We start from the raw sequence: 71,448 nt of genomic DNA on the forward strand, positions 1-71,448 counted from the left end.
TCGTGCCCTAGTCAGAGTCTTGGCGTGATCTTTAGATATCCTTCCTTGAATAGATGAGTTGTGAACCTTCGGACCTTCTTCGGTACGGATTCGGTAGCCAGCATATCTGGTAGTCAGGAATCCTGGGAGTATGGCACCGTCACTAAAACTATCATGTCATATAAAATGAAATGAAGCCTGCCATGTCATCAAAGATGTCTATGTAGCAACCTATTTAATGCAAATAAAACTTACATTAAACTTTGATTGAGACTGGCCTTATTGAGAGAGACAAGTTAGAGCATTGGGAAGATGAAAAGGAGCTGTATAGTAGTTTTTGAAGTCTAAAATTGGGGAGCGCTAGCGCCCGGACGTCCGATGGATACGGATCCATTGGGTGGTTCCGTGGATGCACTCCCCCAGCATGCGCTCTTCCTTCTCAGTTTCGCACCGCACGCTACCAGCACGCCCCCCCACCGACGCGCGCAAGGAGCGAGCCCGCTGGACCGACGCCGCCGCCCTGAGATCGCGCGCCCGCACGAACTAGCGCTGCTGCGTCTTTGTCGAACGAAGAGCCCCGTTATCACCGACAAACCCGCGACCCGCGATGCCTACAAAGAGCCCCGCTAGCCTCTGTGCCACGCGAGTCCGTCCGCCCCTAGATCGCCCCACAGCCCGTTGCGTCCGCCCCACGCCCGCGGCAAGCATGCTGCATGCCCAAAGCCCCCATGGCCACATCACCCCATGTCCGTCGACCCCAGCACCTCCGCCCGCTAGGCCCCGGCGAACCACACACCCCCATTCGACCCGGCTCGCCCCTCCCTGGCCGAACAACATAGAAAGCTGGAATAAAAACAAGTGCAACAACACAAAAACAACTACTACAACATTAGGCAGAAGCAGCTGAAACACCATGAACATATATATTGCAACAACAAGGAACAACAGCTGCAACATTAGGATGAAGCAGTTGAAACACCATGAACATATTATTGCAACAACAAGGAACAACAGCTGAAACATTAGGCTGTAGCAGCTGAAACACCATGAACATATTATTGTAACAACACCGAACAAGCTGCTGCAACAATAGGTTGAAGAAGCTGAAACATTTGGAACATATTATTGCAACACTGGTGTAAAGCATATGAACAACGCTTGAAAATAAAAACACTTGCAATAACATAGAACAACTACTGCAATATAAGATTGAAGCAACTGAAACATACTGCAATATCTCAAGCAATACTACTGCAACATCGCAAAAACATGTGTTTCAACAACCCAAAAAAATCCCATTGCAACATTCGAAATCGTCTGTTGTAACATAAAAAACATTGCAACACGGCGAGATCTGACCCTGAGAGCTCGTCGGAACCCTAGCCACCGCCGCATCCCTTAGATCTAGAGGAGGAGGAGGGGTAGAAGGAGGAGGAGCAGGCCTCAGATCCAGATCCCTTCGCCACATACCTCGTCGGAGCCACCGCCGTCGTCCTCGTCTCTGGTGGGGTGTGGGAGCCAGGTCGCAGGGACGTTGAGGGTGCATGGAGGTCGCGGTGGGCGAGGGACGGAGGGAGGAAGGGAGCACCGACGGGCGGGGCGGGGGGGGGGGGGCACTGCAAGCTCGCGGGCGCGGTGTCCCCTATCCCAGCGACGGCGCGGAGAGCGAGCAGGAAAGCGACGCGGAGGGGAGCGGGTGCGGGGGAGCAGCACGTAGAAGAGCGAGTGAGGGGGAGAGGGTGCGGGGGAGCGGACGGAGCTGGGGAAATGGGCCGAGTGTGAGTGGGAGTGCGTGATATTCAACCGGTCGGACGCCCGATCTATAGCATTGCGGTCTAAAATTGCCAACTCGTTCATTCGCAATAGCCTATGCCGTACAGTACACAGCAATCTACGCGGTGCACGCATCGAGCCATTCGTGCCGTGTGGGCTTCTCCACCTTGCAGGAATCTTTTTTTTTTTTGTTTTACAAAAAACTTGCAGGAATCGTTGTCCCGCAAGCAGGTTCCTGGTAGAATAGAACAGAGAGCGCTACTCGTTTCAGAAAAATGAAATCCCGTAGCGCCTTTTGCTTACAGTACGGACAGATTCTGCCTTTTCATCACAAGGAGAATTAAAGAAATGGAGTATCCCAACACGTCATCTTGTTCGTTCGTAGCGTGCCTACCTGGCCAGCAACAAGTCTCTCCCTTCTCTGACACGTGCCATTCAACCTGACGGAGAAGACACACACACACGGCGCCACGACGCGAAGGCGAAGGTGCCTTCAACGTTAGGACCGAGGCGGTGATCCGTCTGAAGTGGTCAGCGTCCAAATCCATACGGCCGCAGCCGCAGTGGTGGCGGAACGAAATCGGCGGGCCGGTTCCGGCCAACCACCGTCCTGCTTCTTCCGATCCCATCCCCGATTCCAAAGTTCAACATCCATTTTTTTTCAATTCGTTCCCGCAGCCACCGTCGTGGTCGCGGTCGCCACCCGCCACCCACGACTCTTCCACCTCCGGCCTCTCTGGCCGTTTCAATTTCGGACCACACCACCACAGGGAGAGATCAATCGAAAGCGGAGCCGTGTTGAGAGCAACCAAGGAAGCAGGCGCCCGGGCGGCGATGGAGAACGGCAACAACGGCGGCCACCCGCCTCACTACCCGCCGTACCAATACCCGTACCCGCAGGCGCAGGCGCAGGCGCAGCTGCATCCTTACGGGTACCAGTACCCGCCTGCGCCGCCGCCGTCGTCTGCCGCGCCGGCCGCGCCATACCTCTCTCCGTCTCCATCCTTCCCGAGCTATGCCCCCGCCCCGCCCCCGCCGCCGCAGCAGTACCACTCCGGCCCGCTCCAGGCGTACCCGCCACCGCCGCAGTACCACGCCTACCCGCCGCCGCCGCATCCATCGCCTTATGGCTACGGGTACGACCCCTACCCATCATCCCCGTACCCATCCTCCTACCCGGGGCTCTCTCCCAGCTCCAGCTTCCACCACCAGCACGCCTCCGCGCCCGAACCCCCGTCGCCGGCGCCCTCCGCGCCGTCGTACCCCATCGAGGATGTCCTCGCCTCCATGCGCCTCTCCGACCGTCACGACTACGCGTCGTCGCCCTCCGTGCCCCCGCCCTCCACCCCCTTCTCGGGCGATGGGAGCAGCCACGGCGGCGGGATGCAGGTGGTGCCCTATGGCGCGGCAGCCGGAGGGTCGCAGCACGGAGGCGGGATGCAGATGGTGCCCTACGGCGCGGCCGCGGGAGGGTCGCAGCACGGCGGCAGCTTCAGGGCATCGCTCAAGGTGGTGCTGCTCCACGGCAGCCTCGACATCTGGGTGCACGACGCCCGGCACTTGCCTAATAAGGATATGTTCTCCAAGAGGGTCGGCGAGCTCCTCGGCCCGCGCATCACCAGCGCTGTCGGCAGCAAGATGTCCAGCGCGTCCATGACCAGCGACCCCTATGTCACCGTTCAGGTCTCCTATGCCACCGTCGCGCGGACCTATGTCATCCCCAACTGTGAGAATCCAGTCTGGTCACAGAACTTCTTGGTGCCCGTCGGGCATGAGGCTGCCGAAGTCCAGTTTGTTGTCAAGGACAGTGATGTCTTCGGTGCTCAGATCATCGGTGTTGTGTCCATTCCCGCTGAGAAGCTTCTGACAGGGGAAAGGATTCAGGGTGTCTACCCCGTCCTTGAGCCCAATGGCAAGCCATGTGCTCCAGGAGCTGTACTACATTTGTCGATACAGTACATCCCCGTCGCTCAGCTCACAATGTACCACCATGGCGTCATTGCTGGTCCAGACAGTCTTGGCATACCTCATACTTACTTCCCGCTTAGGCGCGGCATGAGAGTGACCCTGTATCAAGACGCCCATGTGCCTGATGGTTGTCTCCCAGACATATGGCTTGGCAATGGGCTGCGCTACCAGCACGGGCAGTGCTGGCGTGATATCTATGATGCCATATGCCAGGCAAGGAAGTTGATTTACATCGTGGGGTGGTCTGTTTTCCACACAATCCACCTCGTGAGAGATGGCACTCAAGCTCCATCACTTGGGGACCTGTTGACGATGAAGTCACAGGAAGGGGTGCGTGTGCTGCTGCTTGTTTGGGATGATCCTACATCAAGGAGCATTCTTGGATATAAGTTGGTATGTATTATTATCTATCAAGTTGAAAATATGCTGCTTTAAGGTCTTCATGCTATAAAAGACATAATTTTGTGTCTAGAAACTTTAATGATTTTAATGTTAATTACTTATTAGGTGTCTTTTCAAATTAGCTGCATGGTAGCACCAATGATATTTCTCTGTTATTGGAATCGGTACACCAATTTCATGATTAAACTTTATGGCATTGAGCAAACTATGATGTAACCTTTATATTTGTTTCTGTGGTGTTCAAGTAAATGATTTGCAGAAATACTAGTTGTCATCTGTACTGTATAGTATTAAGTGGATATTCATCAATGTAGTGTCCAGCTTCCCTATGATATATTACATCCGTTCTAAATTATAGTTCAGTTCAGCTTTCTCTAACTTTATCTAAGTTTATAGAAAAATGCGCCAACATCTATAACATCAAATTAGTTTTACTAAATTCTCCATGGGTAGTTTGGTAGCTTATTCACTAGACATTTGATAACATACTTTTCACATATTTCATGATGTTTAAGAATCGAGTGCATCATGTTTATGAAAGTTTCAATCATAGGATGGTTTCATGGGCACACGAGATGAGGAGACACGCAGATTTTTCAAGCATTCTTCAGTCCAAGTGTTGCTGTGCCCACGATCTGCTGGGAAACGCCACAGCTGGGTGAAACAGCAGGTTATCTCTATTCTCAAATGTCAACAGTGACGATGATGTCGTACAAATTTACCATTCATGATGGTTCATATTTGTTTTTTCTCACAAAGTATTACATCAATCTTTACCATACGTGTACTTGTGTACACCAAGCATAGTTGGGGCCAACGACCCCCCGCCCCCGCCGCCGCCCCTGCCCCGCGGTGTCTCCGTTGCCCCTGTTTGCATTGTGTTTCTTGAGTGCCATCTATTTATGTAAGAAGACTGTGTGGACCAGGAAACAGGAACCATTTTTACTCATCATCAGAAAACAGTTATTGTGGATGCTGATGCTGGCAACTATAGGAGAAAGATAGTTGCTTTTGTTGGAGGACTTGATTTATGTGGCGGGCGATATGATACACCTTGGCATCCTCTGTTTCGGACTCTTCAGAATGAGCACAAGGAGGATTATTATAATCCAAACTTTAATGTAAGTCTCGTTTCTGTGCAATTTCTTATGTAATGATTCCTAGAATTTCTTAATACTGAAAATGTAGGAACCTTTTATGATATTTTGTTCTTAGTTTATCAAAAGGAAAATATTTTTGCATAAGAATAACTAATATTAACATTGCCCTATTCTCTGTCTTTTCTTTGTGGCAATACTGAACATAGTTCTTTGCCATTTTCTAGCATAGGAAAAAATATTAGCGCTTGCCTAATTTTCTTTGTGGGCTGTGTATTCTCAAGAGATTTTTGGTTCTCCTTCCTGTTGCATTTTGGTTTTGCATCACTTGCTCCACAACCTACTGACCAATCCTTGGATGGTGGAGAAAAGTTGATAATTCTGCTAGTGGAGATTTGAGGAAGGGTATGAATTCTCTAGTCATTTTGGGAGCCTGGAGCATCTGGCGGCACAGAAATGATTGCGTTTTCAATGGCGCAACCCCAAATGTTATTATGATTTATGATGCTGGCTTTGGCAAGGTAAGAGGCCCATTGGTGGACCCTGGCAGGAGCCAAGGGGATCTCCCTGCTCACTGCCGGAGGAGCAGTCTAGAGGACTGATGTAGCGGTCGGGTCGTCCTTTTGCTTTTAACCGGTGATTTAGTTTCCTTGTAGTAGCGGGTGTTTGTGTGTGTGGGTTTGGGTCTATGTATGACTCTCTTCTATTAATACAATGATATGCAGCTCTCCTGCATGTTCAAGAAAAAAAAAATTCTGTGCTGAACTGCTGATCCTGAATACAATTCTTCTCATTATTTTGCAGACAGTTGATGCTCGTGGTCCAAGGGAACCGTGGCATGACTTGCATTCTAAGATCGATGGTCCAGCTGCTTATGATGTTCTACAAAACTTTCAGGAGCGTTGGTTAAAAGCGGCCAAACGGCATGGGATTAAAAAGTTGGCAAAATCGTACGACGATGCAATGCTCAGTATTGAAAGAATACCAGATATTATAAACATAAATGATGCAATATATTTTAGCGACAATGATCCAGAGACATGGCATGTTCAGGTGTTTATAACATTCCTATATAGTTGAAAAGGAAAACCAACTTTTATCCCTTTGTGCTATTTTGCCTTGCAAGCATTGAATTTTCTTTTACTTTGGAATTCAGGTGTTCCGGTCTATTGATTCAAACTCTGCCAAGGGATTTCCAAAGGATCCACGGGCAGCAACCATGAAGGTAACTGTTATCTACCATCTACCAATGCGATATTTGTAGGATTTTCCATTTTGATGTTGACTAACACTTCTGCTTTGGCCAACAGAATCTTGTTTGTGGAAAGAATGTACTTATTGACATGAGCATACATACGGCTTATGTCCATGCTATCCGGGCAGCCCAACATTATATTTATATTGAGAATCAGTACTTCATTGGTTCTTCATTTAATTGGGATTCAAACAAGGATTTAGGTAAATGATGAGTGTCAACTTTTGTTTTGCGTTCTTCTATATAGTACAATGCACATTGTTTCTTCCAGAAAAACATTCTACAGTCCTTTACCCCTTTCCTCTTTTTACTACACATCTCACTTGAAAACTTTTTCTGCATGTCAGGGGCTAACAATTTAATTCCAATTGAAATTGCTCTCAAAATTGCAAACAAGATTAAGGCAAATGAAAGGTTTTCTGCATACATAGTGGTTCCTATGTGGCCTGAGGGTAATCCAACTGGTGCTGCAACACAACGAATTCTTTACTGGCAGGTTAGATCCACAGTTCTATCATTGTTCATTTCTTGTTTCATGTGTTCCTGTAGATGATATTTTTTCATATGGCTTAATCACGTCTTTTTTATATTTACACTGCAGAACAAAACCATGCAAATGATGTACGAGACAATATACAGGGCCTTGAAAGAAGTAGGCCTGGATGATATGTATGAGCCTCAGGATTATTTAAACTTCTTCTGTCTTGGCAATCGTGAAGTTGCTGACTGCACTAGCATTTCAAATGCTTCAAATACAGCAAATAATCCTCAGGTGACTACTTTCTTGTTTTTGTTCCACAAATTATGCCGACTTAGAGAGCAATTTTAATTTGTTGCAGCAAAAAACATTTCAGTTAAGTATTAAATAGTGTAGGTAAAAATATGAGTTGTGTGACCTTTAGGTGGACTTTGCTCAACAGATCTCCATTTTCTTGGCAAAGTACTGATATGGTTCCTTTAGACTGTATGTTGAAGTGTGAAAACATTAAGATTTGGATTTTGAACATCTGGGAATTCCCATACCATGATGATTCTTAAAGGATATATAGGTTTTTGTTTGAAAAGAAATTCTTGGTCAATGACTGAAGTGATTTGACTTACTCATGTGGATGCTCGACAAAAAATTGTGTCTTGTGGATACTGAACTAGCTCTACAAAAAGTTGCTACTTGTGGATGTTGAACTTGTAACCGTTACCTAAACATTATTTGCCCTCATGTAATCAGTTTTGGAATTGACTGTCTTCATGCTGTGTTCTTCTCCTGAATATGGCATGTATGGAAGCTTATTTTGCATTTAATGTTCAGGAACAAGCTAGGAAAAATAGGAGATTCATGGTCTATGTACATTCGAAAGGCATGATTGTGGATGATGAGTATGTTATCATTGGATCGGCTAATATTAACCAGAGATCCATGGAAGGAATAAGAGACACTGAGATTGCGATGGGAGCGTATCAGCCACAATATACATGGGCTAATAAGCTTTCTGCCCCACGTGGACAGGTATTGCCCCTTTACTCAAGCTGACATACAAAACTGGGCTGTGCCCCTAAGCTCCTGTTATGAGATTGGACTTGGAATTATTTATACTTTCATGTCCTCACTGCTACTGCTTTGCTGAGGCTATACATTAGTTTCAGCTGTTTGTCATGTTAGGGGTGCAATTGATTTCACGACGCAACCTTTTGCCATACACTAAATTTAATCTATTGATTGATTTTCACTTTGTAGATTTATGGCTACAGAATGTCCTTATGGGCTGAGCATATTGGAAGCATTGAGGAAGACTTCAACTATCCGGAGAGCCTGGAATGCATGAGGCGTGTACGGCATCTTGGGGAAGAGAACTGGAAGCAGTTTGTTGCCGATGAGGTGACAGAGATGAGAGGCCACCTCATGAAGTATCCAGTAAGCGTCGACCGTAAAGGCAAGGTGAAACCACTACCAGGATGCACAACATTCCCAGACTTGGGTGGGAACATCTGTGGCTCATTTACAGCCATCCAGGAGAACCTCACAATATAAAATTTAGTTGTGCATTTTAGTAATGTCTGATGGCCTCTGAGGGACCCTGGAGATCAAAGATAGAGCACTAGCTTATCCTCTTTCTTGAGAGCGTAGATAGGGTGAAGATTTTGCAAGAGCTACTACAGGTTGCAGGCAAGTAGGGGAAATGCTAATAGGGCTTTCTCCTCTTGTCCTTTTTCCTCGATTCACTTAGTACATATAAGTAGGCAATCAATTTGTACCTTTATTGGGTACCTGTGTATAGAAAAATTAGGATATGTCTAGGTGACATTCAGTTGTTTTGGCCTCTCCTGTCAACTGAATTTTTCCCATGCACTTGCACCATCTTCTAACTATATTTACACTGTCTTATTGCTATATTTACAATGATTTATTCAGTGTAATTTATTGAACAGAGTGATATAATTTGGGAATAACACAAATATATACCAAATTTTTCAAAAAAAAAATTACATATTTTTTCTATGGATTCTAGATATCAAACAAATATATATCAAATTGTTCACAAATATCATCAAATTTTTCACAAACTTACAAATTTACAAAATTTTCTATAGCGAGAAGCGTGCATGACGAACTGCATGCGACGTGTCCTGGATCGGATCTCCTGTGTGCATGCGCCCAGCCAGCAGGCATGGCGGCCGGTCGCTGCTCCACTTTTGCCACGTACTACGCGCGCACGGATGATGGATGCATACACCTAACAATGGCGGATGCATCGGACGGCCTGGGCCATCGGCCGACGGCAACAAACGGTCCAAAAATCAGTTGATACAAGCTCCTAAATTAACCGGTTGATAGATAACAATACTAAAAAATTAAAGAGGTTCAGGAATATCACATTTGGACCAACTGCCAAGATATTCCATGTAAATCCCGGAAAGTAAGTGTTTAGAGTGTAAATTGATCCTGCAGAGCATTTTGAAGTGTTTTCCCCTTTTGGTATTTTTTGATGAAATCGTGAATTCCTTATTTCTTGAGCAATGCATCTCAAGGGGTGTGAAAGATTGGAATCAACAAGCTGAAGCTAGAAAGAGGAGATTAAAAAATGTCTAGAGAAAAATAAAACCCTACTCTAAAGCAGTTACCCAGTTATGTGTTGATATTCATTATCACAGCGTAGACCATGCTGAAACTTGAAACCACGCTCTCGATCATTTCCTCCACCTCTCGGCCTGAATTTTGACACCCATATACCTTCCGAGCATCATGACGGTGGCCTGCGGGTTGGTCCCGGGGGAGTACTTGAACGTGGAGCTGTCGATCACCCTGAGTCGCTGCACGCCGAACACCCGGTAATCGTCGTCGACGACGGCGCCGACTTGGCATCCGCCGTGGTAGTGCCAGATGGTCATGACGGTGTCCCTGCAGTACTGCTCGGGCGTCCGGGAGTCGTTGACGTGCCGCGGCAGGAGGTTGACGGGGAAGTTGGCGGAGTCGGTGAAGATGGACTCCACGGAGGCGTTGGCGTAGGTGAAGTTGGCGAAGGCCCGGGACTGGATCACCCGCTCGATCGTCTGGATGCCGTGCACGCACCGCTCCAGGTCCTCCGACTCCTGGAAGTAGTTGAACGTCACCGCCGGGTTCGCGCGCGGGTCGGCGGACCGCAGCTCGATGTGGCCCGACGACACGGGGCCCAGGATCTTCTCCAGGATGAAGCCGCCCCGGAACGCCCGCCTGTCCAGCCGCCGCATCGCCTCCGCCGCGCGCTCCAGAGCCTCCGGGGTTCTCTGCTTCGGCGGCAACGTGCCCAGCTGCCCGGTCTGCCGCACGACGTACGGTCCGTCAGTAGTCAGTACATTTCCGGTTACGCTGTCATCTGGGGTTCGCACGACGACCGCACCTGAGGAGAGAAGAGGCCGAAGTTGCGAGCTAGGCAGCGGGCGCCCTCGGAGACGGGGATGCCGAACTCGGAGCCGCTGACGCCCTCTATGAAGCTGCCGGAGCGGGTGATCCCGACGACCTGCACGAGCGAGAGCGTGACGGGCACCGGCGACGGGATGAACACCGAGTTCATCGGGTTGTCGGCCACGCCCTGCCCGACCATGGGCTGGTCGACCAGCACCTGGATGCCGTGCGCCTCCAGGTGAGCCTGCGGGCCGACGCCGCTCAGCATCAGCAGCTGCGGGCTCCCCAGCGTCCCCGCGGACAGGATCACCTCGTTCTTGGCGCCGTCGCGGAGGTACACCCGGTGCTGCACCCCGAGCGGGTCCGTGAACACTACGCCGTACGCCACCGGGTACGGCACACCCTCTTGCTGCCTGAAGAGGATCCTCGAGACGGTAGCGTAGAGGAACACGGTGAGCCCCCTGGGTCGCGCGTGGCGGAGGAAGTCGGCGGCGGTGTGCCGCTGGCCGCTGTTGTCGAAGATGGTGCCCCCGATCTTGGTGCCCGGGACGTGGTCGAAGGTGAAGCCGTTGTCGGGCGTGACGCCGGCCTCGAGCAGCGCGTCGCGGAGCGCGGCCTGCCACGGGGGCACGTCGGGGCGGAACACGAGCGCGCGCTCCACCCAGCGGTAGGACGAGTTGACGAGGCGGGTGTCCCACCCGGCGGCGCGCACGTAGTCGTTGCTGGCCCGCGTGTAGAACCCAGCGTTGAGGCAGCTCCCGCCGCCCAGCACCCGCGCCCGCGCGTTCACCACGCCGTCCTCGGAGATGAACCGCTGCGCGGGCGACGCCGGGGACGTGTCCGCCAGCGCGTCCGTGAAGTGCTGCTGGTTGGACATGTTGCGGTACGGGAGGCCCCCGCGCTCGAGGAGCAGCACGCGCGAGTGCTCCGATAACGTCGCCGCCAGCGGGCACCCCGACGTGCCGCCGCCGATGACGATGTAGTTGTACTGCGACACCAGGGGCACGTCCTGTGCGTGGCGCACGAACCGCAGGTTCTCCAGTGGTTCTGCACATACATATGACCATGCTGATTCACAGGTTGCAGAACTGCAGAAATTCCAAAAGAAAAAACGCATGACCGTATTCACGGCATGCAGTCCGGCACGAACCATCCTCCGAGAGCGCGACGAGGCACGAGGAGCCAAGAACGACGGCCAAAACCCCCAGCGCGGCCGAGCTGGCAAGCCCAGGCGCCATTTTCGCAGGGTAATTCAGCAACAGCAGTGATCAGATAGGAGAAAAGTTCGGCTCGCTTATATATTCGGAGTTAGCTCATGGGTAGATCAAGAGTAGATGTTTAAATAAAATAAATACTGCACGGTTGTTCTACGGTGCAAAGATGAGCTGCGACTGCGAGGAATCGAGGAGGCGATAATTTTACAAAGGACAGATATGGTTTGCATCATAGCATGCTGGGGGGATGGTGAGCTTTTTAAACGGAGCTGGATGACGATAAGCGTCAGACGAATTTGTTGTGAGCAGCAAGCACGAGAGTTTACTTGCCAATCTTGAGGTTATTTTAGAGGTATCGTGTGCATGCTTTTCATACGTGAACTGGTATATAGTATTTGTAATCTATTTATGATTCGGCCTCCCCGTCTTTGCTTTACAGGACATATGGCCACAACGCCTTATTTTGGGATGATGTATGGTCGGAGGAGATTCCGTTAAAACTTGCCTTCCCAAGAATTTATGCATTCCACTTCCACTTACCCCCCCCCCCCCCCCCCCCCCCCCCCCCCCCCCCCCACACACACACACACACACACACACACAAAGAATTTATGCATATTTACAGAAATAAAAAGGCTCTAGTCAGGGAATGCTGGGGTGGAGAAGATTGGATTTTTGATTTTGTGAGAAGTTTTGGTATGGAGGAAGCTACAGAATGGGAATGGCTGTTGGAAAATTACAGAAAGTTGTAGTTAATGATGAGAAAGACATAATTTCATAGAAAATAGAGAAACAAGGAGTATATTCCCCGAAATCAATGTACAGGTGGAATACCTTCAAAGGGGTTGTATGCAAAAGAATGAAGTCTACGAAAACAATCTATAGGTGATGCCTCTAAAGCTGAAAGTTTTCATGGCTTGCTATGGCTCCAAACAGGAGTAGTTCTGAAACAAAGAAAATGGAAGGGGAATGCTAACTTCATTATCTGTAATTTCTCTAGATTCTGTTGATCCTGTTTTCCTTAACTTTGTCTTAGCTAAAAATGATTGAGATTTTTTTTTTGTAAAATCACCAACTGAATGGTTATTCAAATGTCCAACTTTCTGCACAAATGGGAAGATCTTACTGAAGCCGGCAGAGAAATCAAAGGTGAAACATATGAGCAGCGTTACGAAGAAGTGGATGGAGCACTTCCTCAAGAACAAGATGTTAGATTAATTTGGGCCAGGCCCATTATTTATTCTAATTAATCAAATAAACTTCAAAGGCCCACAATTATTGTTAAGTAGAAAAGTGATTAGTACCACATGGGAAATTCACTAAAAAGATTCTTAACTTAAATAGTGAGTCTTAAGACTCTCACATAGATAAGTTGAGAGGGAGAACCGGGAGGCCACACGCGCGCCGCCGTCGCCGGGCCGTGGCCGTGGCCTGGCCTGGCCTGGTTTTATCGCTTGGCCCAACCAAAACCCTAGCTGCCGCAGCCAACGCCCAACCACCCTGTCCAGGTTCATTCTCCCGACAGGGCCTAACGGACAGATGGGGAACGGCGCGGCTATAAGGGGGGCGCCCCTGTCCGGCGAGGGACAGACCCGACTCTTCCTCTTCCTCCTCTCCGCAACATCTGAGCGTTGAGCTGTTCATCTGCATCTCCGACCGTTCCTCCTCTCCGCAACATCTGAGCGTTGAGTTGTTCATCTGCATCTCCGACCGTTCCTCGGCGCGGCTATAAGGGGGGCGCCCCTGTCCGGCGAGGGACAGACCCGACTCTTCCTCTTCCTCCTCTCCGCAACATCTGAGCGTTGAGCTGTTCATCTGCATCTCCGACCGTTCCTCCTCTCCGCAACATCTGAGCGTTGAGCTGTTCATCTGCATCTCCGACCGTTCCTCCTCTCCGCAGGAAGCTTCGGTAGCAGGCCTCCAGAACTTCTCCCGTCAAGCCTACCTGCACGGGTAGGCGGGGAATCAAGTTTTTGGAGAGCGCCGGCTTCCCGGCGCGACAGCTGCCCCGTCTCTGCTTCTGCAGATTCCTGTTCGGGTGCTTCTGCTTCCTGACGGGAGAGTCCGTGCTACTGCTCCGACACTTCTGCTTCCTGACGGGAGAGTCCCGTGCTACTGCTCCGACACCGCACCTGCAGAAGCTTCCCGGCGCGACCTCCTCTGCAACATGGTGGACACGAGGAGGACTGGTGCCCGCACTAATGCCACCGACGGAGAAGATGGTGGTTCACTGTCCGCGGGTACCGGCAGTCCCACCCTAGGGTATAAACCTAATCCCACTATGCGCTATTGTTCATATGCTTTTCTGTTAGCGTTGATAGGTTGATAGCGTACTTGGTTGCTGCTCCGTTAAATACTACTTGCAGTAGTGGTGGTGTTACAGTATGGTTAGTGGTACTATTACTATTGGTTAAGTCATTTTTATGGATTAATATAAGTCATAAATTGACCAAATATTCAACAATCCAAAAACTTGATAGGTCTTTTTCGGCTGCTAGTTTTGCTGCGTCACTAAAACCACCATCATTGAAAGATGATGATCCAACTATAAAGTGTGGCGTGTCCGTTCCAAGCTGTGGTTCACTAGTATGCGTTGTGAGCACGTGATCAAGAGAAAGCGCATTGAACCTCCTTTCTCTCACGAGGAGGAGATTAAGTTCAATGAGGCAGATAACTTGTTCAAGGGGGCTCTCATCAGCATATTAGCTGAAAGCATGGTGCAAGTGTACATGGATATGGACACCGGCAAGGACATGTGGGATGCACTTGAGGCCAAGTTCGGTGTTGCCAATGCTAGCACTGAGCTGTACATCATGGAGAAGTTCTATGACTACAAGATGGTCGATGACCAATCTGTAGTAGAGCAGGCTCATGAGATACAGATGCTGGCAAAGGAACTCCAGAACAATGAGTGTGAGTTGCCTGACAAGTTTGTGGCCGGCGGTATCATCGCTAAGCTGCCACCTACTTGGTCGAGCTTTGCCACTACTCTAAAGCACAGGAGGCAAGTGTTCAGTGTGACTGATCTCATTGCTACTCTTGGTGTGGAGGAGAATGCTAGGGCAAAGGACACTCATGGCAAGAAAGCGCATGAGGAGGGTTCTAGCGCCAATCTGGTGCAAAAGACGAACTTTCATGCCGCACAGAGGAAGAAGAAAAACAAGCCTGCAGTCAAGCCTAAAGCTGCAACTTTTAAGAAGAAGGGCAAGGAAAAAGAAAAGGGTCTTTGCTTTGTCTGCGGTGCATCTGACCATTGGGCAAAAGAGTGCCCTGACCGCAAGGATAAGCATAAGAAGACCGCAAACATGGTTGTTAGCGAATCTGGAGGATCTGGGTACGGTAATCATCTACCTACAGTTTTTTCAGTTTGTCTCTCGCCTGAGTGGTGGGTTGACACGGGTGCTAACATTCATGTATGTTCTGATGTTTCTTTGTTTTCTTCTTATCAGGAACAAAGAGGTTGCTCCTTGCTGATGGGAAATGGTACGCATGCTGTTGTACTTGGTGTTGGTACGATCAATCTAAAGTTTACTTCAGGAAAGATCGTGTAGCTAAAGAACGTGCAGCATGTCCCCTCCATCAAGAAGAATCTCGTTAGTGGGTCTCTATTGTGTAGAGACGGCTTTAGACTTGTGTTTGAGTCCAATAAATGTGTTGTATCCAAGTATGGAACCTTTGTTGGAAAAGGCTATGAAAGCGGAGGCTTGTTCCGCTTCTCTTTGATGGATTCTTGTGATAAAATTGTGAACCATGTGAGAAATGATGATGAGTCTAATGTTTGGCATTCCTGACTCTGTCACATCAATGTTGGTTGTATGATGCGCTTAGCTAGTTTAAAATTAATCCCTAAAATTGATCTGGTCAAAGGGTCTAAGTGCCATGCTTATGTTCAAGCGAAGCAACCTCGCAAGCCTCACAAGGCTGTGAAAGAGGCGAGAAATTTGGCACCGCTAGATCTCATTCATTCTGATCTGTGCGAGATGAATGGTGTGTTGACCAAAGGAGGAAAGAAATATTTCATGACTCTTATTGATGATAGCACTAGATTTTGCTATGTGTACTTGCTAAAAACAAAGGATGAAGCAATGCATTATTTTAAAATCTATAAAGCTGAAGTAGAGAACCAATTAGAAAGAAAAATCAAACGGTTGAGGTCTGATCGTGGGGGAGAATACTTTTCACATGAGTTCGATTCATTATGCGAGGAACATGGAATTATTCATGAGAGGACGCCTCCATACTCCCCCCAATCCAATGGGATTGCCGAACGAAAGAATCGCACTCTAACTGCGGGACTTTCCAACGAATGGTGAGGTGAGGCTATATTGACGGCATGTCATGTCCTGAATAGAGTTCCTACAAAGAATAAAGAAGTAACACCATTCGAGGAATGGGAAAAGAAAAGGTTGACTCTCTCATACCTGCGCACTTGGGGATGCTTGGCCAAGTTGAATGTGCCAATCGTCAAAAAAACGCAAACTTGGACCAAAAACTGTAGATTGTGTGTTCCTCGTTTACGCTTTACACAACGTCAGCTATAGATTCCTAGTTGTAAGCTCTGGAGTACCTGACATACGTGTTGGTGCAGTGATTGAGTCCAGAGATGCTACATTCTTTGAGAATGAATTTCCTATGAGAGGAAATGTACCTAGCACATCTAGTCAAAAACCTGTTGATTCCCCCGTGGCGCCAACAGAACATCTTGAACAAACATGTGTTGAGAATCCTGAGGAGGGTAATAGTGGAGCTACTTGAAAGAGTAAGAGACAGAGGACTGTAAAGTCTTTTGGTGATGATTTCACTATATACCTCGTGGATGACACTCCAAGCACCATTGCTGAGGCATTTTCCTCTCTCGATGCTGACTACTGGAAGGAAGCAATGCGAAGTGAGATGGATTCAATTATGACCAATGGAACTTGGGAGATTGTTGATCGTCCTTATGGGTGCAAGCCTGTAGGATGTAAATGGGTGTTCAAGAAAAAGCTTAGGCCTGATGGTATGATTGAAAAGTACAAGGCAAGGCTTGTGGCTATGGGTTATACCTAGAAAGAAGGCGAGGACTTCTTTGATACTTATTCACTAGTGGCCCGATTGACCACAGTCCGAGTACTGCTTGCCCTAGCTGCGTCTCATGGTCTTTTCGTTCATCAGATGGATGTTAAGATGGCTTTCCTAAATGGAGAGTTAGATGAGGAGATCTACATGGATCAGCCTGATGGTTTCATAGTAGAAGGTCAAGAAGGAAAGGTGTGTAAATTATTGAAGTCTTTGTATGGCCTAAAACAAGCACCTAAGCAATGGCATGAAAAGTTTGATAAAACTATGACATCTGCTGGCTTCATTGCGAATGAAGCCGACAAATGTGTGTACTACCGCTATGGTGGGGGAGAAGGAGTAATCCTATGCTTGTATGTGGATGACATACTAATCTTTGGGACAAGCCTCAATGTGATTGAGGAAGTCAAGGACTTTCTGTCAAAGAGCTTTGACATGAAGGATTTGGGAGTGGCTGATGTGATACTAAACATCAAACTACTAAGGGGAGAAAATGGTGGGGTAACACTTGTACAAACTCACTATGTGGAAAAGGTACTGAGTCGCTTTGGTTATAGTGACTGCAAGCCTGTGTCCACTCCCTATGATCCAAGCGTGATCCTGAGAAAGAACCGAAGAATAATGAGGGATCAGTTGAGATACTCCCAAATCATCGGCTCGCTAATGTACTTGGCTAGTGCAACGAGGCCTGACATCTCATTTGCTATGAGCAAATTAAGCCGGTTTGTTTCAAATCCGGGAGATGATCACTGGCGTGCTCTTGAAAGAGTATTGTGCTATCTAAAGGGAACGTCAAGCTTTGGCATTCACTATACTGGGTACCCGAAGGTACTCGAGGGCTATTGTGATGCAAATTAGATATCTGATGCTGATGAGTTAAAGGCCACAAGTGGATATGCATTCACACTTGGAGGTGGCGTTGTTTCTTGGAAGTCTTGCAAGCAGACCATCTTAACGAGGTCAACAATGGAAGCAGAACTTGCAGCACTTGATACCGCTACTGTTGAGGCTGAATGGCTCCGTGAGCTCCTTATGGATTTGCCGGTGGTTGAAAAACCTGTGCCCGCAATTTCTATGAACTGTGATAACCAAACATTAATTATCAAGGTAAACAGTTCAAAGGACAACATGAAGACCACTAGGCATGTAAAGCGGCGGTTAAAATCTGTTAGAAAATTGAGAAACTCCGGAGTAATAGCATTGGACTATGTCCATACGTCTAAAAATCTGGCAGATCAATTTACTAAGGGACTATCACGTAATGTGATAGATAGTGCATCGAGTGAGATGGGACTGAGACCCACATGAAGTTCTATCGTAGTGGCAACCTGTCCTATGTGATCGGAGATCCCGTGAATTAGGATCCTATGAATTAGGATGGTGAAACAAGCTATGGGTAGACTGAGGGAAGAGACCTTTTTAATAAAGGTTAATCTCTTGAGTAATGCACTTCTCTTCTATCTGTATGGTAGGTTGGCAAATACCTCAATGTGATCCGAGTGGCTTAATGAGAAACAAAGATGTCGGCCTACAGGGCATCTTAAAGGAGCACTTCCTGAAGAACAAGATGTTAGATTAATTTGGGCCAGGCTCATTATTTATTCTAATTAATCAAATAAACTTCAAAGGCCCACAATTATTGTTAAGTGGAAAAGTGATTAGTACCACATGAGAAATTCACTAAAAAGGTTCTCAACTTAAATAGTGAGTCTTAAGACTCTCACATAGACAAGTTGAGAGGGAGAACCGGGAGGCCACACGCGCACGCCGCCGCCGCCGAGCCTAGCGCGCGACGCGCCGGGCCGGGCCGGGCCGGGCCGGGCCGAGGCCGAGGCCGTGGCCTGGCGTGGCCTGGCCTGGTTTTGTCGCTTGGCCCAACCGAAACCCTAGCCGCCGTAGCCAACTCCCAACGCCTAACCACTCTGTCCAGGTTCATTCCCTCGACAGGGCCTAGCGGACAGATGGGGAACGGCGCGGCTATAAGGGGGGGCGCCCCTGTCCGGCGGGGGACAGACCCGACTCTTCCTCTTCCTCCTCTCCGCAGCATCTGAGCGTTGAGCTGTTCATCTGCATCTCCGACCGGAGTTCCCTGCGCGCACAGGAAGCTTCGGTAGCAGGCCTCCGGAACTTCCCCCGTCAAGCGTACCTGCACGGGTAGGCGGGGAATCAAGTTTTTGGGGAGCGCCGGCTTCCCAGCGCGACTGCTGCCCCGTCTCTGCTTCTGCAGATTCCTGTTCGGGTGCTTCTGCTTCCTGACGGGAGAGTTCGTGCTACTGCTCCGATACTTCTGCTTCCTGATGGGAGAGTCCCGTGCTACTGCTCCGACACCGCACCTGCAGAAGCTTTCCGGCGCGACCTCCTCTGCAACATGGTGGACACGAGGAGGACTGGTGCCCGCACCAATGCCACCGACGGAGAAGATGGTGGCTCACTGTCCGCGGGTACCGGCAGTCCCACCCTAGGGTATAAACCTAATCCCACTGTGCGCTATTGTTCATATGCTTTTCTGTTAGCGTTGATAGCGTACTTGGTTGCTGCTTCGTTAAATACTACTTGCAGTAGTGGTGGCATTACAGTATAGTTAGTGGTACTGTTACTATTGGTTAAGTCGTTTTTATGGATTAATATAAGTCGTAAATTGACCAAATATTCAACACAAGAAGCCTCAAGATATGGAGGAGCTTCTGTAATGGTAGTGTGAGAGAGGATGGTTTCTCTTCTCATCTTGTTTTTGGTCTGCGTGTCAGTGTCACGGTTGCTTTTGGGAGGTTGTAGTTTCAAACTTAAGTAGTTTGCTGCTGTTAGCGTTTTCCTCGTGCCTACTTTGTAAGCTGGTATCCCAGCAAGTTGCAGACGTTGTATAAACATATATTTGCTTCCTTATTAAAAGCAGAGTTATCCTTTGTCTAAAAATGCTGCGTAGTGCAAGCATAGCCCCATTCCAAAGCATAAGCTTGGGAAATGGCACCCTAGCTGGTGCAGCAGTGACAAAATCCTGCTGCGATGTAATGTCGATCGACGCTTACGCCGAGCATAAGCCGATTTCCAAAGCATAAGCCAAGAAATTTTGAACTCGACTTGCACAAAGCCGCAAACCAGTAAATAGACCACGGCAATACTACCGCTCCCGTGTGCGAATGAAGTAGCGTTCACCGGCACAGCCATGGCAGGCGCAGGCGCAGGCGCGCAGCCACCTACCGTCCTACCCTGTTCACACTTCCTCTCTTCGTCGCTTAGCCGAACAAAAGGAAACGGAACGAAACAAATCAGGACCATAGTGTCCCGGCCGGGGACGTCAGGGATTTCCAGCAATGCGACCTCTTATTTCTGCTCGTAAGTCGAGCCCTTTTTCACATGCAGTATGTACAAGACAGAAGACACGACTGGAACACAACGAGAGCGTTCCCGCCCGTGCCCGACCTGTCGCATCGGCGCGTCGCGTTCCATCGGCCGCCGTTTCACCTGTTGGCGCCGGCCGTCGCCTGAGTTGGAGTTGCCGGCGCGCGGCGTGATCTCGATGACAAGGCCGGGGAAGACGTCGTCGGGGTCGTGGACGTGCGGGTTGTGCTCCAGGATGTAGGGGTCGCCGCACCTGGCGCTGATGCTGTGCAGCGTCTCCCCCTCCGCCACCACGTACAGCTCGTCGCACGGCTGCGCCCCGCGCACCACCACCGACCCGCCTCTGTTGTACCAGTACTGCTCCTCCTCGTCCCCTAACCCGGCGAGCGACCCAATGACCATCACGAGCGCCAGCAGGGCGCACCACGACGCCATGTCCACCGCCCCCGACCGATGCCGCTGTCCGGCCATCGTCACTGGTAGGAGGACAAATGAGAGCTTGAAGTGTAACTCTCTCTGTGTAGCTAACGGGTAGGGTAGGGGCTGATTTATATAGACGATCAGGACGAGGAGACTCATGGGACTGGACTGCAGTTGCAGGTGGCAAGCTAAGCTAACACACTGCCATGTGACACATGAGATGGTTCCATTGAGACGTCGGCGTGGTGCGATCGAGCAAAAGATGAACAGAGTAGTACGGAGTACCAATAATTTATCACCATACTTTTTTCTCTCGATGACCTTAGAACGTGTGACAGCAAAACATGAAAAGAGTGGTACAGAGGCACGTCACAACTCACAACTAAGGACACATGTTTAAGCTGTTCCGAGTGTTTTTTAAACACAAAACGAAAAAAGGAAAGAAGAAAACTAGCTGTGTGTGTGAGTGCGTCGCAAAGTGCCGGAAAGCCCACGGGTGGCACACCCAATTGTGGAACGTCATTCCATGTCACCCAAACGTTCGTGAACCTACACTCTTTGTCGCTGCTGCAGAAAAGGATAGTGGTTCATCCAGACAGGGCAGAACTGCCACGATCTCCAGAAATCCAAAAAAAGCAACTTATCTGGGTCTAGTGCTGTCCTTCGAGGCCATATATCGAAGCAAACCTTACCACCATTTTCGCCTTTTCGCTGTTGCTCAATGGACTCACAGCCCATGCACGTACGCCACTGCATGTAGCCAAATCATTCCAGGTCTTGAGGCCTGCCAGTAAAGACGATTCCCACCAAATGCACCCAGATTTGTTAGAGATTCAGAGACTATGAGACACCCAGGTTTCCCTTGCTCTAAAACGAAAGGTGAAGGAACGCTAATAATATAGTCGGCTACTAGCTGTATGAATTCTTACATGCTACCTTTCGGTTTACTCATATAGTTGTTACATCTTCACAATTAATATACGGTTTATTTATCTTTCTCACAGAATTTCTTAGTTTTTTTTGTCCAAACCTGCTGTAAGGTTACGCCGGATTCTCCTCTCTTATTCCCTCTCTCATCCACCTTAATATTTTAAGCCAGCCTATTATTATACTTGCTCTGATAAAGCATGCACCGCGGCTAAACACACACCCTGCGAGGCTGCGACGTTTGGTACGGTATGATTTCCTGGCGATCGAGCATCCGAGCTCTGACGACGCTTCAAGGCTATCCAGTGCGGGCGCGGTGACCACGCTCTGCTTGCCAGGCGGCGGCCCATGCATGCGAGACGTACGGCCAATCTCCATCGCGCCCGTGTTCTAGAGCTCGTGCGAACCCAGCCGACATGCACGCGTTCGCCACGGGCCACGGCAAACGGGCAGGGGCGGCAGGTGGCGCGCGCGAGCCGCCTCTCGCTCGACGCACGTCCCCACAAGTCGACGCGTCGCCTCGCCAAACTACCGAACCAAATTATTACTACTCGTCAACGGATGGGCTGGGCGTGGTCACGAAAACTCGCATGCATGTCTGGTGTGTCACAGGACTTTATTAGTCATGCTATAATATTTTTCTTTCACAATAAAATAATAAATAGTGTATTTTTTAACTTGGTTTTTCAGCGAAGTGAACCTTAAGCTTTTTGCAGCGGCACGACCCGGCGACATGAGCCTATAGTGTAGTATGCGTGGAATTGCTTTGCGCGTTTACGAGCCTCGTGGAGAAGCAATGGTTAGTCACGGGGCTCATGCTTTTCTTTTTAACGGTGCCACCTTGCCGCGGCCTCTTTGAATGCCTTGATGCTGGACGGTATGGGCGGCGCTAGGGGTATTCCCCTGTATGCTATAGAATACCCAAGATTTTAGAAACAAACACAAATACATATATGTATACGTACAGGTCCTGTATAGTTACTACTTGACGCAAATTTGGCCCAAAACCCAATAGTATGCAACGACTTTCAGCCCACCAAAGTAAAAAAAAAGGTCACATTGTTTCCTGGCTGCCGCCTGCACCGCTCCGCGACATCACACCTAACGTCATGTTCGTTTGATTATAAGCCGTATTTTTCAGTACGAATAGTATTTTTTTCTCACAACAAATCAATTAATAGTTTTTTCGGCCATGACTTATCAGCCAAGCGAACGGGGCATAACTCCCAACCCTAGCGTCCTGGCTCCGGCGACCGGCGGGCGACGACAACTGGCAAGCCCGGCGCTCTGGCAGCCCGTGACGCCGCAATGGCCACGGTTCGGCTCTGGCCTCCGGCTTGCTGCTTGAGGCAAGGTGAGCGCACTAGCACAGCAGTGTCAGATCCATTATTCAGAGTAAAAATTTAAGATTTCGTTTTCTAATTTTTTACATTGGATTCTTGTAACATAGACGAAGAAGAAGAGTGCTAGCATATTTGCTTTGTGGGAGAGCTGCAATGGCAAAAGAAAATAATTTCCACATCCACACCAAATCCTTCCTCTATTGAGGCAAAGAAAACATTTACATCGAAATTTTTTATCTATACGGAATACCCAGCTGTGAAATCCTAGGTCCACCGGGACAGGGGTTCGAACCCCGCCGGCACCTCCCATAGAGCCTTAGCCACTGGGCTATGCGCCTATCCCCACGAGAGGCTCATACTTCAGCGCTTGGTACTCGGATCTCAAAGGACGCATGCAACGACTCTTGGAAAATATGGGGGTAATAGTTAGTCCCTCGACGAGCGCCCCGTATTTTTTACTATTTAGCTCTTTTCGAACAAAATTTACATTTGGTCCTCTGGGAGACTTAAACTTATCTTTGGACTCTGGGGTCGGCGTCATGAGTCCTGGCGCCGAGGTAACACGTCTCGACGCCACAGATCTTGACGTCGAAGTGCCTGACCGTGCACTGCAGGAAATCCTAGGTGGCGCTGACGTGGCCGGTACCTCGGCGTCAGAATACATGGCGCCGAGCATGCATTTAAAGCAGGCGCCAGTACCGCATGTCTCCATCCGCCGAGGACTTTGCCTCGTCGACCGGTGCGGCGCTGCGTCCCACGGACTCACGGAGCAAGCGGAGGAAGGAGAAGGGGAAGCGAGCGAATCGATCCGAATCCATCTCGATCACGTAATAGTAGCAGCATACTGTAGACTATGCTAGCTACTCCTAGCTGTTAGCACGTCTTAGTACGATCTGGCAACTCAATCGCCATCAGTCACGTCCGTGCGGCAGGGGCAGCATCACGCCTACCGGCTACCGCTTCGCTCTCCCCGTGTGGTGCAGACATTTGTTTACCAGCAAGGTGGATTAACAAACACCGAGTACTACTTGATAGTACTCCTTCCTGCTACATAAAATAAAGTGATCTTGTTGCGCATGCTTTGAGACTGATGAAAAAAGTCGATCGCTTGCATTGAAGAAAAAGAAAGCACGTATGTAACTGTACTCTTCTGCCTGCAATGCTTGTTCCCTTGCCCATGACAAGGCGGAACCTGTTGTCCCTGAGGCTGTTGTTGCACCTGCTGAGTAGGTGCACGGTACTGGGTGGGAGGTGCCTGGTAAGTTTGCTGAGGCTAATGGAACAGTTGTCCACCCGAAGATTGATAGGGCACCCGCCGGACAACCTACACCTTTTGAGCCTGGGGGTGACTAGAAAACCTAGTAATCACCCGCTTGCGCTTCCACTCAGCCTGAGAGTCATGCTGAAGTCCTTCCATGGCAATAGCAGCATTCATCATAGCCCCAAAAGTCTGGTAGTTCCCTGTGTACAGCTCTTTCTGTAGACTACAAGAGAGGCCACGATAGAAACGGTCCCTCTTCTTCTCATCAGTATCGACGTGGGTCCCAGCATACTGTGCCAGATGGTTGAACTTGTTCACATAATCCATCACAGACATGCTCCCTTGCTTCAAGTCCAGGAACTCAGTCAACTTCCTATTCAGCACACCAGCAGGGATGTAGTACTCTATGAAAGCAGCAGTAAACTCTTGCCAAGTCACACGGTGGTCCACCGGCTGCATGGCATTGAACATGTCCCACCATGCACCGGCAGAACCCAACAGCTGCTGCGCTGCAAAGCGCACCTTCTGCTCCTCAGTTATAGTGAGCAACTAAAACTTTTGTTCTAGAATACGAAACCAATGCTCCGCATCTAGAGGCTCAGTAGTCAGCGTGAACATTGGTGGGTGCGTCTTCAAGAAATCCTAGTAAGAACAGGGCCCCTCGGGACCACGGGCTCCACCCCCATTCCTGCCATTGCCACTAGGTCCTCCATAGGCGAAGCCACCAATGGCCTGGGCAAGCATCTCCAAGGCACGGGATGACTCACGCCGAGCAACTAGCATCTCCACCATCATCTCTGCATGAGTCATCGGAGGTGGCGGTGGTGGTGGAGGAGCTAGAAGTGGGGCCTTGTGGCTCTCCCCGTTGTCATTCTCGTTGCCACGACCACTTTCACCTTGGCCTTCGCCAAGGCCATGGCCCGCCCCGGCACTGGTGCTCCCACGACCAGACCTTAGGTTCATCTATAAACAGATAGGAACCAACCATTAAGATCAACCCTCCACATTAGGAACAAGAGACTTAGAGAAATGATAAGACTTTTATTAAAGCATTCTTTTAGGTTATCCTATCAATTCACTAATCTAAATTATATGTGTGGGGGAGTTTAGTTTAAGCAAGATTCTATTTTCATGATGCATGCATCGGCCTACCCGTTCACTCAAGCCGGAATATAGTGGCATTCGCAAAAAAAATTCGGCATATCGCACACTCACTTTCCGTACGCTAAACGATTCTTACATAGCGTAAGGTAGTGTACCTGTAGAAAATTGATTAGATAAAACTAGTGCCGCTATCCTAGATAGATCATATTGCTAGGGTTTATACTTATTTACATAGTTTTATCGCATCATACCTTTCGCAAACTTTTGTTGGTTAAATTTTAGGTTTTGAAAAGAGTTATGAAACTCGTAGACTCATTATTGGCTCTAGTACCACCTGTGGTAGAACCGCCCAAAATAGCACGCTTCCAGAGGCACTCATCTTCCACCATACACTAAGCACCCCGAAAGCTAGCTACATCAAACGGTTCCATTGAGCACACCCCAAGGGAGAACTTGAACAATCCATGTTTTTCCTCTAGGATCCAATAATGAGAACGAGTGTACATTACATATTCCATTTCATACAACAAAAGTTCTCAGAAATACATTATTACAATACCAAGTTCAGAGTGCAGAATTTAAATAGCGGAATTAAAATAAACATCTAATGGTGAGATAGAAGGATCTATCTGTGCCCATGAAAGCTCTAGTTTGGTTTTGGTGAATTAATGAAACCCTAAGTGCTAACCTAGTTTATCAAGTGATCATAACATAGGTAGCACATTCCAAGTGGCGAAGCAAATGAAGATCATGACATGATGATGGTGATGCCATGGTCATGATCAAGCGCTTGGACTTGAAAAGAAGAAAGAGAAAAACAGAAGGCTCAAGGCAAAGGTATAAATGGTAGGAGCCATTTTGTTTTGGTGATCGAGACATTTAGTGAGTGTGATAACATTTAGGATCGATAGCTGTACTATTAAGAGTGGTGAAACTCGTATCGAAATATGGTTATCTAAGTGCCACTAGATGCTCTAACTCATTGCATATGCATTTAGGATCTAGTGGAGTGCTAACACCCTTGAAAACATTTGTGAAAATATGCTAACACATGTGCACAAGGTGATACACTTGGTGGTTAGCACATTTGAGCAAGGGTTAGGAACTTCACCGGCGGAGTGTCCGCCCATAGAGTGCGGACAGTCCGATGGTGCCACTGGTGCCCTAAACTCAGGTGAACGTGGTCACTGTAAGTGACCGAACGCTAGTCTTTGAAGGACCGGCACGTCCGGTCAGTAGCAGCAGAAGAAGCGCAGCGTCGGTTGTCGACCAGACGCTGGTGCTGAAATGACCGGATGCTGGCTGGCTATGTCCGATCACACTAACATGGTCATGCATAGGGGAGTCGCCGTGTGACCGGATGCTAGGTGAGTCCAGTCAAGCTTGACCGGACGCGTCCGGTCGTGAAAAGTCGTCTATGGATGCTTACTGGAAACGACCGGACGCTGGGGTTTAGCGTCCGGTCACTCTGAGCTGCTGCGTCCGGTCGTCACGTGACCGTTGAGATCGGGCGATCAACATTTGAAGAGAGGGGACACGTGGCACGCATCGCATGACCGGACGCTGAGGTCCAGTGTCCGATCAATATGACCAGAGCGTCCGGTCACCCCGTGTTGTGCCCAGTGAAGGGGCACAACAGCTCTATTTCATGGGAGCTTCTATTTAAGTCCCATGGCCAGCTCAAGCTCACTCTCTTGGCCATTTACATTGACATAGCAACCTTGTGGGCTTAGCCAAAGCCCTCACACTCATCTCCATCATTGATTCATCATCTTTGTGAGATTGGGAGAGAATCCAAGTGCATTGCTTGAGTGTTTGCATCTAGAGGCACTTAGTGTTCGTGTTTCGCTGCGGGATTCGCTTGTTACTCTTGGTGGTTGCCGCCACCTAGATGGCTTGGAGCAGCGAGGATCGTCGAGCGAAGGGTGGTGATTGTCTCCAGCTCCGATCGTGGTGATTGTGAGGGGTTCTTGACCTTTCTCCATCGGAGAGCCAAAAGGTACTCTAGTGAATTGCTCATGGCTTGTGTGATCCTCATCTTGTGTTGGTTGTGTGGCACCCTATTGAGGGTTTGGCGTGTGATGCCAATTAGCTCATGAACCTCCAAGTGAGTGAATCACCATAACAAGGAGTAGCTTGCCGGCAAGCAAGTGAACCTCGGTAAAAATCATTGTGTTCATCATTTGATTCCGAGGTGATTGGTCTTCATTGGTATTCATTCTTGTGATTGATTGGCTCCTTCCTCGACACGACGGTATAAACAAATTGATCACTCTCATTACTTTACCACAAACTAGTTATCAAGCTCTTTAGTGTAGCTAGTTGTGAGAGCTTGTTAGTTTGGTTAGTGTGGCTCTTTAGTTAGCTTTTGAGAGCACACTAACTTAGTGTAGTGTCATAGCTATTGTGTGCATAGAAACTATATAAACTAGAATTGTGGTAGGTGGCTTGCTTTTTAGTAGGCTAGCGCAACACTTGCTTCGCCTCATAATTGTCTAACCGGTTTGTTAAGTGTTGTTGTAGAAATTTTTAATAGGCTATTCACCCCCCTCTAGCCATTAGGACCTTTCAGCCCACCAGAAGAATCCTCCACACAATAGTCATTCCTCAAGCTACACCTGCAACATTGGTAACAAACACTAAGTACACAATGTAATTGCAAGACTTACCCGACTAGTGGGAATAATTTCCTGACTCCAAAGGATATGATAAGCTTTATGGTTTGCTGGGTTTCCTTTTTGCAAAAAGCCTTACTAGTTGTGCATCCTTATGTATGTTTCTTATTAGCAGTCATGATTAGCTCATTATCTAACCATTCTATGTAAGCAATGTTCTACTTTCAAGCAAGAGTTGAGCAATCAGATCCAATTCATCATCTTTCATCTTCTATCTCAAATTTGGAGAAGTAGATGGACAAGAAAGAATCACATTTGGAGATAATTCAAAGGGCAAGGTTAAAGGATTGGGCAAAGTAGCAATATCAAATGATCATTCTATCTCAAATGTGCTATATATTGCTTCATTGAGCTTCAACTTGCTATCTGTTGGACAATTGTGTGATCTTGGCTTCCAATGCTTGTTCACCGAGAAGGAAGTTGTTGTATCTAAGAAGGATGATGATCAAGTGATATTCAAAGGATTTAGATACAACAACCTATATCTAGTGGATTTCACCTCCGAAGATGCAAATTTGAAGACTTGCCTGTTCACCAAAACAACACTTGGGTGGCTATGGCATAGAAGACTTGCTCATGTTGGGATGAGCTCACTCAAGAAGCTAATGAAGAATGATTTGGTGAGAGGGTTGAAGGATGTGAAGTTTGAGAAGGACAAGCTTTGTAGTGCATGTCAAGCCGGCAAGCAAGTTACAAATACTCATCCAACCAAAGCTTTCATGTCAACCACAAGAGTGCTAGAACTCCTTCACATGGATTTATTTAGACCAACAACATACAAGAGTTTGGGAGGAAATCTTTATTGTCTTGTGATTGTTGATGACTATTCAAGATATACATGGGTATTCTTCCTTCATGACAAATCCAAAGTTGCATCTTGCTTCAAGAAGTTTGCCAAGAGAGCACAAAATGAATTTGAAGTGAAGCTCAAGAAGATTAGAAGTGACAATGGGAAGGAATTTGACAACACAAACATAGAAGCCTATTGTGATGAAGTTGGGATCAAGCATGAGGTCTCCGCTACATATACTCCTCAACAAAATGGTGTAGTTGAGAGAAAGAACCGGACATTGATTACTCTTGCAAGAACAATGCTAGATGAGTACAACACCCCTGAAGCTCTATGGGCAGAAGCTATCAATACTGCATGCTATGCATCCAATCGCCTATTCCTTCAAAAGTTCCTTGGCAAGACACCTTATGAGTTGCTTAATAAGAAGAAGCCGGACGTCTCTTTCTTTAGGGTGTTTGGTTGCGAATGCTACATCTACAAGAAGCGGCAACACCTAGGGAAGTTTCAAAGACATTGTGATATTGGTTTTCTTGTTGGTTACTCATCAAAGTCCAAAGCATATAGAGTATTTAATCATGCCACCGGCTTGGTTGAAGAAACATATGATATGGAATTTGATGAATCTAACGGCTCCCAAGGAGCATATGAGAATCTTGATGATGTAGGTGATGAACCATTGAGGGAGCTATGAAGAACATTCTGGTTGGAGATATCAAGCCTAAAGATGATGTACAAATGATTGATCCACCTTCTTCATCAAGTGTACCACAAGATTGTGATAAAGATGGGAGAGTAGAAAATGAAGATACTCATGTCTCCTATGATCAAATGGTGGTACAAGCACATGATGTTGATGCTCCACAACCTCCTCCTCAAGTGGTCAATAGAAGAAATACACCTCTACTACAAGATCATCCACAAGATCTCATCATAGGGAGTCCATCAAAGGGTGTAATGACTCGCTCATAAAAACTTACTTCATTTATTGCTCATCACTCTTTTGTCTCTTGCTATGAGCCTACCAAGGTAGAAGAAGCTCTTCAAGATCCGGATTAGATAAATGCCATGCATGAAGAGTTGAACAACTTCACCCACAATAAAGTTTGGACTCTTGAAGAGCGGCCAAAAGGTGCAAGAGTCATTGGAGCAAAGTGGGTGTTCCACAACAAGCAAGATGATCAAGACATAGTTGTGAGGAACAAGGCAAGACTAGTTGCAAAGGGGTTCTCTCAAGTTGAAGGATTGGATTTTGGAGAGACCTTTGCACCGGTTGCAAGAGTAGAAGCCATTCGTATCCTCCTTTCATATGCATCACATCATAAAATGAAATTATATCAAATGGATGTGAAAAGTGCATTTTTAAATGGATTTATTAATGAACTAGTCTATGTTGATCAACCTCCCAGGTTTGAAGACCCTAGATATCCTAATCATGTTTATAGGTTGTTCAAGGCATTATATGGGCTTAAGCAAGCCCCAAAAGCTTGGTATGAGCGCCTTTAGGACTTCCTCATTGAGAAGGGCTTCACCATCGGGAAGGTCGACACCACACTATTCACCAAGAAGCTTGATGGGCACATCTTCATTTGTCAAGTGTATGTTGATGATATCATCTTTAGATCATCAAATGAAGATTCTTACAAAGAGTTCGGTGAATTGATGTCAAAGGAGTTCGAGATGTCAATGATTGGAGAGCTTACATTCTTTCTTGGTTTTCAAGTCAAACAAATGAGAGAAGGGATTTTCATCTCTCAAGAGAAATATACAAATGATCTTCTCAAGAGATTCAAGATGGATGAATGTAAGCCAATCAAGACACTAATGCCAACTAATGGACATCTCGACCTAGATGAGGGAGGTAACACGGTTGATCAAACTATCTACCGCTCTATGATTGGTAGCTTGTTATATTTAACCGCATCTAGGTCCGACATCATGTTTAGTGTGTGTATGTGTGCAAGATTTCAAGCTAATCCTATGGAAACTCACTTAATTGCCGTAAAAAGAATCCTTGGGTATCTTAAGCACTCACCAAGCATTGGCCTTTGGTATCCCAAAGGAGCTATATTTGAATTAGTTGGCTATTCCGATTCAGATTATGCCGGTTGCAAAGTTGATAGAAAAAGCACATCCAGAGGGTGCCATTTGCTTGGTAGATCACTTGTGTCTTGGTCCTCCAAGAAACAAAATAGTGTGGCCTTGTCCACCGCCGAAGCGGAATACATTGCTGTGGGTGCTTGTTGTGCATAAATACTTTACATGAAGCAAACTTTGCTAGACTATGGTGTAGTTCTAGAAAAAATACCTCTTTTGTGCGACAATGAAAGTGCGGTAAAACTTGCAAATAATCCGGTTCAACACTCTCGCACCAAGCACATAGATATCCGCCATCACTTTTTTAGAGATCATGTTGCTAAAAATGATATATCATTAGAAGGTGTAAGGACCGAGGATCAATTGGCGGATATCATCACTAAACCGCTAGATGAGGCGACTTTTGTCGATTACGGAATGAGCTCAATGTTCTTGATTTTAGTGACTTCACTAGAAAATGAGCTTGTGTTGTCCCTTGCATTGCATTGTAATATACAACATGTTTAATTTTTGGTAATGCATATAGGGCTTGTCTAACATGGTTAAGATAACTTCCGTAAAGCGTGTGAAGAAGCTTAACCTTGGATGAAACTTGACAAGCAACTAGATTTATTTTCAAGTATTGCATTGCATATGCATGAATGTTGCTTTGTCATTTATCTTCAATTGCCCTCTTATTGCCTATTTTCTTAAAAAGAATTATAGCCTAAGGCAAAATATTTTGAAAATTTTGAGGGTTTGAGAGAGGTCACTCACATCAGTCCCAATTGGTGTTTATTTAGATCTTATTGGAGTTGGGACTTGATTGGGAACAGGCAGCACGAATGACTTTAAAGATTTGCTGGAAAAAGGGTGACCGAACGCTGCATCGGACTCTGATGTCCAACGTTCGGTTAGTTCACAGGAGGTGAACTGCTGCTGAGAAGGAGTGACCGGACGCTGAAACAGTGTTCTCCTAGCGTCTGGTCAGATGGTGATCTAGCGTCCGGTTGATCGAAGACGATGAAGGCAGCTTGCAGCAGACTCTGGCTACGTCCGGTCGATGTTCACCGGATGCGTCTGATCACGATTCTAGGGGATTTGGACCTCTCTGGAATCAACCAGACGCGAGGTGGCAGCGTCTGCCACCAGAGCATCCGGTCAATAGGGAACGTGCAGGTTCAGGTTTCTTTTCTCCGTTTCCTTTTCTATCTCGTTGGGGACCCCATATAACTGTTGCCACATTAGACCTAAGGCCCCAATCCAAACTGCCGCGCCCATCCTCTACGCCGCCGCTAGCTCCGCGCCGTGCGCCACCGCCGCTGTTGCCCGTACTCCGCCGCTGCCCACACTCTGTCGCGCCTACACCGCCGCTCACAGCTCCACACCATGCGCCACCATCGTTGTTGCCAGCGCTCTGCCGCTGTCCGCGCTGCGCCGTGCCCGTGCCGTCGCGCTTGCCTGCGCCGCCTGTCCGAGCTCCTGTGCAAGCCCATGCCCGCACACCGCCAAAGCCCCCATAGCAGCAGCACCGCCTCACCAGCGCCGCCCACATGCTCTAGTGCCCTAACACCGCCGCCGTGCCCTGCCCAAGCACCAGTGCCGCCGAGCCCTTGTTCCAGCACCGTTGAGCTCTTGCCCTAGCCTACGCTTGTGCCTCTACATCGCGTGCCTGAGCCACATTGTAGTGCCCTGCATCCTCTGTTGCCGATCCACGCCACTACAAACCCTAATCACCAGTTGCTGACCCGGTGGTTCCCCGATCCGTTCCTCTTCTCGTCGTTTCGCCAGTTCGTCAGGTAGCAAGCCCTCGGTTCGAATTTCACATCCAATTGCTTGCTTTCCTAGGGTTTCGTATCTCTAGATGAATAATTAAAATTATTTGTATACCATCTATTCTATCGTACAGCGAGTCGGTGCCGTTGTGGTCCTATTTGCAGTTGTCAATCAACTCGGGGCCAAGCTCGTGAGTACGGATCGAGGCCAAGCCTCAGAAGTGACATTTGGCAGGTGATCTTCATCAGTGGTAGTTGTTCTTTTTAGATCCATCAGATGGTTCATGTCAAGAATGTTGGAGGAGGTCCTAGTGATGAGGATCCAAGACACCCGCCTCACTTGCCTACAGATCCAAAAGGCAAGGCAACGAAGAAGCTTGCCACAAAAAAGCAGAAGTATCTAGATGCAGATACAGCTAGAGCAGCCACAGTTGTAGTAGCAACAGAGCATGTAGAGGCAGGAGGTGCTAGGAGTGGAGTCCAGATCACAGATTAGCTCTCTCCATCTATGAGAGCTGCACTAGAGCAGGTTGAGCGTCGTCATGGTGGTCCAGCTAGGACTGTCATGGTTGCGGGACGACGAGTTGTCTTGGATGAGAGTCAGCCTCAAGGGGGGTCACATAGGAGCCACAGCTAGCAGCGCAGACTCAGGAGGAAGAGCAGGCCATGGAGACGGAGCAGGCACCTTAGCCATAGCTTCGCTGTTCTGGTCGTACCCGTGTGCTAGTCACTCCAAGATCAGAGACCCAGCGGAGGGGTTCACGTCCACCACCTAGACCATAGGGTCTACCCCCAGTGACCCACTTGGATTTGAGGGCCACCATGGCCAAGCAGGTTCAGCAGTTCAGATTTGTGGATTTTGAGCAGTGGTTTCCACCGAGGCGGGATGAGCGTGCTTCAGAGAGTTTCTACACACCTCTGCAGGAAGATTTTTATAATGCATATCTTAACAGTGGGGCTATATTCAGATCTCAGAGGGTGTGTAACATTGAGACCATTGTTGTAGCAGCTGGAGAGCACATTCGCCCCTACCTATCTTACCTGCCTAGGCTAACAGATTTACTTGGACGGATAGGCTTATATGTTCTATCTTGGGTCCGTCAGTTCTATGCTTCTCTCTAGATTGACCCGCAGCATAGATTTATACACTTTGCATTCAGTGGCAGAGATTACAGGCTGACGAGCACTAGGGTCAGAGAGATACTCAGGCTTTAGGAGCAGCCTGTCCGGCTACATGAGGTTTGCTATGGACAGATAGCGCCCCCATATGCCCTCGTGGTGGTATGGTGCCCCCTATAGATCTAGTCCGCCACTGCTTCACAGAGCCATTCGGCGAGGGATCTAGCAGGATACCCAGTGATCTCACTCCCATTGCTAGAGTGCTTGATGCCATTATGAGGAGGACACTACTTCTAAGGATGGGGTATCACGAGGGCTTGACTCGTATACAGTTGTGGTTACTAAACTCTCTGATGCAGCAGACAGTGTTTGATATTTTGGATCTCCTTCTATCAAAGATGGAGGATACTATTGCAGAGGGGTTTAGGGGGTCACAGGCAGCTGTCGTATGCTCACTGGATTACATTCTTGATCCACAAGGCAGTTACTGTGAGGCCACCAGAGATGCTAGCAGAGTACAGTGGTGCTACTATAGAGTTCCCTGCATACAACATGACTCAGATGATCTACCATAGTGTAGTGAGGACACCCAGCTAGCCGAGCCAATGTCCAGAGGTGCTAGAGACTACAGTTCAATAGGATGAGACTATCAGGGGCATAGTAGCTATAGAGGAGCAGCTTGATGCTCAGCAGGAGGGGATGGTCGAGAGCGACCCCAGTGACAGCTCAGATGAGGACTACCGGGACATTCCTCAGATGCCTCCACATCGACATGACCATGAGGCCGGTAGCTCCAGTTCAGCTCCACCTACACCACAGACAGACCTTGCTCTACTTGCTATACTTGAGCGAATGAGACAGGATCAGGCTCGCCAGGCTCAGGAGACCGCCGCCACTTTTGCATAGTTTCAGACTCAGCAGGATGAGTTTTAGCGGCAGCAGCAGGCCATACATCAGCAGTAGCTCCTCATGCAGCAGCATCTCCTTAGATTTATGCAGTATGTAGTGACAGCTATTGGGGTTCCACCGCCATAGCCTTCTAATAGGAACGGGGATCCCGATCTTCCATCAAGTTCAAGATAAACAACGATTTGTTCGGAGAGTGACACACCGATCCGGCTTCAGATCACAAAGACCCAAACCCTGCAACCTTAGCACCATGTCTCCTCTGGTTATCAACCGTGTCACAATCCGATTGACCTCGCCAAGAAGGTTAATCCCTGCTGCGAATCGAAGAACACAAGCAAGAACAAGATAAAAAGCAACTCAATTAAAGTGACAATTGCAGATGAATGATTAAGCACTCGAAGTTGGGGTCTTGCAAACCGATAACGGTGACTGTTCAATGACAGATTGATCTAAAACAAAACCGAAAACCTAAAGTAGGTGATGGCTACTGATTATATAGCCTAAGAGACGTCCAAGGATCCCTCTTCACATCATAAAGGTGTCCCAACACGTTACAAGGCCCAACGGCCCAAAAGACGACGATGCAGTACTGTGATAGATTCTGGACGTCAAGTTGTTTCGACGATTCCCATTTATTCTGATGGAATTTTGATGTGGGACCACTTCCATTGGTTTCCTTATGAAATTATCTTTCCATCCATATGTGGATCATAAAAAACGGAGTTCGTATGCGACCTGGACGTCTGTTTTACTACACGTTGGTCCTGAAGCCCGAGATGGACTCGAACTCAAGTTGGACTGGGCCTCTGGCTTGGCTTGGACGTCCTTGCTGGCCTCCTAAGGTGGTGGCCAAGGAGGAGGACGTCCAAGGGCTTTCTTGGTGGGTTCTCCAAGTCCTTGGGGTGTGCTCCCACTTGGGCCAGGGTCCCAAGGATGAATAACAAGCCCATAACGACAGTGTAGCTCCCAGCAGAAACAGCGACAGAATATCTTGATGGTTTGGAGGCCTTGCTAATGTGATATTGAGATGAGACCAGATCTATTTGAAATCTTATCAAACAAGCTTTCCATCAAGTGCTCATTGATCTCGATCGCACTCCAGATGGTTGAGTTATGGCCTTCCCAATGATGCACTATCGACTGCCGATGAACCGAAAATTCAACTTTGATGAACTTGCACGTTGAGACATATTTGTACCTATATTCAAATAACGACATGTACATGTGGAACCAAGTGAATTGTACCAAAAATCACTATACAAATGTAGGAACGAGCTCACCTTATAAACAATGGTCGTATCCGATGGTGTCATGTCCTCATCATCTTCACCCAAGCTTGGTCAGTCTGCCACCACTTCTATGACTCTAGCTTTACAGCCTAGTGGGCTTCAGAGTCAGGGACAGCCACCAGCAGAGTTTGCTTCACCTACAGAGCAGGTGTCCCAGTTGTTTGCATCGCCAGTGTTAGCCTCGTAGTTCACACCTCTTCAGACAGGCTTCACACCGACTCAGACTTCCTCGCTACTAGTGCCAGATACCTCAGTCTCCAGGAGTCTTGGAGCTACTTTCAGTGAGTTGATAGGGTAGCCTACTCCACCATATTTTCATGTCTTAGGTCCTTCGATAGTTGCACCTATTACCGGGACTACAGAGACGCTCCCTTCCTCAGTGGCATCATCAGAGCTGACTACTCTAGTTATACCTACACAGTCTACAGCAGCTCCAGTTGTTGATCTGACCCAGACCACTTTAGCGTCGCTTCCAGCTACAGAGGGTCAGACTACTCAGAGCTCTGGTTTAGATGATGATGGCACTCAGTTCTAGCTTGCTCCTCGTACCTCAACGCCCGACTCGTGCGCTGCAGCCCCACCGACCGACCCTTAGGTTTTGGTGCTTGACGCCAAAGGGGGAGAGGGATCGAGTATGTTAGTCTTAGGGGGAGCGACATATCTAGGGGGAGCTTAGTTTATCTACTAGATTATCTATTACATTTGGAGTTTTATGTGTGATACACTATTATGCATTCATGTGTTTACTTTTATGCATCAAACTATATTTATGTGATAGTGATATCTACGTGATCGTGATATATGACATGTGTGCTCTCTACTTTGGATTATTTATATGTCATATCACTTGTGCTATGCTCATTTGCTTTGCTTCCGCGTTTTACTCCGATGCAAATGAGCTTTACTACTTGTACTCATGCTTATTTTCATATCTTTTGAGTACATCATGTTGGCTTGGGTCATATAAGCTTGCCTAACTCTTTTGTTCTTATTGTCAAAAGCTTATATGAACCAAGCATGTTAAAAACCTCAACTCTTTCACATACTCGAGTTAGTATTGTCATCAATCACCAAAAAGGGGGAGATTGAAAGCATCTAGGCCCCTAGATGGGTTTTGGTGATTACTGACAATACATGATTACTATGACTAACGTGTGTTTTGCAGAGGCAATTAAGTTAGGTCATGGTAATGGAGATCGATTGGGCTATGATGGTGGTCATGCCCCTATGATGGAAATCGTTTTGGTTTTCAAAGGATCGACGACAAGGTTAAGGATGGACTAGTTCTAAGTGTCGTTTGGTGTTGAAGAGACACTTAGAGTAGTTTGGGACTTTGTTTTTCCTTTGGCCATACTATTAAGGGGGGTATGGATGGGTAGCTTGACCTATGTGAGTCTAGTGGGTTAGGTGTGGTGCACACTTGCTAAACCTAGCACTAGGTAGCTCCTAAAAAGCCCTTAGATCCATTGGAGCAAACTTCATTCACGTACGTTCGAAAGTTGAAAGTGAATAGAGGGTCAAATACTGACCGAATGCTGGCTTCGGTGTGATCGGACGCTGGCGCAGAGTCCGGTCAATTCATTTGATTAAGGTGAAGTCATCTAGAAGTGACTGGACGCTGAGGGACAGCGTCCGGTCGACTCCAGTAAGGTTCTAGAGAGAGAAAATCATGACCGGACGCTGTCCAGCGTCCGGTCACTATTTGATCTCTGGAATTTGGGGTGAACTGCCCGGCGCGTCCGATCAACATGACCAGAGCGTCTGGTCACCCCGCAGAGGCACATAACGGTTTGTTTTTCAGCCCATGTTATAAATACTTCCTCCATTCATGTGTAGGGGTACTTTTACTCATTTCAACAGCTGAGAAACACCTTTGAGAGTGCCAAGAAGAGCAAGGTCCTAGTGAGGTGATTGAGATTTGAGAATCCCAAAGAGAGCCCTCATTAGTGAGATCAAGAGTAGCAAGGTGTGCATCCACCCTTCTCATTAGGCTTGTTGTGGTTAAGTGAGAGTTTGTGCTTGTTTCTCTTGGTGATCGCCATCACCTAGATGGCTTGGTGGTGATTGGGAGCTTGGTGATCATCCGATGGAGCTTGTGGATGACCCAACTCAAGTTGTGAGCGGTTGTGGGTGATTCACCGCGATAGAGTATCAAAGAATCAACCCGTAGAGAGCACTTGATCCTTGCGCAGATCAAGGGGGAGCTACACCCTTGCGTGGGTGCTCCAGCGAGGACTAGTGGGGAGTGGCGACTCTCTGATACCTCGACAAAACATCACCGCGTTCCTCCTTCTATCTTTACTTTGAGCATTTACTTTGAGCAATTCAATACTTGTCTTTACATTTATAAAATTGCCATTCTAGAGTAGGATTGGAACTTAGGTTTCAAGACTTTTTGTGCGATAGAACATTAGAAACACTTTCTAGGCACAAGGGGTTAATTGGGCTAACCGTTGGATTTAATTATTGCAAAGAAATTTAGAATTAGCCCAATTCACCCCCTCCCCTCTTGGGCATCTTGATCCTTTCACGGTCCACGCACGCGAGGAGGCCCGCGGTGAGGAAGCCTGCGCATGCTGGCACATTAACGAAAACGCTCCTGGACTATGAGCAAAACAACCCGCAGTCCATGTTACTATTTCTATAGTCAGCGACTTTGTAATGAAACCCTCGGATCTTCTCCTCTTTATAACGGCAAGGCCCTCGACCATCCCCGCGCGTGTCGGTGTGGCGAGCGGTGGCACTGGCGCTCATGCCAGCCACACTAGATCCACGCTGACCTATCTATGAGACCGACGCTCACCTAGGGTTCGACGCGAGATGATGGGCGGTGGTTACATGAGCCAGGATGCCATAGAAGGACCTCTCCACGATGGCGGCACCCTGCGGCAATGGCGACGATGTTCAGGTGAGCCATAGCAACAACAAGGCGGTAGGGGTAACGGGTGAGTAATGACAACTCACCAGTGACCCTACTGAGAAGTCGGCTCGGTCACAGATGACCCGAGCGAGGCTAACCATGTGCGTGCAGCGAGGTGAACGGCGGACTGCAAAGGCAAGGCCACATCAGCGGCGAGGAGGCGGCACTAGAGCTATGACTAGCGTGCGCACGTCAAAGAGGGAGCCAAGGCGAGCTAGTGGTGCAGAGGAATTGCCGTGGGTGAAGTGGTGGAGGCTGGCCACGACGCGGGCGGTGACGGGCCTTAACGGCACGGAGGCGAGCAAAGCTCCAAAATTGGAGCTTGGCGTGACGCAAGTCAAGGCAGGGTGGGGTCAGCTGGAGAGGAGACATGAGAGCGGAGATGTGAGCACGAGAAATTGATGAGAGGTGCTCGCTCTCTGGCTCACTGTGACGTGACCCGACGGCGGTGAAAAACAGAGGGAGAGAGAGATGGGCGCGACAGTGGGTTTGGCTCGTCCACGCCTTGGCAGGACACGGCCGACCGGACTTAAGACGGCGTCTGCACACCCGCTACACGACAATGCGACCAAACCACGTGCGTGCGCGCCGAGGCAGGTGGGGCGCAGCAGGCGCGGCCGCAGCGCCATTAAGGCGGGACGACGGCATGAGGCAGCCCATGTGCGAACTAGGACAAGGCAAGCAGCAACAGCACAACGTTGTAGTGACGTCAGTAGCGGCAGCATCGCGACGCGAGGCGGGTTGGTAGTGCGGACGCGATGGCGAGTTGATGGCACCAGAAGCGGATCCATCGCTGCGCGTGTGGGGCAGTCGGCAGCAGCGGCGGTGGCTCCACACGGTAGGGCCAGCGGTAGCCGAGACCTGGCCAGGCCAGAGATGGCCATGGCCGACCACGCGTAGCAGTGCGCACATGCACACGTGTGACCAACGCGGCGACGCCGAGCGCCCGAGTGCGGTGGTCGCGGCCACGCGGCCAACCAGCCCGAAACCGTGACACGCACAAATTTTAAAGCGTTCAACACGACCAAACGGTTGCTCCTAAACCTAAACCATCTTCACCATGCTCAAGATGGTACATGAGACTACCAAATCGAGCAATAACACTACACCACTCCTGAACTCAATCTCTCATAATAAATTGCTAAATATAGCAGTGTCTAACTGTTGGCAGACTTGAAAATTCCTAAATTTTTTTAGTTGAATTTGATTTCCGTTTCTAGACTGTTAGAAATACCAGCTAGTAACATTATTTTTCGACCACAAGTATTTCACTGTCATCTACAAAGTTTGTACTTCAAACTTTATTAAGGTGACCCATATATGTTCTATAGCATTTTTGCTTAATAAAAATTAGTTTTCAACCTTAAGTGATATAACATGACTATCGAATCAACTTTCGTTTTGCAATTTTAGTTGATCGTTTCGAGTTATAGAAATTGATCTACACACTTTATCACATGCATTAACACATAAACATGATGCTCATGACATGTTTTAGTAAATGATTTACGGTATAACACCGAGGGTGTTACACGTTTGGGCGTAATCGTCGTCATGGTCTTGTGCCCACGTCGCGGCATGGTGTGGCATGGTGCTACTGTGCCAGTTGTCGTGGCATGCACTGTAGGCACGGTGGTGTTTCACTAGCCGTTTCTGCGTGACGTGGTCTTACCAAGGCCTTCGGTATCGCCTCCTGATCTCCCGGGGGCGTCGTACAAGAGTTGGTAGCCACCCTCAAGTCGTTGGTCGACTTGCTTCTTGTGGAGCCAGTGGCCACGATCCCGTGTTCCAGGGTCGTGGCCTTTGTTTGGAGTAGATGGCCTCAAAAGTCAAGGACGCCGTCGTGGCTTTCATCCCATAGTGGGTGAAGTCGTACATCCGTCTTGTCAAACCGTATTTGGACGGTGGGCTACCGTACTAGCCACCACCACTCAGCGGTGTTGTCTTGTCTACGCTGCGTGTGCAGGGATGGTGCCTGACCGGGCTGAGGGGACAACTGTCCCCTCGGTCCTTACTAGGTTAGTGCGGTGTGCCTGCTCCTGTCAGAGCAGGTGTGCTTGGCATGGCTCGATCTCTCCCTGTTCCTCCCAGAGGTTGGGGCGGGGGAGAGGTCATGTGGAGTTGCACAGCACGCGGTGAAGGCTAGGGGAAGAGGTCGTGGCTGACCCCTGCCTTGGCATTTGGCCCAGGTCCGCGTAGCTTAGCTGGGCCTCGATCGTTTGGGCTTATACTAGCTGATGTACCATGGGCCGCCCGAGCGGATAACAAATCGGTGTCTTAAGACACCTGGGGTATTATAACCCTGACAATATGATTCTCTCTTAATGGTTTCAATTTTGCGGTTTTATTGTTTTGATTTGTCGGATATATACTTCGGTGTTATCATGCGTCGTTTCTCCATTTGATCACATGAAACATGTTACCGATTGTATGGTTTCTTCTCTAATCTCTCTCCTATCTTTGTCCTACGAAGTACTTTGTAGAATATTTATCTGTTTATCATTATTCTATAACTGAATCCAGATAAAATGAACTAATTGTTAGGAATCAGATCAACGGAATCTGTTTTTACCAATCCCAATCCAAAAATGAGACACGAGGAGATAGAGATGCCTAGATAGATTACTTTGTTAGGTTGATCTCCACCAAGTTGGCCTAACGGCTAATTTGGGCCTTTGATCCACGCCCTGATCAGGGGCGCCCAACCCAATCATGGTTGGTGGGCCCCCGTCGCGCAGCGCTATAAAGAGGAAGGTGGGGGTCGGGACACTGGGTACAAGGTTCACCCCAGCCGCCAACTCCCAACCGACATCCTAACCCTAGTCCGATCGAGAGGGCAGCGCTGACAACGACGGGAAGCGCCACTGCCAGTGCCACCGCCCTCACCACTAGATCAACGCCGCCAAGACGAGCACCTCAGTACTTTCACCGGAGTCACTCACCCCGGGGTTGACCTTGCCGCCGACTCTAGCCCCTTCTACCACTCTTCTCCTCTCTTTTCTCTCTCTAGTTCATGTACTAGGATAATCTGCTTGTTTATGCCATGATTAGTGAAGTTTCCACCCGCTAGATCTGCTCCTAATGATCCTATATTTAACATACTTATGATGTATCTTCTAAAAGTCTATACAAGTGATATCGTATTATTTGTAGTGTAACTTTTTATATCTCCTAAAACATTACCAATGTCTTTACAAGTGAATAGGAGAGAGTGGATAGATCTATATAGGGAGAAAAGGTGTGCTCTTAGGTATTAAAACTTTTAGGTATTGTGAATAGGACCAGAGCATCTTGACCAGATCTCTTATATTGCATCTTATATATGTTGTTTTATAAAAAAAGGTACTTTAAAATCAATTTACTGCTACAGCAAATTGTCACTTATATTTAGAAATAGGGGGAAGGCCGGGGCTCTCTTTTTAATTTAGGTCCCTTTTGGAAACTCAAATCCTCTTTGGAATCTCTAACTTTTTTCAGGAAGGAAAATATATGGGGATATTATTTGAATAACTCATTTAGTTATTCATGGAGGGTTTTTTATTCCTAGGTGTGCTTTCCCCTTACCTCCAAATTAGTAGGCCTCAGAGGGGAGATGCTTTTTTTAAGATCTCTCTTAAATATTATACAGATGACATATGAGATTGTTGTAACACCTGTATCTCTCAAAATACTATTTTTCGCTATAAGAGATTGGATAGAATATCTGCTGGAGATGCTCCAAGTAATTCGGTTGGAGCATCCTTAATCTCTCATATTGCAGTTCTTTTATAATTTGCTGGACCAGTCTTCCCCGAATACAGTGGTGGCAGATATAGACGAATCTCAGGAAAATCGATGCGGCATGGCCGGGGGTGACGACGACTAGCAGATGAGAGACGGACTGCGGCAAGACTCCGGTAGCTGCCTATTTAATTTAAACACTTCCATCTCAAGGGTAGCAGTAGCCGATTTAGTAATGTTATATCTTTGAGTTCTTGATGATGGTCGCTCCCTTACCTAGAATGTTAGCCTCAGTTATCAATAGGGTCTGATTGGCACGCCTTTTTCTCAAGTGTTCTTAGAGAAGATGGACCATTTGAGAAGGAGCCACTTATTACAACTCTGGTTACACTAGAAAACGACTCTTTCTCCTAAAGTGTTTGGTATGGTCTATCTGTAGAAGCTGCTGCAGCAGCAATGCCGAAGAGATTCTGAGTTAGGTTGGTACCGCTCCGGCGCTCCCGGCATTGCTCACTTCCTCCGATATGAAGGTCTTCTGACGCGCCCATGCAATCTGCCAAGCTAGTTCTACGCATAATTTGCGACATGTTCGATTTCCTTCCACGTTACTTACATCAACAAGCTAAGTTCACATCTGAAGAAGCTACACAAATAAACACCGCACCACCTCGCCCACCAGTTGATCCACCAGCATCCCCGCCACCACAGCGCCGACCTCCCGCTCCTCCTCGCCGACTTGCATCCACCCCCGGCCCCGCTCCATCTCCGCCACGATGGCCGCCCCGCCGCTGAGCACGTCCGCCAAGCCCCATCGCTCGGTTCCCGTGGCCTCCAACCAGCCCCTGGCCGCTGCGGCCACAGCAGCCTCGCCGTCTACCACCCGCTCAGCCTTCCGTCGCAGCACACCGCCGGCCGCCAGCCCAGGGAGAGGGAGCTCGGACTCGGCGTCGTGCGCTTCCGAGCGCCGGCGTTTCATCTCCACGAAGAAGTCGCGCAGAAGCCGTTCGGACACGTCGTCCAAGCCGCCCGAGACCGTGCCCATGAGCAGCGAAGTAAGGTCGTCCTCGTCTGGCACGTCATGGACGCCGCCGGCACCGCGGTGGACGCTGCCTGCGCACTTCGGCGTTGACGCGTCTTCCGTACGGCACTGGATCATCTGCTGCGCCTGCGCTGAGTCTGCGGCGGCGGGGCCGTCGGCGTCGGGGTCTGACGTGGTGGCGGCGAGGCGCGCCTCGAGATCTAGGGGGCCCAGCTCGTCGTGGCTCCCGAACCGTCGGATCTTGTGCGTCTTTCTCCCTGTTGCACGACAAAGGAAAGCATTTTTAAGCATACGTGGATGATTGCAATGGTTAGTCACATGATGGTCAAACTAGACGACACGGACACGAACACGCAGGCCTCTTGCCTTTTCTGATCGTCACTGGTGATGTGGGTCCAGCAGGATCTCCCTATCGTGTCTGTTAGCATTTGGCACAGGCTTTGTGATGTCCCATGTCCGTCCGTATCCTGTCCGGGCAAAAGACAGGAACAGAGTAGCTAGAGCCCGGCACTGCCCGACGAACACACGAACACTCCGTACTAGACCTCTTCTTTAAGATTAGTACTCCGTACACAGCACTATGACCCCCAATAATTCGTGTTTGTCCCACTACGCACGTAACGGTACTGTATATATTACCGCATTTGAGCGTATAAACCGGACGACATTTCTGAAGGCACGGTCAACTGCTCAGTGCCTGTGTGCCTCTGCTCTACCTGGTGCATTTTTCCGAACCGTCGCGACGCCACTGCGCATGACCTCAACCTGTTCCGTGGATCAGGACCCGATCGGGTACGCTAGCGGCAAGCCAAGATGTCCTGAACCTGAGATTCGTAATTTCTTGTGCTCTTGCTGCCAAGGTTTTCATTATCGGAAAGAAAAATTTATCGGAGGTCATGGATGAATAGGATAAGCAAGATATATCAGAAAATATCGGACCAAATTCAAAAAAAATTCAAATTGTTTTGAAAAAAATCCATAGAATTTGATTTGAAACTATTCCTAAGTTATTAAACATCACTTGTTCACAGATAAAAACAAGAATAAAACATTATAGTGTGGGATTGTCGCACGGCTGAATTTGGGTTGTCTGGGTGGAAGCAGAAAAGAAGAGAAAAATTTGACCGATGTCAAATTTTATCGGACCCTGTGGATAGAAAGAAAATTTCGGAAATTTCCGGAAATTTCGGCCGATAAAAAAATCCTTGCTTGCTGCGACCATTTTTGTTTACTATGTGTATATATGCTCAGAGATGATGATGACTTACTCTGGAGACGTGCGAGGCTGAAAGAAGGGGTGCACGCGACGGCGGCGTCCCTCAACTCGTCGTCGTCGTCGTCGTCGAAGGGGAAGTCCATGACGGCCACGGGGCTGAGCTGCTCCTTGTCGTCCGCCTCCGACCCCAACGAGCTGGACCCCTCCTTGGACGACACCCTCTTCATCGCCACCGCCTGCATTATTGCACGGCAGGCAACATTAGCAACCGCCTGATCGATAACTTAGAAGCAAGCAGCAACAACTCCTTGTAAACAATTCTGCACGGCAACAGCGACGCAAGGCCGCCAAGCCGCGGTACGTACGGAACGAGCAGGAAAGCGGAGGCGGGGACGCCACCACGCGCGCGCGGCGAGGCTTGCAGCCGCGCGGGCGTGGTGGTGCCGTGGACTGAACTTTTCGTAGAAGACAAAGGAGCACAGACAGCAGAACGTGCGGCGCTGGATTGGGGGATCCAGTCATCAAAACGAGCTTTCGTTTGACCAACTAGCCGTAACCGGCGTGGCTAATCCATCAGTTCAGGCCATCAACCCACAATGTGGGCATCATCGCCTTCGACGACTCTGCACATGCGATGCTTGCAGTTGCAGTGCAGACAAAGATACAACACGGCAGTGGTACGCCGTGGCCCGTGGGGCTCTGGAGGTTGGTTTCGTAGGCCGTACGTACTAAGCGTGTGTATGCCATGGCAATATGGCATCGCTACTCGCGCGGGCAGCTGCGCTGCGTGGCAAATTGACACTGTGCTCAGCCGAACCCAAGGAGCGGCCTTTTTACCGGGCTGGCTCGCTTGCTACTACATTTATGCCGGCAGCTACTTTTTCCGTCTGGTCCACAGCCGGCCCACGCCGCGGGGGCAGGAGCAGGACGCTGGGGCGGTCGCCCGGGCAGCATCGGCGTGCAGTTGAACACTGAACAGGGCGGTTTGGGTGGGTGGCCGGACAGTGAGCGCTAGGCAGTTTGCAGCGGTGGGTGGATGGACCAGCGATTAGATCCTTCATTTTTCACTGCACCGACCGCCTATTCCGGACAGGGCCAGAGAGACAACTAGTACCGCGTACTTAAAAAGCTGTCTCGAGAAGATGGCTCTCGATCGCACCAACTTAATCCTACTATTACAAATTGCAAGGCACAGTTCTCACCGAAGCACAGGTCAGCAAGGCACCGTCCAGGACTAGCTGTTTTGGTCGGATCTTTAGCTCGTTCCAGGTCCATGACAGATGCAGGAGACACTGCAGCCCCTCCATCGACCGATCACCACGACGGGTGCTTGCGGTTGCGGCTGAGTAACACTGGCAATGCCGTCATGAACCCCACGCACGCATATTACTCTTCAACAGCGGACAGCTAGTAGCACATGCTCGCCGTGCGTCAATGCCGCAGCTGATGATGGGGTTCCCTTGGATGCTTCGAGCGTGTAGACAGGTAGGCACAGGCGATCCATCGAGAAGATCCGCAGCAATGATCGAGCAGACCGCGTTCGATTGGCTAGCTTGTGCATTTGCTTGTGGAATCAATGTGTGGGGCTTGGCTTCCGTGATCGTTTCATGGCTCTAAATCCACTTGCATACGAGAGCATACACGACATAAAGTATTATAGTAGTAGTGGCTAGCTTAGGTGTGTAACGAACGAGACGCCCTAACTATTATTGGAGCATAATGCGTGGCAATAGTGATGTGTAATTGAGCCATCAATTCGAGAGCAAACGGTGATCAATAATGATTATATTACCTCGTGCTCGTCTCCGGCGCCGGCGGCCTGCGAAGGAGGATGGTGCACGCTGTCCTCGGTCGCCGACGACAGGTCCGAGTCGGACTCGGACCGCAACCTCCTCCTCCTCGTCCTCCCGGACGAGTAGTTGTCGCTGGACTCCGAGGACGACGTCTCCAGCTCCAGCTCCTCGGAGCTACTAGAGCCGCCGCAGCCGGCGGACGCAGCCGTCGCTGCCGCCGACGCGGTGTCCTCGCCCTCCTCGTCGCGGCGTCTACTCCAGAAGCCGCCCCGCCTGCTGAGCCGGCGCGAGAGGCTCCTGGAGAGGTGGGACAGCTTGCTCGGCCGGTGGCGCCGCAGGGTGAGGGAGGGCGACGACTCGAGGAGGTGCCGCATTGGCGCCGACGCCGACTCGCCCAGGCGGCGCGGGTAGCAGCGGAACCCCGCGGCGCTGCACGAGTCGCAGTCCAGCTCCAGGAGGTCCTTGAGCCTCAGCGGCGGCGGTATCCCACCCGCGCCAGCCATCGCCACGCCCGTGTGTGTGTGTGTGTGTGTGTGTGTGTGTGTGTGTGTGTGTGTGTGTGTGTGTGTGTCGATCGCCGGGCACTGCACGCGTGCCGCCGCTTCCTTGGTCCCTGATGATCTATGGGAAGTTGGAACTGAGCACTCAGCTAAAGGTCGGTCGCCACGCGTGCGTGTGTGTGAACAGTTCTAGCTAGGCACTGATCAGCGCTCGAGCGGACGGCAGGGAAGCGCGCTCGGCCGTCGCGCGGGTGCTGCTGGGCAGCTTCCGCGGCGTGGCTGCCCGTGCCCGTGCGCGCGCGCATAAACAAACGCGCGAGTTGAAGCTTGTCTTGATGCGGGAGCAGGTGCTCGCTCCGGGCTGCGGCTTGCGCGTGTGGGAGACGGAGGCGAGAGGACGGGTCAGCGCTCAGCGAGGATCAGCTAGCGGCCACAGGGGACACGGCGTGGCGCCGCGCGCCGTGGGTGGGTGTGAGAGTGAGGGAGCATTCGCGTGCGGCCGCGGGTTAAATATGCCAAACGCACGGGGGATCGCGACGAGACGGCTAGTGTTCTCCGTGGTTCTTCGTTTGCCACGCCGCGACACGGGCAATGTTGCTCCTGCCAATCCCTGCTAGCTACTCGTGTGCCATGTTATCTGTTTCATTCACACCCCCTCCCGGGTGGCAACTGGCAATATGGTTATGTGCCTAACTGCGTACTACATGAACTGATGAGGCTTGGACCAGGCAGGCACTGCTGCACGATCGCGGTGGCTGCCTTGTATTCGACGAAACTGGACGCTGCCGGGTCGTCAGTGGTAGACTGGTAGTAGTAACGCGCCGATGCGTGCGACAACAAACAGCTCGCCGCCCTCGGTAGTTGCTACTTGCTTGGCCCTAGTTAACACGCATCCTAGCTAAGGCCTTGTCAGGACCGGCTCTAAGCGCTGCGGCACTGTTGGGCGTCCAGCAACAGGGACGGCAAGTGGCTGAGTCGGCATATATTCAGTTAGTTATGGTAGTTAGACTCTTGGCTTCTTAATGTACTTTAGCGTTAGGCGTTGGACCATTACGGCGGTTGTAGCGTGCGTATCCAGCTGTGTTCGGCGCGGGTATATAAGCTCGTGTAATCGATTGGCAAAAAGGGAATAGAACATGAACTCTGTCTTCCAATTGCTTGCTTCTGAATCATTCCGTTCGTCTGACCCCAATCCCCTGTTCTTGCTGCAACCCAGCCTAAATTCCGATTTCGTCTAGTTATCTGTTGCAATCCTCGTCGGGTTGTAACAATTGGTATCAAAGCTGCTGTAATCGATTCACCTTGATCGTGTTTTGTAATTCCCGTCGGCAGGTTACACTGTTCGTCATCTCAATGATTCAGTAGCGCGTATCCTTAAGTCCGAGCCGAGGTCGAACAGGTCAGTGATCGAGCACACGGTTGCGACGCCGTGGGCGCTGATCTTCCGCAAGTCTGGCACCGAAACGTGGTCCGAACAAGTTCCAGCAAGATATGGCGAAATCGCTTGAAGAACTATCGACCTAGTTCGAGGTGACGATGAAGCAGTTCATGGGATTTCAGAATATGATGCAGAACTCTCTGGATTCGCTCAACGCCATGGGTGCGTGACAAGTTTCTGCGGACAAGGCGTTCGCTGATTTGCGTGAGCGGGCTGACGGTGCGACTACATCCTTGGTCGACGTCTCGAAGTGGGTTGATCTCGCCGCGTCGTGCATGGATTCCTTGGAGACGCGGTTGACGATGGCTCTCGCGGCCGCTTTGATTCAGCATGGTACATGCATCATGGACCTCAACCTAGCTCCGGGTTCGTCCTCAAGCTCTCCAGCTAAGGACGGGGAGCAGCCAATGGGGCCCGGCGAACACTGCGACGGTGTCCTAGGACCCCGGCCACAGGACATCAACAAGGGTATGTTCCCATGTCTAAATCCTCCCCTTGTCATTTCGCATGATGATGTTATTCCTGCCGGTTGTCGTTCGCCACCATTTCCTAAAATGGAATTTCCAAAGTTTGATGGCGATTCTCCTCGGTTTTGGCGTGACCAATGCGAGGTTTTCTTCGAGGTTTATGCAGTGCACCCATCTCTGAAGACTAGATTTGCAACGCTCAACTTCAAAGGGGTGGCAGCAACGTGGTTGCAGACGGTGCAATGAAAGGGGCGGATTACTGAATGGAGTCATCTGTGTGAATTGGTGATGGAGAAGTTCGATAAGAATCGGTATCAAATTTTGCTGAAGAAGTTTGAGTCTCTCAAGCAGAAGGATTCGGTTGTGAAATATCAGACTGCCTTTGAAGAAATTGCCCAGGGATTGTTGTTGTACAATAGTGGGTATGATGATACTTATTACGTGACCTGATTTCTTGCTGGCTTGAAGGAGAAAATTCGATCTGTGATAGCTTTGCATCGACCGAGAGATGTTAATACTGCTAGTGCATTGGCACTCGTTCAGGAAGAAGAACTCGCTCAGTGCAAACCTCGTGCAGCAGTAAAAGAGTTCGGCAAGGGTGCTTGGAAACCTGGGGTAGAGAAGACCAAGACTAGTGAAGTTGACAAAGGCAAGTACCTGAACCCAAGACCAGAGGCTGAGGACAAGCTATCTGCTCTGAAGGAGTTTAGGAAGAAAAATGGGTTGTGTTTCAAGTGTGGCAACAAATGGGCCCCAGGTCATAAGTGCCCTTAGCAGGTACCTTTGCAGTTATAGATGAGATTCTCGATGCACTGGAGACAGAAAGGTGACCCACCAGAGGATGAGCCAGTGGAGGCGGTGGAAGAAACTGTGTTAGCAGTGGGGAATTCAGATACTGCTACTGTCAAACACAAGACACTGAAATTATGTGGAACTATTGTCAAAGTGGATGTGTTGATTCTTGTGGATTGTGGCAGTGTGGGCACATTCATCAGCACTCAGTTGGCAGAAAGGTTGCAAGTGCCTCTCAGTGAGTGTTCTCCTACTCATTATATGGCGGCTGATGGAAACCCAATGATATGCTCTCATCAGGTAAAAAATTGCAATGGAATGTTCAGGGTCATTCCTTCATTTCCACTGTGGGGGTGCTTCCACTAAAATGTTTTGACATGATCCTTGGGGAGGATTGGCTTGAGTCTTGTAGCCCTATGTGGATCCACTAGGCAAACAAAATCATGAAATTCACTTATCAGGGTAAAAGGATAACTCTGCAAGGTCAATAGCAAGGTGTCAATCACTATTTACCTATTTCTGTGGCAAGTTTGTATGGGTTGGTCCACCAACAGAATTTCACCTGCTGTGTTCAGATGAAGATTATTGAGGATAATCAGAACTCAGGACAAAGGGAAAATGAGTTGCATGTTTGTAACTGATGATGTAGATGTTCCCCAGGATCTGAAGGATATGCTGGTTATATACTCTGAACTGTTTCAGGCTCCATCTGTTTTGCCTCCCAGAAGGCAGTATGATCATCAGATTTAGCTATTGCCTAGAGCCACACTAGTGAACATTAGACCCTATGAGTATTCTCCAGCAAAATCTCCATTTGAAGTCCTTTATGGTTATCCTCCAAAGCATTTTGGGATTAGCAGTGAATCTACTTTTCATTCAACTGATCTAGAGCAGTGGTTGACTGAAAGAAATCTGCTTAATGACTACATTCAGCATCACTTACATCGTGCTCGGCAGTGAATGAAGTGTCAGGCTGACAAGAACAGAAGTGAGAGGGAGCTCCAGGAAGGGGATATGGTCTATCTGAAACTTCAGCTCTATGTCTAGTCTTCAGTAGCCCCTTGGAGCAATATGAAATTATGCTACAAATTCTATGGGCCCTTCAAAATTCTTCAGAAGGTGGGAGCAGTGGCATATAAATTGGAATTGCCAGTAGGGTCCAAAATTCATTCAGTAGTGCATGTGTCTCGGCTCAAAAAGCATGTGTCACCATCTGAGCTGGTTGAAGAAGACATTATTCAAGTGTCTACTGACCCTAAAGAAGCTGTACAACCTATTCAGTTTATTGCAACTCGAATGGTGAGAAAAAGGACTTCGATGATTGCTCATATTCAAGTGCGTTGCAGTTTGTTACCATCGTCTATGTTGACTTGGGAAGAGGAGAATGATCTGAAACGTTGATACCCTAGAAGCCTAGTTTGGGGTCAAACTAATTTTAAAGGAGGAGGCAATGTCAGGACCCACTCTAAGCTCCGCGGCACTGTTGGGCATCCGGCAACAGGGACGGCAAGTGGCTGAGTCGTCTTATATTCAGTTAGTTGTGGTGGTTACACTCTTGGCTTCTTAATGGGCTTTAGCGTTAGGCGTTGGGGCATTACGGCGGTTGTAGTGTGCGTATCCAGCTATGTCCAGGCGGGTATATAAGGCCGTGTAATCGATTGGCAAATGGGGAATATAACCTGAACTCTGAACATCTGCCTTCCAATTGCTTATTTCTGAATCCAAGTTTGTCTGACCCCAATCTCCTGTTCTTGCTGCAACCCGACCTAAATTTTGATTCCGTCTAGTTATCCGTTACGATCCTCGTCGGGTTGTAACAGGCCTAAGCCAATGCATACTAAACTGCGTAGCTTCCGCATGACCATCGGTTTGATGAGGATTCACGAAAACATCTGCAGCAAAAGCAAGTGAAAATGTGAATGAGTGCTGGGGTCCAGTCCATGATTGCACCAAACCGTGCTGTGCACTGGTCACGTACGGGCAGTGTACTCCAGCAACCGATCGATGAAAAAGCCGGTCGCGTGTGTCCGGTCTGTTCTCGTTTGGTCTGCCCCGTGCCTATGTGGGACAGCTAGCACAGGACGTCGCGGTGACTCGCAACGACGCGCCACATTGACTCAATTTACTATTTCAAAAAAAAATTGACCCCGCTTAAACGTAGAGAAGCTGCGCATGGCGGTAACTAGTAGCAGGTAAAAAATGTTAAGATCGAGACCGACGGCTGTAACTGTAACCGTGTCCTATTCTAGCCAGCCTTGCACTCTGTCGATGCTGGTTTTTGTTTTACGATGGATGATGGCGAGGATTAGTTAGTTTTTTTACTCTAAATCACCATCGAACAACACGCACTGACCGCAGGAACCTTCGGCGCGGTTTCCACGGCCGCGCGCGAGCTCTGGACCTCTGGCTGGCGCTGTCACGAATGGATTCGATTCGCGACAGCCAGTTGATTTCAATTCACTCCTGTCGCCTAGGCCTGGCTACCGCAGCTACGGCCCGGCACTTTCATTTCTCTTATAATCCGTCTTTTTTAGCTTATTTTTTAAATAAAATAGTATTTTTTACTCACAACAAATCAGCCAGATCAATGTTTAGCTGACTGCCTCACGTACGGAGAATCTGAATCTGCGTGTTATTTTAGTCTCTAGATTCGAGCTCCAGCTGCCGCTTGTCCTCGGTGATTATGCTCCGTTTATTAACCCGGTCTTTCGACTTCGAACGCGCTCGATCTACTGTCCACCAGCCATTTTCAATTTCGAATGCGCGTGTGCAGGTGATGGATCGGCTCCAAGCCTCCAAGCTCAAACCGAACCGGCGGTAGCAGGGGACAGACGCAGATGCAGCGTGGCTGTGGCGTGCATGCACGGGCAACGGCAACAGCAACAGCGACGGCACCGGCATGGAACCAGAGGCGCTTTAAGGTCGCCACTACTGGCTGCCTCCTCTCTCCCGCGGTCTTGCTCTTGGACTATGATCACATCAAGATTGTGGTGTTTGTCTGACAGCACTGTGGGGTCGCCGTGTAGTAAGGATTTTTGCCTTCTTGAAGACCAGTTGCTCAGGAGAGGAGCTTGTACCCTATAGGCCTCTATCGAAGTTCCTCCTCTACGACTATGGGAGGGGAGCCCCGGTGATGGACTTTTTAACTGCAAACAACAAGCAGGCTACACCAACCATACTTATGACAAAGACAAATGAGTTAGAGCAAGTATAACAGCAGGTTGTAAGCCGACTAAATGCTGAGGTGGAGGAGAGAGGAGAGGAGAGAGAAGAAGCGGGTTGTAAGCTTACAGCCGGTTTGGGCACAAGAACCAAGAAAGTCTGTGAGAGAGACAAGTGGGCCATGTATTAACTGTAAAGAGCTAACTACTATATGAGTGGGCTGAGAGAAGACTGCAAGGAACCTTACAGCCAGCAAACCGGCTGTATTATTAGCCTTGCTCTATGCGATGACGTTGGACCACATACCCTATTCAGGGTAGTGCGAGTCCAAATAGCGTTCTAGTCATTCCTGCAAAACTAGAAGCTACTGCTCGTTCCAAGGGTGGAGAAGTATAGGTCTTGTTCTTACGCCGACGATGTCTGATTTATATTTCATTATTATATAGAAGAGGTGGATTGGGTAGTTTATATCGTAGAGAAATGTGCCTATCTTTCGATCAAATAGTAATCAGATTGTTAGAAAGAACTCATGGAAGTTTTGACTTAGGGGCCAACTGCCTATTAAGAACCTGGAGTGAACCGTATTGATTTGGCTTCGGATGACCATACTGCGAGAACAGCCAATTTTAAACTACAAATTAAAGGAGTTATTTTATTTTGTCTTTTATAATAGCCGATGTGGGCAATTTCGATGCAAACTTAGAGGTTACTGTGGAACATCTTTGATAATGATAGAGGTGGGGAATTTTAGATGCAAATTTATGAATTATTTAAAATTATCTTTCATAATTGTATATATGGGTAAAATTCAAATTTATAGAATTGTTTTGAATTATCTTTCATAATATAATACCAAATGTGAGTAGTTTAGACGCAAATTTAGAGGGTCAATTATGTATTTTTCACAATGCAGCACGCACACTCACCCCTATGAACATACGTACGCAAACCCTACTCTATGAGCACATCCGAAGAACTGAGCCGGCGGATCTCGAGATTCACAAAGTCACCACAGGACAACGTCGCCTACCACTGAAAGCATAGCGCCATTAAATCCTGGAATAAATCCAAGAAAATGCGAGCACATATGTCAAATCAAGGACTTGAACCCGGACCGATCTATGATCAGCTCACAGAGATAGATAGTTTTTAATAAAATAGAACACCATAGTACCAGATTTGAGTAGTTTAGATGCAAATTTAGCATGGCGCCATCCTAACCCCATCGACGGCACCGCGCCACACTGCACCGCTCAGTCCGCTATCCTCGATCGACTATAGATCAAACCACTACGTAAAAACGATTTTTAGCAACGGTTCGATTTTTTTGTAGGGGCGGCTGGTGATGGAGCCGCCCCTACAGTGGCGTGCTCGGGTGCCCAGACACCAGCCGCCCCTACAAATGGAACAGCAGGGGCGGCTGGTGTTACGAGTCGCCCCTACAAATGGGGTCTGATTTGTAGGGGCGGCTCAATCACCAGCCGCCCCTGGAAATGCTATTTGTAGGGGCGGCTGGTGATTGAGCCGCCCCTACAAATGCCCCCATATAAAACATATGCAGCACTTTCTTCCTCCTCGGGTCACTTACTCCAACCCATGAAAAAAAGTTGCGGAGGCCTTGGGCACCTCCCAAAAATTGTTCTACTAAGGAGAAATGTTTTGGTCTTAAATCCTTTGGTGGAGAGGTTGTAGAATGTAAGAAAATGCTATTCCATACTTTTTTTGAAGTTTTAATGGTTGGTTAGTGAGTAATTAGAGTTTTATTTTTCTCTCTCTTCTATGGTGCTTGAGCTACTTATGAAGCAAATTAGACCCAAGTTTTAAATGTACTAGGGTAATTAGGGAGGGGAACAAGATCATACCCTTATTTGGTCCATGTGTTCTTGATTTTAGTGAACAATTAGTTAGTTTTATGGATGTTTCATGTGCATGTGGATCTAGATCTAGGGTTTGGTTTTTTTATTAATTTTGTTTTTGTAAATTTATGTTTGATGAAATTGGACTAGGGTTTGTATGAAAGATATTGGGTAAAGTATAATTGTTGCTAATTGTTGTCTTTAAAATTGTTTATTGTAATCAATAATTATGTATTTTAATTATTTATGGATAAATGGGCCATTAATTAATTTTCCTTTACCATGTGTGTTTGTATGCTTCATGTAATTATATTAGATTTATATTCATATATATCTGAAGTATATACAATTATTCTCAAGTAATTATTAATTTGTTTCATTTTTATATATATCTGAATAAGTAGTCCTTTAATGTTTGTTTTGTTGTTGTTGTAAAAGATGGAGTACAGGAACTCTTGGATGTATGGTTCGTTAAGGTTCAAGGCAGGTTTCCGTGAAGAGGTGGATAAATTTATTGAAGCCGCAAGGAAGCATGCAACGACATTGAAAGAGAATAAGGATACAATTATTTGCCCATGTAAAGATTGCAAGAACCGTATGGCATGGACATATGTGACTATCATCAGATCACATTTGATTATGCGAGGATTTGTTGAGGACTACACAGTGTGGATTCATCATGGTGAAACGGTTATTGTTAACGACGAGGATGAGGAGGAATACGACGACAAAACCATAGAATCCCTGTCCCAATATTCAGCAGAGCTTGATGCACGAATGGATTTCGAGTTTGGCAATGAACAAGGTGGTGATGCTGGTGGTTGGGATGGTAACGACGAAGGTGGTGCCAATAATGATGGTGGAGCACGTGTCGGGGATGAAGATGATTTGGAGGACATGATTCGAGCCATTGGACCGGATATTTTACTAAATAGCCCGAAAGGTCTAGAAAATTTAGAAAGGGTGACAAAAGCATCGAAGGAGACTGTGTATGGTGTTGAAAATGGTTGTCCGATACATTGGACGTTGCTACGTTTTGTGCTTGAGCTGCTCATCCTGAAGGCTAAGTACGGCTGGTTAGACTATAGTTTCAATGATCTATTGCATCTCCTGTCATGGGTGCTGCCACAACCAAACCCAGTTCCCACCAACACATACCAAGCGAAGAAGGTCATAAGTCCATTGACAATGGGGGTTGAAAAAATCCATGCATGCCCAACCACTGTATACTTTTTCGTGGCGAAACGTTCAAGTCACTAGATAAATGTCACCGATGTGGGGCCAGCCGGTACAAGAACAATAACCTTTACGGTGGGGACGAAGCCTCCACGGGGAAAAAGAGGAATAAGAAGGGTACAAAAAAGGTGGTACAAGAATCTCAACCCCCAGAGGACACTCTATTAGGCAACGACGCAAAGCAGAGAAGAATTCCTGCCTTGGTAACGTGGTACCTGTCAGTGACCGACCGCTTGAGACGTATCTTCCTAAACCCTAAAGAAGCCGCACTCATGACATGGTGGGATGATGAGCGCAAGGTGGATGATGATAAGATTGCACACCTGGCTGATTGTAGTCAGTGGCAAAGGTTTGATGAGAAGCACAAAGAATTCAGCGATGACCCAAGGAATGTACGGTTTGGCTTGAGCACCGATGGAATGAATCCCTTCAATGAGAGGATGAGCGACGACAGCACATGGCCAGTGATCTTGACCATGTACAACATCCCAACATGGTTGTGTCAGAAGAGAAAGTACATTCTCCTCACTATTCTTATTTCTGGCCCTAAACAACCAGGCATTGATATAGACGTATTCCTCGAGCCTTTGATGCAAGAAATGGAGAGGCTGTGGAGGCATGGGGAGCAGATGTACGATGCGTTCTGAAAGGAGGACTTCATATGTAGAGCAATAATATTTGTTACTACCAATGATTACCTCGCGCTGTTTGCTTTGTCTGGTGTCGATGCGGGACCCATAAGGTTCCCCACGGAGAAGAGAGAAGAAAACCTAGTCCAAATAGGATTCTCTACATGTAATCCTACTAGGACTAGTTACACGTAATCCTACTAGGATCTCTACTTTGTAACCGACTAGGACTCCCGCCTCTCCTGGACTATATAAAGGAGGGCAGGGGTCCCTAGTTCGGCAGATAACCGACACATAACCAACAGAACTCACAACCACGACATATCTCGCAACACAACAAATAGCGCAGGGCGCAATATACTATCCACACCAGACTGGACGTAGGGCGCCGTGACTTTCCGGCATGCCGAACCAGTATAAATCGTTGTCTCCCTGTATTTACCATCGAGTTCCTGCAAATGCCGATACCCCTCCGAACAAATCACCGTCCCGGATACCCCGTGACGGGTTGCCGGTGGTAAAACATCGACAGCTGGCGCGCCAGGTAGGGGTTCTCGGCACTTTGCGTTCAAGAGCTCGGTGGACCTTAAGATCAAGGCATGCCGCGACTTTCGTCGGCTCCCGTTGACAACTCGCCGCAGCTCTAGTCGATCTTGTCAACAACTCGCCGTGTTCACACTCATCATCACCATCGTTCGAAGAAGAAAGTCGACCGGTCCTACTCCGATCAACACCAGATGCAGGGTTCTTGGCCTCAACGACCATAGATAGATGTGGCACCCGCACGGGAACCTGTCAAGGAACGCAAGCACTGTAAGGCTACGAACAGCAAGCTTGCAACACGCAGAAACAAGGATTTCCTGCAAAAGTCAACCAAGTCACCGTACAAACCAAAAGGGATTAGCAAGCGTCAATTATGGAAATAGTTTTTGAGCCACACTCGGATACGACCACCAAGAGTCCAAGACCGTATACAACTGCGTATACGTATATGTTTCAAATTGCTTTGAAGCCACGAGCAAGAGAAGGAAGGAAGCATGCAAGCAAGAAAGCACCACACGGCAAGCAAGTATTCTACCAAAGGAATTACATCATACGTCACCATCCATACGACATGCACATATACAACTCATCTTCACGCGGATTCAAGTCCAACCCAGAAACAAGTCCTACTCCTACTCGAACAAGCAACAGAAGTTCGTACAAGTCCAGAGCCAATTCTATCCAAGACAAGTACCGAATCAGTGCAGAACAGAGGAATATCAGGTTACGACGTCGTACCAAAAGAACTCGACTACATCAAGCGCGGAAGTAGTCCAAGCCTAAAGCGAGCGATCCGTCCGATGACTCTGATCCAGAAACAAATTGTACTGCTACAACTTCATATACGAATACATCACGGACATGCAAGAAGCTAACAAAGGAAGCAAGCAAGCAAAGCCAAAGGTGTTTGTGCATTGATTTATACATACGACATGCTCATACGAGAGAAGGTCAAGAAATACAAGCTACACGGTCAATAAAGAGAAGACCACCTACAGCAAGCCAACAAGTCACGAGCAAGCAACCAAATTCTGGGAACCCGGCAACACGTTCCGAGTTGTTTCGAGTACTCGACATGACAGTCACTCGTCTGGTTAAACTCATCAGCAAACAACTCGGACGAGCTGTCCGACGACTTCATCATGCTGTTCGACTACATCAAGCAAGTTGTCGACCCATGAGGGTAGCTAAAAGCTAACACCCGAAACAAAAAGCAAAATGGCTGAAAACATGCCTGAGCATCCCGGCCGAGAGCAAAATAGCTGAAAAGACGCTTGAGCCCGCCGATGAGGGTAGCTAAAAGCTAACACCTGAAACAAAAAGCAAAATGGCTGAAAACATGCCTGAGCATCCCGGCCGAGAGCAAAATAGCTGAAAAGACGCTTGAGCCCACCGATGAGGGTAGCTAAAAGCTAACACCCGAAACAAAAAAGCAAAATGGCTGAAAACATGCCTGAGCATCCCGGCCGAGAGCAAAATAGCTGAAAAGACGCTTGAGCCCGCCGATGAGGGTAGCTAAAAGCTAACACCCGAAACAAAAAGCAAAATGGCTGAAAACATGCCTGAGCATCCCGGCCGAGAGCAAAATAGCTGAAAAGACGCTTGAGCCCGCCGATGAGGGTAGCTAAAAGCTAACACCTAAAACCAATCGACCGAAATTAAGCTTAAAAAGACCCTCCAGCTCTTCGTTCCGAAAAGCAAGAGGCTCGGGGGCTACATCCAGATAGGAATACTTTTTCCTCAGAAAAGCACAAGCGCCACTCAAGAAAGCACTCGGATAGCGCAGGCGAAAGGTTGTCAACACAAAGATCTACATCTAACAAGTCATAGCGCGGACAAAGCACTCGATGGATCACAAAAGAGGAAGAAAAGAAAAGTACTTGACAAATCGAGGGATTTCATCAGGATAACGCACAGAGTTGTTTATAGGGCAGAGTACAACCACGACATGCACATATGACGTCCGAGAAGCAATAGCGAGCAAAAGATTAAGATATATGCATATATACACTGAATACACATGCACATACGGATCTGCATGCATGCAAATGAGGAAGCCATCAATTTACTGGACACATAAATCATGATGGGACATGAACGATCCAACAAGGTGCAAGCACACGTCAAGTCATATACAGGCTGTCATCACATCTACAACTCCAAAATATCAAAGCCAAATCAGAACCAAGCCACGAGCAGCAAGCTGTCCGAGACCAAAGATAGCAACATGTCCGTTCGAATGTCCGACTACTTCGAACACACGAGATGTCCAACCGTGCATCAAGATAGATAACAAGCAAGCCAAGACTGACTACTCGGCCGAGGAGTCCGAGTACTCGGATACGATTTAAGCAAGAAGAACACGCGATCTACATAACAACTCAGATACAGAAGCCAAGCCAAAAAGAGGAAGGCACACAAGAAAACCCAAAGCTGCAGGCTAGACAAAAGTACACCGAGTCTGCACGAACGCAAAAAGTTAAGATGAACTCGGATACGAAGACCTCAGCATGAACGGTACAAAATCAAGGTCAACTCGGATATGGAGGACTGACCATGAAGCAAGACGAACGACCAAAGAAGCAGGCAAGGCCAAGGCGTTTGTGCACTATTTATGTATGTGCACGCACGTACATATCAAGGCTCGTACATGATACGTACATTCCTGTCGACAAGCTGTTCTAGTTGGCCAACAAGCAAGCCATCCGACTGGAAGCAAGCAGGCCACTACGACAACCCGGTAATAGCGCAACACTCTCCGAGTACTCCACGACGACGACAGATTCCGGCTACCACTACAACAACCCGCCGACTCCGCCGCGATGCTCAATGGCTACCTCGACTACTACTCAGAACCAACAAACTAGTCGGTGACGAATTCCGGATGCTCGACGTGTCTACAACCAACTGCTCGGACATGGTATCCAACTACTCGTCCGAAATACCCAGCAACTCGGCTGCGGCGATCAACAATGCGGCCACGAACCAAGGGAGCTACATCTATACCATGAGATCGGGAAAAACATGCTCTTAAGAGCTATTTTACTCAGACTAGTCCAGAAACAACCTGGTTTGATCAAAAAAGAACGCCAATGAGGTACGGCAAGAACCAAGACAAGCTCAGAAAGAACCCGGATTGATCAAAAAAGAACCCCGACAAGGTACGGCAAGTACCAAGACAAATCCAGAAAGAACCCGGATCGATCATAAAACAACCCCAAAGAGGTGCTGCAAGTACCAAGACAAATTCAGGAAGAACCCGGATTGATCAGAAAACAACCCGGATAAGGTACATACAAGTTCAGAAAGAACCTGGACAAAGTGCAAACAACCTGGAAGAGGTACATCAAGAACCAGAGAAGTCTAGAAAACGACCTGGATGAATAAAAACAACTCGGAAGAGCATCACGACTTAGTCAAATCAGAAAACAACCCGGATAAGGTACATATAAGTTCAGAAAGAACCTGGACGAAATGCAAACAACCTGGAAGAGGTACATCAAGAACCAGAGAAGTCTAGAAATGACCTGGATGAATAAAAACAACTCGGAAGAGCATCACGGCTTAGTCAAAAAACTAAGCTCGGGGGCTCGGCATTCGCTTCAACTACGCTCAGGGGCTCGAATTCAAGGATGAAAGACCAAGAATACAAGTACTCAAGACTACAACAAAGACAACACATCAAGACCCTTCATCCGATTTCTATTCTAAAGAAAAGTACTCGGAAAAGGCTCGGGGGCTGCGGGATACATAACCCCAAAAATTTTTTGAAGACAAGAATCTGGACCCTCCAACTTTTGCAAGCAAAAGCAAGAGGCTCGGGGGCTACACTCAGTGAGTGCAATTTTTACGAAAAATTGCACCCACCGAAAAAGAACTCGGAGCAACCAAGAAGACTAAAGGGACCCTCTGGCTTCTTGTCCCAACAAGCAAGAGGCTCGGGGGCTACACTCACTGAGTGCACTTTTATCCAAAAGTGCACATCAGCCGAAGAAAAGACAAAGAAGACCATCTCAAGGTTTCACTTCAAAAAGAACCTCGAACGGATTTACAACAACTCAATGAAGACCAAGGAGAACAAGAAGGCTTCCGAAGCTCATCCATGAGATGCTCGGGGGCTTGTCGATGCGGGACCCATAAGGTTCCCCACGGAGAAGAGAGAAGAAAACCTAGTCCAAATAGGATTCTCTACATGTAATCCTACTAGGACTAGTTACACGTAATCCTACTAGGATCTCTACTTTGTAACCGACTAGGACTCCCGCCTCTCCTAGACTATATAAAGGAGGGCAGGGGTCCCTAGTTCGGCAGATAACCGACACATAACCAACAGAACTCACAACCACAACATACATCGCAACACAACAAATAGCGCAGGGCGTAATATACTATCCACACCAGACTGGACGTAGGGCACCGTGACTTTCCGGCGTGCTGAACCAGTATAAATCGTTGTCTCCCTGCGTTTACCATCGAGTTCCTGCAAACGCCGATACTCCTCCGAACAAATCACCGTCCCAGGTACCCCGTGACGGGTTGCCGGTGGTAAAATATCGACATCTAGACAGATCAAAGGGAAGACGGGATGCTTGGTTTGCTTGGATGGTACTACATGGGTGTACCTGGATGCATCCAAGAAGATAGTTTACCTAAGGAACCGACGCTTCTTAAAGACAAGTCACAAGTACCATAGCAAATTGTTCTTTAGATTTTATGACAACGCCCTAGAGATTGAACCCCCTCCGGAGAGACGTCATAATGGAGAACACATGTACAGAATGGTGAAGAACATACACGTCGTCTATGGAAAGAAGAATTCAGACGGGACAAACAGAGATAGAAGCACACCTCCTGTCGAAGGAGTACCTTTCAAGAAACAATTGATCTTCTTTCAGTATCTGCCTTATTGGCCAGACTTGGAGGTCCCCCATGCCATTGATGCTATGCACATGCAGAAGAATGTCTTTGAGAGTCTCATTGCTACCTTGATGGACACAGGCAAGTCAAAGGATGGTCCAAAAGCACGGAAAGACATGGTGCAGCTAAACATGATGCCACAGCTTCACCCGGTACCTGAGGCTAATGAAAAATACACTCTGCCAAGGGCGTGCTTCAACCTAACACTAGACGAGAAGAGAGCTATATGCACTTTCCTGAGGGGGATCAAAGTCCCGACTGGGTTTTCAGCAAATATGAAGAAGCTAGTGTCGATGAAGGACTTGTCAATAACACACTGCAATGCTCACGATTGCCATGTGATGCTGACAGTGTTTCTACCTATTGCAATCAGGGCTATAAAGCCAGAGTTCTTGAAAATGGCCATCACCCGCATGTGCTACTTCTTTTCGAAGATCTCACAGAAGACGATTGGCAAGCAAGAGCTGAGTGGCCTACATGAATTTGTGGTGGAGACACAAAATCAACTGGAGATGTGTTTACCTCCTGCTTTTTTTGATATAATGCCACATCTCATGATTCACATGGTTCATCAGATACAGGCGCTGGGCCCTTGCTACTTGCATGAAATGTGGTCCTATGAGCGGTTCATGTCGATTCTAAGTCGATACGTGCATAATCGAGCATACCTAGAGGGCTCCATAATAGAGGGTTACAGTACTAAAGAAATCGTCGAGTGCTGTCAAGAGTACCTAAAAGTACAGAAAGGGATTGGTAAACCCAATTCTCGTCACAAGGGTAGGCTGGCTGGGAAGGGCACTAGTGGTAGAAAAGTGTTCATTGACCATGATTACAAAGAGGTGAGTCGGGCGCATTACAGTGTCTTGCAGAGTACACAACTAATGCAACCGTACATTGATGAACACTTGGCTATCATTATGGCGGAGAGAAATAGCCGTTCGGATGATTGGGTCATGAAACAACATAAGCAATGACTTATATGGTTGATGGACCAAAACATACCGCCTGGAGAAACCATAGACTCTATTACCATCAGTAGGTTAGCGAAGGGGCCATCGAGACAAGTGACATCTTGGAATGCTTATGACATCAATGGGTATACGTACTATACCCACGCAAAGGATAGTAAATATGTGAACCAAAACAGCGGCGTTCGAATAGAGGCTATCGATGGATTGGGGCGAAAAATCCAATACTTTGGCATCATTGAAGAGATATGGGAACTTGACTATGGAAGGGATATAACGGTGGCCCTGTTTCGATGCCGCTGGATCAAACAACACCAACTGAACGAGATCGGATTGAGAGTCCTGGACCTCAAGAATCTAGGCTACCAAGATGACCCTTGGGTGCTCGCTTCACGTGTCGCACAAGTTTTCTATATGTCTGACCCACAAAGTAACCTCCCCCCGAAGAAGAAGACAAAGCACGTGGTTGCCTCCGGAAAACAGCACGTTATTGGAGTTGATGGCGTGGACGATGTTGAAGCTTACAATAACTACGATGAGATGCCGCTATTCACAGACTTTCCTAAAAGGATCAGTGTTGTGAAAAAGAACATCCCCAGAGATATAATGCCATGGGAACGAAAAACTGTCAAGGGGAAAGTCGTTACAGCGGGCTAGCTAGTTGTTGAACGTGTAGTGTTTGTGTAAGTGTGCGGTTGTAAGACTTTGTTTATGCATGCGTGTGAGACTATATATTACTACTAAAACTTTATGAGATCTTGATGAGTTATACAACTTTTATATTCATCACCTTTACAGCTGAAATCATTTAGTGTTTGAAAATCAGGTTTGAAGCTGTTATTTTCTGAAATTTAAAATTTGAATTATTCAAAATTAGTGACAAACATAAATGACTAGACTAAAATAATAGAGCATGATTTTAGAAAATTTTAGAGAAAAAAACCATCATATTTGGAGTTAGTATAAGGGAGGAAAACTAGTTACAAGTTTCAACTACAGATTAAAAAGAGAAATCACACTTGTTCATCATTGATCATCATGAACAGCTGTGATTTTTCTTTTTATTCTCTGGTTAAAATTTGTAACTAGTCTTTCTCCCTCGTACTAACTCCAAATGTGATGATTTTTTTTCCTAAAATTTTCCAAAATCTTGCCCTATCAAGTTAGTGTGTTGATTTGGTCATTCTTTTCATTTGACAAAGTTTGAGCACTTCAAATTTTCAAATTTAAAAAAATGATAAGTTCGAACGAGGTTTTCAACCATTAAATGATTTCAGCTAAAAAGTGATGAATACCAAAGTTGTATAACTCATCAAGATCTACAACTTTTATTTTGATCATTTCTTCATCTGACAAAGTGATACTAAACATTGTTCATAAATCAACATGTTTCTCGTATAGTTTATGAAACTATGAGTCATATGTGAATTTATGAACAATGTTTACTAATACTTTGTCACATGAAGAAGTAACCAAAATAAAAGTTGTAGATAGTGAGGATTTCAACAACTTTTATGTTCATGACTTTTATTGTTGAAATCATTTAAGGTTTCAAAATCTTGTTTGAAGTTGTCATTTAATGAAATTCAAAATTTTAACTGTTCAAATTTGGTCAAATGAAAATATGATCAAAATAAAAGTTGTACATATTGATGAGTTCTACAACTTTGATATTCATGAGTTTTTCATCTGAAATCATTTACTCTTTTAAAATATTATTTTAAGTTGAAATTATTTGAATTTCAAAATTTGAATCGTTCAAACAAAGTCACATGACAAGATGACCAAAATAAAAGTTGTACATGTTGATGAGTTATACAACTTTTATGTTTATAATATTTTCATTTTATTTCATTTAATGTCATAAAATTATAGTTGAAGTTTTAAAATTCAAATTTTTAATTTTTGTTTTTTGTTTTCTATATTGTTTTGACTACAAAATATAGAATTTATAATTTGTGCATATATAGAATAATACAAAATATTATATTTGTGCATATACATATTTTTTTATATTACTTTGTGTTTTTATGATATAAAAAATATAGAACTTATATTTTTAAAAAAAGAAAATATTTGTAGGGGCAGTTGGATCAGAAACCGCCCCTAAAAATGCATTTATAAGGGCGGCTAGATCATGAACCGCTGTAGGGGCGACTGGATCAGGAACCGCCCCTACAAATAGTACCGGGTATAAATAGCAAGAAGCGCACGGGAGTCATCGTCTGGGCGTTGTCTTCTTCCTCCAACGCCGACAGGCTGCCCGCGCCTAGGGTTTTCGTCGCAGGTCCCGCGCCCGCCCACACCAGCCCCCGGCGCTCTCGGCGTCCCGCACCCGCGCCCGCCCCTGCACGCCCCCGGCGCCCGCCCCCGCGCGCCGACCCCCGACGTCCCGCGCCCGGCCCCCGGCGCCCGCCCCTGCACGCCGACGCCCGGCGTCCCGCCCCCGCACGCCCCCGGCGTCCCGCCCCCACCTTGTACCCTATAGGCCTCTATCGAAGTTCCTCCTCTACGACTATGGGAGGGGAGCCCCGGTGATGGACTTTTTAACTGCAAACAACAAGCAGGCTACACCAACCATACTTATGACAAAGACAAATGAGTTAGAGCAAGTATAACAGCAGGTTGTAAGCCGACTAAATGCTGAGGTGGAGGAGAGAGGAGAGGAGAGAGAAGAAGCGGGTTGTAAGCTTACAGCCGGTTTGGGCACAAGAACCAAGAAAGTCTGTGAGAGAGACAAGTGGGCCATGTATTAACTGTAAAGAGCTAACTACTATATGAGTGGGCTGAGAGAAGACTGCAAGGAACCTTACAGCCAGCAAACCGGCTGTATTATTAGCCTTGCTCTATGCGATGACGTTGGACCACATACCCTATTCAGGGTAGTGCGAGTCCAAATAGCGTTCTAGTCATTCCTGCAAAACTAGAAGCTACTGCTCGTTCCAAGGGTGGAGAAGTATAGGTCTTGTTCTTACGCCGACGATGTCTGATTTATATTTCATTATTATATAGAAGAGGTGGATTGGGTAGTTTATATCGTAGAGAAATGTGCCTATCTTTCGATCAAATAGTAATCAGATTGTTAGAAAGAACTCATGGAAGTTTTGACTTAGGGGCCAACTGCCTATTAAGAACCTGGAGTGAACCGTATTGATTTGGCTTCGGATGACCATACTGCGAGAACAGCCAATTTTAAACTACAAATTAAAGGAGTTATTTTATTTTGTCTTTTATAATAGCCGATGTGGGCAATTTCGATGCAAACTTAGAGGTTACTGTGGAACATCTTTGATAATGATAGAGGTGGGGAATTTTAGATGCAAATTTATGAATTATTTAAAATTATCTTTCATAATTGTATATATGGGTAAAATTCAAATTTATAGAATTGTTTTGAATTATCTTTCATAATATAATACCAAATGTGAGTAGTTTAGACGCAAATTTAGAGGGTCAATTATGTATTTTTCACAATGCAGCACGCACACTCACCCCTATGAACATACGTACGCAAACCCTACTCTATGAGCACATCCGAAGAACTGAGCCGGCGGATCTCGAGATTCACAAAGTCACCACAGGACAACGTCGCCTACCACTGAAAGCATAGCGCCATTAAATCCTGGAATAAATCCAAGAAAATGCGAGCACATATGTCAAATCAAGGACTTGAACCCGGACCGATCTATGATCAGCTCACAGAGATAGATAGTTTTTAATAAAATAGAACACCATAGTACCAGATTTGAGTAGTTTAGATGCAAATTTAGCATGGCGCCATCCTAACCCCATCGACGGCACCGCGCCACACTGCACCGCTCAGTCCGCTATCCTCGATCGACTATAGATCAAACCACTACGTAAAAACGATTTTTAGCAACGGTTCGATTTTTTTGTAGGGGCGGCTGGTGATGGAGCCGCCCCTACAGTGGCGTGCTCGGGTGCCCAGACACCAGCCGCCCCTACAAATGGAACAGCAGGGGCGGCTGGTGTTACGAGTCGCCCCTACAAATGGGGTCTGATTTGTAGGGGCGGCTCAATCACCAGCCGCCCCTGGAAATGCTATTTGTAGGGGCGGCTGGTGATTGAGCCGCCCCTACAAATGCCCCCATATAAAACATATGCAGCACTTTCTTCCTCCTCGGGTCACTTACTCCAACCCATGAAAAAAAGTTGCGGAGGCCTTGGGCACCTCCCAAAAATTGTTCTACTAAGGAGAAATGTTTTGGTCTTAAATCCTTTGGTGGAGAGGTTGTAGAATGTAAGAAAATGCTATTCCATACTTTTTTTGAAGTTTTAATGGTTGGTTAGTGAGTAATTAGAGTTTTATTTTTCTCTCTCTTCTATGGTGCTTGAGCTACTTATGAAGCAAATTAGACCCAAGTTTTAAATGTACTAGGGTAATTAGGGAGGGGAACAAGATCATACCCTTATTTGGTCCATGTGTTCTTGATTTTAGTGAACAATTAGTTAGTTTTATGGATGTTTCATGTGCATGTGGATCTAGATCTAGGGTTTGGTTTTTTTATTAATTTTGTTTTTGTAAATTTATGTTTGATGAAATTGGACTAGGGTTTGTATGAAAGATATTGGGTAAAGTATAATTGTTGCTAATTGTTGTCTTTAAAATTGTTTATTGTAATCAATAATTATGTATTTTAATTATTTATGGATAAATGGGCCATTAATTAATTTTCCTTTACCATGTGTGTTTGTATGCTTCATGTAATTATATTAGATTTATATTCATATATATCTGAAGTATATACAATTATTCTCAAGTAATTATTAATTTGTTTCATTTTTATATATATCTGAATAAGTAGTCCTTTAATGTTTGTTTTGTTGTTGTTGTAAAAGATGGAGTACAGGAACTCTTGGATGTATGGTTCGTTAAGGTTCAAGGCAGGTTTCCGTGAAGAGGTGGATAAATTTATTGAAGCCGCAAGGAAGCATGCAACGACATTGAAAGAGAATAAGGATACAATTATTTGCCCATGTAAAGATTGCAAGAACCGTATGGCATGGACATATGTGACTATCATCAGATCACATTTGATTATGCGAGGATTTGTTGAGGACTACACAGTGTGGATTCATCATGGTGAAACGGTTATTGTTAACGACGAGGATGAGGAGGAATACGACGACAAAACCATAGAATCCCTGTCCCAATATTCAGCAGAGCTTGATGCACGAATGGATTTCGAGTTTGGCAATGAACAAGGTGGTGATGCTGGTGGTTGGGATGGTAACGACGAAGGTGGTGCCAATAATGATGGTGGAGCACGTGTCGGGGATGAAGATGATTTGGAGGACATGATTCGAGCCATTGGACCGGATATTTTACTAAATAGCCCGAAAGGTCTAGAAAATTTAGAAAGGGTGACAAAAGCATCGAAGGAGACTGTGTATGGTGTTGAAAATGGTTGTCCGATACATTGGACGTTGCTACGTTTTGTGCTTGAGCTGCTCATCCTGAAGGCTAAGTACGGCTGGTTAGACTATAGTTTCAATGATCTATTGCATCTCCTGTCATGGGTGCTGCCACAACCAAACCCAGTTCCCACCAACACATACCAAGCGAAGAAGGTCATAAGTCCATTGACAATGGGGGTTGAAAAAATCCATGCATGCCCAACCACTGTATACTTTTTCGTGGCGAAACGTTCAAGTCACTAGATAAATGTCACCGATGTGGGGCCAGCCGGTACAAGAACAATAACCTTTACGGTGGGGACGAAGCCTCCACGGGGAAAAAGAGGAATAAGAAGGGTACAAAAAAGGTGGTACAAGAATCTCAACCCCCAGAGGACACTCTATTAGGCAACGACGCAAAGCAGAGAAGAATTCCTGCCTTGGTAACGTGGTACCTGTCAGTGACCGACCGCTTGAGACGTATCTTCCTAAACCCTAAAGAAGCCGCACTCATGACATGGTGGGATGATGAGCGCAAGGTGGATGATGATAAGATTGCACACCTGGCTGATTGTAGTCAGTGGCAAAGGTTTGATGAGAAGCACAAAGAATTCAGCGATGACCCAAGGAATGTACGGTTTGGCTTGAGCACCGATGGAATGAATCCCTTCAATGAGAGGATGAGCGACGACAGCACATGGCCAGTGATCTTGACCATGTACAACATCCCAACATGGTTGTGTCAGAAGAGAAAGTACATTCTCCTCACTATTCTTATTTCTGGCCCTAAACAACCAGGCATTGATATAGACGTATTCCTCGAGCCTTTGATGCAAGAAATGGAGAGGCTGTGGAGGCATGGGGAGCAGATGTACGATGCGTTCTGAAAGGAGGACTTCATATGTAGAGCAATAATATTTGTTACTACCAATGATTACCTCGCGCTGTTTGCTTTGTCTGGTGTCGATGCGGGACCCATAAGGTTCCCCACGGAGAAGAGAGAAGAAAACCTAGTCCAAATAGGATTCTCTACATGTAATCCTACTAGGACTAGTTACACGTAATCCTACTAGGATCTCTACTTTGTAACCGACTAGGACTCCCGCCTCTCCTGGACTATATAAAGGAGGGCAGGGGTCCCTAGTTCGGCAGATAACCGACACATAACCAACAGAACTCACAACCACGACATATCTCGCAACACAACAAATAGCGCAGGGCGCAATATACTATCCACACCAGACTGGACGTAGGGCGCCGTGACTTTCCGGCATGCCGAACCAGTATAAATCGTTGTCTCCCTGTATTTACCATCGAGTTCCTGCAAATGCCGATACCCCTCCGAACAAATCACCGTCCCGGATACCCCGTGACGGGTTGCCGGTGGTAAAACATCGACAGCTGGCGCGCCAGGTAGGGGTTCTCGGCACTTTGCGTTCAAGAGCTCGGTGGACCTTAAGATCAAGGCATGCCGCGACTTTCGTCGGCTCCCGTTGACAACTCGCCGCAGCTCTAGTCGATCTTGTCAACAACTCGCCGTGTTCACACTCATCATCACCATCGTTCGAAGAAGAAAGTCGACCGGTCCTACTCCGATCAACACCAGATGCAGGGTTCTTGGCCTCAACGACCATAGATAGATGTGGCACCCGCACGGGAACCTGTCAAGGAACGCAAGCACTGTAAGGCTACGAACAGCAAGCTTGCAACACGCAGAAACAAGGATTTCCTGCAAAAGTCAACCAAGTCACCGTACAAACCAAAAGGGATTAGCAAGCGTCAATTATGGAAATAGTTTTTGAGCCACACTCGGATACGACCACCAAGAGTCCAAGACCGTATACAACTGCGTATACGTATATGTTTCAAATTGCTTTGAAGCCACGAGCAAGAGAAGGAAGGAAGCATGCAAGCAAGAAAGCACCACACGGCAAGCAAGTATTCTACCAAAGGAATTACATCATACGTCACCATCCATACGACATGCACATATACAACTCATCTTCACGCGGATTCAAGTCCAACCCAGAAACAAGTCCTACTCCTACTCGAACAAGCAACAGAAGTTCGTACAAGTCCAGAGCCAATTCTATCCAAGACAAGTACCGAATCAGTGCAGAACAGAGGAATATCAGGTTACGACGTCGTACCAAAAGAACTCGACTACATCAAGCGCGGAAGTAGTCCAAGCCTAAAGCGAGCGATCCGTCCGATGACTCTGATCCAGAAACAAATTGTACTGCTACAACTTCATATACGAATACATCACGGACATGCAAGAAGCTAACAAAGGAAGCAAGCAAGCAAAGCCAAAGGTGTTTGTGCATTGATTTATACATACGACATGCTCATACGAGAGAAGGTCAAGAAATACAAGCTACACGGTCAATAAAGAGAAGACCACCTACAGCAAGCCAACAAGTCACGAGCAAGCAACCAAATTCTGGGAACCCGGCAACACGTTCCGAGTTGTTTCGAGTACTCGACATGACAGTCACTCGTCTGGTTAAACTCATCAGCAAACAACTCGGACGAGCTGTCCGACGACTTCATCATGCTGTTCGACTACATCAAGCAAGTTGTCGACCCATGAGGGTAGCTAAAAGCTAACACCCGAAACAAAAAGCAAAATGGCTGAAAACATGCCTGAGCATCCCGGCCGAGAGCAAAATAGCTGAAAAGACGCTTGAGCCCGCCGATGAGGGTAGCTAAAAGCTAACACCTGAAACAAAAAGCAAAATGGCTGAAAACATGCCTGAGCATCCCGGCCGAGAGCAAAATAGCTGAAAAGACGCTTGAGCCCACCGATGAGGGTAGCTAAAAGCTAACACCCGAAACAAAAAAGCAAAATGGCTGAAAACATGCCTGAGCATCCCGGCCGAGAGCAAAATAGCTGAAAAGACGCTTGAGCCCGCCGATGAGGGTAGCTAAAAGCTAACACCCGAAACAAAAAGCAAAATGGCTGAAAACATGCCTGAGCATCCCGGCCGAGAGCAAAATAGCTGAAAAGACGCTTGAGCCCGCCGATGAGGGTAGCTAAAAGCTAACACCTAAAACCAATCGACCGAAATTAAGCTTAAAAAGACCCTCCAGCTCTTCGTTCCGAAAAGCAAGAGGCTCGGGGGCTACATCCAGATAGGAATACTTTTTCCTCAGAAAAGCACAAGCGCCACTCAAGAAAGCA

General features: G+C 47.6%; 4 protein-coding genes across 4 annotated transcripts; 1 reads left to right on the top strand and 3 right to left on the bottom strand.

Annotated features, from left to right (window-relative positions):
- The first annotated feature begins 2,234 nt into the window (after positions 1-2,234).
- LOC136528516 (phospholipase D gamma 1-like) lies at positions 2,235-8,936 on the top strand. The gene is made up of 10 exons (XM_066521490.1): positions 2,235-4,113; positions 4,676-4,792; positions 5,049-5,243; positions 6,024-6,272; positions 6,376-6,444; positions 6,530-6,677; positions 6,822-6,970; positions 7,076-7,246; positions 7,781-7,978; positions 8,207-8,936. The coding sequence occupies exons 1-10, from the start codon at positions 2,587-2,589 to the stop codon at positions 8,498-8,500; spliced, it is 3,117 nt and encodes a 1,038-aa protein (XP_066377587.1). The 5' UTR covers positions 2,235-2,586; the 3' UTR covers positions 8,501-8,936.
- A 721-nt stretch (positions 8,937-9,657) lies between these two features.
- Positions 9,658-11,589, bottom strand: LOC136539475 (protein HOTHEAD-like). Its single transcript, XM_066531438.1, has 3 exons — positions 11,502-11,589; positions 10,347-11,398; positions 9,658-10,266 (listed from the first exon to the last, which is right to left on the bottom strand). Exons 1-3 carry the CDS (start codon positions 11,587-11,589, stop codon positions 9,658-9,660), a joined length of 1,749 nt encoding a protein of 582 aa, XP_066387535.1.
- Positions 11,590-19,944: 8,355 nt separating this feature from the next.
- Positions 19,945-20,433, bottom strand: LOC136536939 (uncharacterized). Its single transcript, XM_066529070.1, has one exon. The coding sequence runs from the start codon at positions 20,431-20,433 to the stop codon at positions 19,945-19,947; it is 489 nt and encodes a 162-aa protein (XP_066385167.1).
- A 22,183-nt stretch (positions 20,434-42,616) lies between these two features.
- On the bottom strand, positions 42,617-47,295 carry LOC136539476 (uncharacterized). The gene is made up of 3 exons (XM_066531439.1): positions 46,338-47,295; positions 44,598-44,781; positions 42,617-43,586 (listed from the first exon to the last, which is right to left on the bottom strand). Exons 1-3 carry the CDS (start codon positions 46,839-46,841, stop codon positions 42,934-42,936), a joined length of 1,341 nt encoding a protein of 446 aa, XP_066387536.1. The 5' UTR covers positions 46,842-47,295; the 3' UTR covers positions 42,617-42,933.
- Positions 47,296-71,448: the final 24,153 nt, after the last annotated feature.

Source organism: Miscanthus floridulus, chromosome 2 (genome assembly GCF_019320115.1).
Source record: "Miscanthus floridulus cultivar M001 chromosome 2, ASM1932011v1, whole genome shotgun sequence".
Taxonomy (NCBI): domain Eukaryota; kingdom Viridiplantae; phylum Streptophyta; class Magnoliopsida; order Poales; family Poaceae; genus Miscanthus; species Miscanthus floridulus.

Excerpts from the sequence above, each read along its gene's own strand:
- LOC136539476 (XM_066531439.1), bottom strand. The coding sequence starts at position 46,841 with ATGGCTGGCGCGGGTGGGATACCGCCGCCGCTGAGGCTCAAGGACCTC. Across the intron at positions 44,782-46,337 it reads GCGCCGGAGACGAGCACGAG|GCGGTGGCGATGAAGAGGGT; the intron begins GTAATATAATCA and ends GCAATAATGCAG. Across the intron at positions 43,587-44,597 it reads CAGCCTCGCACGTCTCCAGA|GGAGAAAGACGCACAAGATC; the intron begins GTAAGTCATCAT and ends GTCGTGCAACAG.
- LOC136536939 (XM_066529070.1), bottom strand. The coding sequence starts at position 20,433 with ATGGCCGGACAGCGGCATCGGTCGGGGGCGGTGGACATGGCGTCGTGG.
- LOC136539475 (XM_066531438.1), bottom strand. The coding sequence starts at position 11,589 with ATGGCGCCTGGGCTTGCCAGCTCGGCCGCGCTGGGGGTTTTGGCCGTC. Across the intron at positions 11,399-11,501 it reads CGTCGCGCTCTCGGAGGATG|AACCACTGGAGAACCTGCGG; the intron begins GTTCGTGCCGGA and ends ATGTATGTGCAG. Across the intron at positions 10,267-10,346 it reads TCGGCCTCTTCTCTCCTCAG|ACCGGGCAGCTGGGCACGTT; the intron begins GTGCGGTCGTCG and ends GTCGTGCGGCAG.
- LOC136528516 (XM_066521490.1), top strand. The coding sequence starts at position 2,587 with ATGGAGAACGGCAACAACGGCGGCCACCCGCCTCACTACCCGCCGTAC. Across the intron at positions 6,273-6,375 it reads CAGAGACATGGCATGTTCAG|GTGTTCCGGTCTATTGATTC; the intron begins GTGTTTATAACA and ends TTTGGAATTCAG. Across the intron at positions 6,971-7,075 it reads AACGAATTCTTTACTGGCAG|AACAAAACCATGCAAATGAT; the intron begins GTTAGATCCACA and ends TTTACACTGCAG.